Source organism: Schistocerca serialis, chromosome 4 (genome assembly GCF_023864345.2).
Source record: "Schistocerca serialis cubense isolate TAMUIC-IGC-003099 chromosome 4, iqSchSeri2.2, whole genome shotgun sequence".
In the NCBI taxonomy this organism is placed as follows: Eukaryota; Metazoa; Arthropoda; class Insecta; order Orthoptera; family Acrididae; genus Schistocerca; species Schistocerca serialis.
Window position 1 is genome coordinate 500777157 of NC_064641.1, and position 72089 is coordinate 500849245.

Consider the following 72089-nt stretch of genomic DNA (forward strand, 5'->3'; position numbering starts at 1 on the left):
AAGGGCATTTATTACATAATTAATAACAGTATTGTCAAATCACAGAATAACTGCATAACATTTCCATTGTCATTAAAAATGGAAGACATTCATTTAACTCTTCTGCTATCTATATAGAGCTTTCAGTTATGTGTGTGAATATCAAATTTTTGTTCGCCGAGAAACAATGTAACCGTCATATTTCGAGAATAAGCTCCGCAGAAATGAGCGCTACAGACTTAGGCATCCAGCGCTACCGGAATTTAATTACATTTTTTACGCAGGCGAGTTTTACTGCCAATAAAATGAACCGCTATGCGGAAATGAACGCCGCTGCAGTGTATTAAAATCTGACTTTTCAGCATAATCTCGGTTTAACGTAGAAGGTAGTGACATACTGTTAATATTAGTCATTTTCACAATAACTATGATAAAAATTTTAGGAACATTGATACAAGGGCTTTCTTGAAATGGATCATTTTATCATTTAATGATATGGGTTTCAAGCAAAACTTTGTTTATGTTACATTGTGGTGAAATTCGAACTGATTGGTCGTTTAGTTTTAGTCTAGTCAATACTGTCGCGACCTTTGTCCCTGTGCAAGGCAGCAGACAGTGTTTTCAAGACGTGTGTTTCAGTAATACATTAATCCACGTACAAACTTCACGAGACGGAGGGAGCTGTCTTATTATTCGTAACGCTGACATCGCTTAGTAGAACTTTCAGCCAAAATGTAGGAACTGGAGAAAAAATACCGTTTACTTCATTGCTACCTCGTCGTTGTGAAAGGAATACTAAGCATAGTAACTAATAGTTTGTAAGACGTGCAGTAATGGTGCAAAAGTATAAAGGCAGTCTTAGAGGAAAGAAGAGCTGGTGTTTTGAGCTGCATAGGGTGAGATTTTTTCTGATCTTTAAATTTTGCTCAATTGGAGACACAATTTACATTCGATTAACTAAAATGGGAACTCTAAAACATACTCAGCAACAGAAGAAAAAAATCCAAATCGTTAAGGTGAATTCGTAACTACACTTGAGAAATTAATTACCTTTAATTTCATACATTACAATGCAAGAATTTCAATAGACTGCAGATATAAATGCATCCCCCGTCACTGAATGGGTAACTATAGCCAATCTAAGTTTTTTATTTCCCCAACAGCTTCAGCCAATGGCCCTGACTTAACTCTCCGTCACTCGCGCGAAAATTCGTGACATCGTCACTCGCGCGGATGACTGCTGTCAACCAAAAAGCAAGCGGTCTATTTCTACACTTTGAACAGTCTTTATGACTGGTTTTATGATTTTTTATTAAATATAAATACAATACATTTAATATTTTGTACACAGTATAATATATTCTAACGTTTGAAACAGTTTTACCATTTGAAGAACAATATCTTCAGCTGAATCACAAACATTACATGGTCCCTCTTGTTGCTTACCGACGTACGTTTCTAAATTCAAAGTGTAAGCTGTTTTTACATCAACCAAAGCGGACACTTTTAACCCACACTTTGCTGGTTTGCTAGGAATATATTGCCTGAACTGGCAGTTTCCTCTAAATGCCAAAAGCTGTTCGTCAACAATAAGATATTCCCTATGTGAAAAATATTTTTGGCAATTGTTCGTGAATAGTTCAAGTACCCCTCTGATAGCAGCCAACTTGTCAATCTCTCTGCGAACACCTCTATCACGGATATTATCAAACCTCAGACATCTCAACAGAAACCTGAATCGGTTTTCACTTATGCATAAATAACATGATTCAAGTCCACTTCCCTTTGAGTTATCCCACAATTTAGATATACTCTTCCTAGAAAATCTCAAAGATCCACATAGATACAACAAACCAATGAAAGCTCTGATCTCTATAGCATCTCTTTCTTTAGCGTCCCTTTCCCTAGAGAAGTGACCACGAACTTAATTGATGTATATATTAGTGCATGTTGCGATAATGTTTATTATGTTTTCATCCAAGAACAAATTTAGAATTTCTATTTCTGTCTGTTTTATACGAGCTTGATTTTTTGGTCCAGGCGAATGTGTAATAAAATTACAAGATGTGTTTCTACATCTACATCTACATCTATACTCCGCGAGCCACCTTACGGTGTGTGGCGGAGGGTACTTATTGTACCACTATCTGATCCCCCCTTCCCTGTTCCATTCACGAATTGTGCGTGGGAAGAACGACTGCTTGTAAGTCTCCGTATTTGCTCTAATTTCTCGGATCTTTTCGTTGTGATCATTACGCGAGATATATGTGGGCGGTAGTAATATGTTGCCCATCTCTTCCCGGAATGTGCTCTCTCGTAATTTCGATAATAAACCTCTCCGTATTGCGTAACGCCTTTCTTGAAGTGTCCGCCACTGGAGTTTGTTCAGCATCTCCGTAACGCTCTCGCGCTGACTAAATGTCCCCATGACGAATCGCGCTGCTTTTCGCTGGATCATGTCTATCTCTTCTATTAATCCAACCTGGTAGGATATTAATTTTTCCTCCGTTAGTTATTCCATCTTTCCCTAAAAATGCATCCTCTTGAGTTGCCCCTTCCCGTGACTCATATTCATTATTTTCTAACACTTCTTGTCCTGTTCATGAATCATGACCGCTTTCATGAACAGAATCCTCAGTCTCTGAGTCAGCGCTATCACTGTGAGCATCTTCATCACTCAGCTCATTGAACCATTCCATCCATACATTAGGATCTCTACTGAACTCTGCCCGAGGTTTTTGCCTTTGACATTTCTTCCACAATTTAAAAATAAATAGAATACTAGGTAACATGGAAGGAAACAGCAATCAGTTTCAATTTACGCACATGAAAGATCGACTGAATCTAGGAAAGCAATAAAGTAATACAGACTTACTTTGTTTCAGATTGTAGCAGCAGAACTCGTGCGGATGACAAGTGTCCTCCAGACTATAATAATCTTTCATAAAGTATGTACTTTTCGTTACTGAACGACAACGATGATTGGAGCTAACAGCCGGAGAGTTAACAGAAAGGTACTGAAAATGGCGCGAACTCAATCCATTCCTGTCAGACAAAACTGAGCGGGAAAGTCATGTGGATGACTAGTGTCATCCGCGCGAACAACGGAGGATTAATATTATATATGAGGTTTCAGTATTTTACACAAACTTCGGCGAAACAAAAAGTCATATTGAGATTCCAAAGTTAAAAATCGCGACTGCATTTCCTTTTTCCTTCTCTTACGGTTATTACTACTATTGTCGGCACTACTTTTCTTTACCCGTACCTGTACTTTCGTGAAACGCAAGTGGGAATCACAATAAATATTAAATACAAACTCAAGTCCACAGTTTCTATATCCTTTCTTCCATTAACATCTGTTGATCTTAATGCCACAGTAGATATAAGACACTTTTTGTATCAGGACAATTCACCCGAGGACAGTGTCTATCCGCAAATTCCATCGTGATTCCACAAAACCGAATCGAGCGTCAAATAAATTAGAAAGTGATGTTTGTTTTTGATGTTATTTACGATACTACATTCGATGCCATTTCTGCCCCTACGAGTCAAGAGATGAGCTCACTGTTCACCTTACAGAAATCAACCATTACTCCTTCGTAAGATGTAGTTCCAGAAACATTTCAAATATTAAGAAGAAAATGAATCTAGGATTTCCATTAACTACTAAGCAATAGTTTGACTTAACTGCTATACTAGCCTCGACTGTCTGTGCCCACAAGCCTCTTATGTTAATTCCCATTTTCGAATTACTGTCTTTAATTATTTGAATAATGAGGTTGGTTTCATCGGAGGCTATTTCATAACAGAATTAGCTGTCGACAGAATTCTGCGCATTTAAGTCATCTGACTGACACATTTTCAAATTTTTATTTTGTTGCTGGCATCACTTCTGCGCTACACAGCGATGTGATCCGAACTGTGCACGATTTTCTGTGCTAAAACAAAGTGAGTAGCCGAACTATGTTTCCTACATATACAGGTATAGATACTTGACTTTAGTGCTACGCATAGATTTTTAAGTACATATTATAATTAATCGATCGTGTACATATTTTGGAAAAGCTATTATCCTGAATACTGATAACTCCACTTTTTAAGAAGAAGTCAAAAGGAACATAAAAGTGTCTTCTGAAAATGAGAAATTGTTTCCATTTTCAATTGACACTTGGGCACAGAATGTTTCTACACGATCTCAAGATGCGTCTTCTATTTCTTTTAGGGCCTAAGGCATCCGCGCCATTCTAATGTAGCTATTCAGTCTCGTACGAATGGAAAAAAAAGAGCAGAACATGTCCCTCGTTAGCGGTCTCTTTAGAAAGACTATGGAAAAAGCGTATGATATTTGAAACTCTGTTCGGAACGCATCGCTCAGTGTGGACATGCGCACAGAAAACTGCATGCTGACCTAGCAAGCTACGCCGAGCCAATTTAAAAGGAGCAGCGGTATAAACCTTGTTAGTAGAAAAATAATACTGTCAACGCAGCTGACGGGGCAGCTGAAGGAACCGTGAACCTTTCTTACAGCTGTGTTATTCGTCAAACTCAAGTAGAACGGACCGAACAATACATCATATTTAAAGTACGAATTCATTACATGTTTAAAAGAGTAACTTCATATTTGATATTGCAGCGTGATCAGTTCTGTGACTGAAGGGAAATTATATTTTCTTTTGCTATTTATTCCATTCTACTACTCCAAGTGTACTTTTCGGCTCATCAGTGTTCTATGAAGTAACACAGGAAATAGTACTTTATGATATGTGACAGTAGAACGAAGTACAAAAAAAAAAAATGGCCCCTAACAGCTTTGGGGGATCTATAGATATAGTAGAAATCACTCGATAAATGTCAAAAATGTGTCAGCAATAAAAAAATGGTAACAGACACGAAAGTATGTTTGCAGTACTAAGACAACTTCACGACGTCAATGGTTGACTGTGTCTCGTAATACAAGTTATCGAAACCTGTTTATGTCGAAGGCGGTTGACACTTGTAACAAGCTTTCGGAGTTGCACTTGTAACCTCATGGGAATTTCCCACTGACGAGATGCAGTGAAACGTTGGAGAACTTTTTTCTAACTACTTCTACATACTGAAATCCTCACAGGCGTTCCCAAAAAACGTCGAAGATCACTTTTAATGATCACTGCAACAAAAATAATCACACACGCAAAAGTGTGCCTAATTGAAGTAATGAAATGGGTTTTCGGATTTTCATCGTGTGGAAGATAAGGTCATTAGAGGCAGAACATAATTCGAGCTTGACAATGAAGAAAACATAACACGATTGTGTCCTTTTGTAGGGAACTGTCCCGCCTTACTCCTTCAGTGAATTATGGAAAACAACAAGGAAGCTTGTTCTGGATGCTTCATTTAATAATGCCCCAGGTTCTTTACAGCCGTTAATACATGCTTCAAACTCTTATGTTTCTTCTGCACGTGCGCAAGTTTGGAACAACACCGACAGATGGCAGAGCCGCAGTGAACCATCAAAATTGTGTCCGTGCAAGACACGCTCACAAGCAACGTGCTGTAGTTAAATTCTTGGTAGGGAAAAAAGAAACTTCGATAAATATCCATAAACGTTTGCATGCGTGCAGTGATGATGTAGTTTACAGTAATGCTCAGCGAGGATTAAAGAGCGTTAAATCGTCAGGACATGCAGGGACTGTGTTCCACGATCGCCCACGTTCGGGACGTCCTGATACAACCACTGCTCCAGACATTGCGAATCGCGCAGGTGCCATTATTTGCGCACACCGGTGTAACACAACCCGACGATTGGTTCTACATCTATCGGTGAGCATTGGAAGAGTGTGTACAATGATTGAGACTCTTGGATATTCAAAGGTGTCTTGAAGATGGGTTCATCGAATGCTCACAACACACCACAGGGTTCAAAGAAACTGTTGGAATAGTCTGAGGCCTTTCTGTCACAGATCGTTTGTAGTCGTCGTGATCTTCAGGCTGAAGACTGATCGGATGCAGCTCTCCATGTTCAATGCTACTCTTTACTGTGCAAGCCTCTTTATCTCCGAGAAACTACAGCAACCTATATCCTTCTGAATCTTGCTTACTCTTGGTCTCCCTCTACGATTTTAACACCCGACACTTTCCTCCAGTACTAAGTACTAAATTGGTGACAGAAGAAGCAGTGCATCGTTCTTCTTAACACAGCTACTGCAGTATCGTATTTATCCGCCGACACCAGACAGCTACTTTCATTCTAACGTCTTCCCCAGTACGGAAATTACATAACGTGGGTACGAGTACAGGTTGTGACGCAGGATCGACGAAATATGGAAATTTGTGTCTGGTCGTGAGTTGTGAACAGATAGAATAGCGGTTAAGGTGACCGCTCGCGTGAAGCGGAAAAGTCAGGTTCGAGTCCCGGCGTGGCAAAAATTTTCATTGTCGTCGTTCCCTTATATAGTTCATAGTTATCCGTATTCGGAACTGCGAATACATTTAATGCATTAATTCAGAGGCATATCTGAAAACCCTGAACAAACTCAAGCGACGTTTCAAACGTGACTCTTTTGAATAGAAATCTTGCTCCAACACAATTCACACCTTCACACACGTCTCAGAACTCTGAAATACATCGTCTTGTTGGGTTGGACATCACTGCATCATCCACCTAAGTGCTCTCGGACTTTCATCCGTTTCGGCCACTTAAGAATTCTCTACGGGAGACACGTTTTGAAGATAATGAGAGCGTAAATCATGCAATGAAGATATGGCTACGTGCACAGAATATGAACTTCTACAAATATTGAATACATGTTCTTACACAACGCTTGCGTAAGGCGTTACAACGTGATGAAAACTTTTTAGAAAAACAGTACACGTATAAGAAATGTGATTGATATTGTTACGAAATTCTAACTCATGGGGGAAAAAAAGATAAGCAAATACAAAAGCAGACTGTCTCCTTAAAGGAGAGTCAAGCAACAAATCAAAGAAGAGAAGGGAAGTGAAAGTACACCGTCCACTGCTTCTTGCCGCCATCTGCTATACATATGGTCCCTCAATGTTAAACGACTTGTAAATGGGGGAAAAAAAAGTTTCATAAAATTCTTTTATTCTGAAACGAAGCCATATGACATATCAATAACAAGATGTGATTCCATGACGCAAACTTTGCTACATTATTTTTGTGTGCATTTACTGATGATATTCTGTTACTTCTCCTTGAAAGACACCAAACAGCAGGGGAGAAATATTTTTTAATGATGATTTTCTATTTTTCACAGCCAGTATTGAATAGTAACAGTCAACCGGTGTTTTCAGACCGCAGTATCGTATTTAGCTCGTTCAGTGAGAGAAATTACAACTAGATGACGCCGTTAAATAACAGTTTCTGCAACGTTTAATCTCTGATCAAGTGAACATACACCAAATCATATTTTATGATAGTCTCAAATTCGCAACGCAGGAAGATGTTACTAACAAGCCGAAAGAAACTGCATCAACATTTGCAACAAATTTCCAAATACAGGCGGCTTGTTACTATATAGGGTGGACGATAATAAAACCGACAAACTGCAGGGACGGATTCCTGACAGGAAACAGAGTACGAAAGGTCCTGCGAACATGTGTCCGGAAGTGAATCGTCGCCACGGTAGATCGCGGTGACGAATGACAATTCCTCTGACCGCGTGCCACGTGTTCGTTGTGTGTTGGAGGCTGTGTGATTGACGCAGCGTACTGTAAGCAGCAGAATGGTCCGGTATTTATGTCGGGGAAATACCAAGATGATGACTGCCTTAAGGCCAAACGGAGTGAAACGGTCGAGAGGCTGCACGGCTATACCAAAACAAGTACCCTCACAGACACAAACCACATCACACAACATTTTAAGTCCTTTTGGGGCGTTTGTATAATCATGGGTCCTTTCAAACCGCCGAATTTGAAGGGCGGCGGCAGCGGATTGTGCGTACACCAGCTTTGGAGGACCGAGTTCTACAGGATATTCCATCGAACCCTAGTACAAGCTCTAGGCAAGTGGCCCGCCAACACTGTGAAAGACAAAAGACGCTTATGGGTATCCTGTATGACAAGTCTACTATCCCTATCACGTGCAGTCTCATGGAGCACCCTTCGAACATCTGTTCTTCAGTGGATGCGATGCAGCTCTGTACTATGCTCTGGGACGACTTGTCGCTGCACGCACATCGTCCATTTTCGAACACATATTCATAGGGCCTTGTTTCCTCCATTTCCGGTTAGAGACCAATCCCTGCAGTTTGTCGGTTTCTATGCCTCACTATTACGAGAGAGACAGAAACGAAACGGGGAAGGAACCCGGCACGAAAGTAAAACAGTGCGAGTCTTGTTAACAAGCTGCCCTGAATAATTTTTTCGTGTGGAAAATTGATATCAATGAGGTCGTGGCTGCACGAATACTTGAATGCTTACTGAAAGTAAACATCACCTAGGCACTGTACATTACTATATTAATTTTCAAAATATAGGCCAGTTACATAGTTACTTTATATTACTTATATGGTGCTGACCACAATGTATAGGTGAGTACCAGCTGGGGAAGTTGGGAGGGGGAGGGGAGTTTATTGGTGTGTGTATGTGTGTGTGTGTGTGTGTGTGTGTGTGTGTGTGTGCGCGTGCGTGCGTGCGTGCGGAAAGTAGCTTAGTAAGTGGACAAGTGACTTCTTTTTTGTTCTGTTTCGGCAGCCAATCCTACGTCGTTCCTGCGGGACTGGTGTCTGCTGTGGGAGGCATTTATATTTTACGCTACAGTAAGCTAAAAATGACACTTCACAGATTTTGAGACACCACCAGATTTCACTTCGACCTACACGAACGCTTGACGGACTACGGGCAAAACACTGCTAAGGAATTAGCACATGGGCATAAATATTACGACCAAAGCTAACAACGTAACAGTATTTCTCTTACAATTCTGAGTTGTTTTCATACGTTATCACCATCCGTCGGAAGACACGACTTTCTTCTGGGTACGGCACCAAGCTTAGCCAGTTGCATTTGCCTCTCACTGACAGGCTCTACGTATAACATCCTTCGTAGGTCTTTTTCGTGTAAGCTGGGCTATTTAATGTCTTACTTTCTCCAAGTCGATGTAGGTCTCAATGTTTACGTGAACGAACCTTTAGGATCTTCGGATTCTCATTTATTTTGTACTTATTTTGTTGTTTAGGTTTACCACAGAGTCTCATGATGATGAACGTGTTGAAATATGTAAAGGAAAATACATGAATTGACTGCGGCGCGATCAAAACTTTACTTGAATTACTTAAGAAATGAAAAAGATGAAAACTAAAAGTAAAATCTTCTTAGTTTTTAGGCCCCGTCATAGTTTTTCTACACTTCGACGTTTCGGCTCCTCTGCTGTGATCTTGTTCAGGATCTTGTTCTGTGCACTGGACACCGTCACGTTGTCTTATAGAAGGGAGTTTTCTTCAAAAGTATCTGGACACCCCCAAACACATACGTTTTTCATATAAGTGCATTTTGCTGCCACCTACTGCCAGACACTCCGTATCAGCAACCTCAGTAGTCATTAGACATCGTGAGAGAGCAGAATGGAGCGCTCCGCGGAACTCACGGACTTCAAGTGATTGAATGTCACATCTGTCATACGTCTCTACGCGAGATTTCCACACTCGAAAACATCCCTACGTCCACTGTTTCCGATGTGACAGCGAAGTGGAAATGTGAAGGGACACGTACAGCACAAAAGTGTACAGGCCGACCCTGTGTGTTGACAAGAGACCGTCGACAGTTGAAGAGGGTCGTTATGTATAATAAGCAGACATCTATCCAGACCATCACACAAGAATTCCAGACTGCATCAGGATCCACTCTAAGTACTATGACTGTCAGGCAGGAGGTGAGAAAACTTAAATTTCATTGTCGAGCGGATGCTCATAAGCCCACATCACGCCGGTAAATGCCAAACTACGCCTCGCGTGGTGTAAGGAGCATAGAAATTGGACGATTGAACAGTGGAAAAATGTTGTGTGGAGTGACGGATCACGGTACACAATGTGGCGATTCGATTGTAGGGTGTGGGTATGGCGAATGCCCGGTGAACGTCACCTGCCAGCGTGTGTAGTGACAAAACAATAAAACTCGGAGGCGATGGTGTTGTGGTGTGGTCATGTGTTTCATGGAAGGGCTTGCACTCCTTGTTGTTTTGCGTGACACTATCACAGCACAGGCCTACATTGATGTTTTAAGCACCTTCTTACTTCCCACTGTGGAAGAGCAATTCGGGGATAGCGATTGCATTTTTCAAAACGGTCGAGCATCTGTTCAGAATGCACAGTCTGTGGCCGAGTTGTTACACCACAGTAACATCCATCTAATGGACCGGCATGCACAGAGTCCTGATCTGAATCCTGTAGAACACGTCTGGAATGCTTTGGAACGCCGACTTCGTGCCAGGCCTCACCGACCGACATCGATACCTCTCCTCAGTGCAGCACTCCGTGAGGAATGGGCTGCCATTTCCCAAAAAACCTTCCAGCACCTGATTGAACGTATGCCTGCGAGAGTGGAAGCTGTCATCAAGTTTAAGGGTGGGCCAACACCATACAGAATTCCAGCATTATCGATGGAGAGCGCCACGAACTTGGAAGTCATTTTCAGCCAGGTGTCCGGATACTTTTGATCACATAGTGTATATTGGTTGCCATTCTTCCTGCTGCTATTGCTGGTCCATTGTCAACGGATAGAAGCGAACAAGATAGCGCAAGAGAGCAACAGAAAGAATTTTAACCAATACATTCTACTTCAGCTTTAGAGCGGCACAAATCCCTTTCTATCCAATGAAGATGACCCACCAATGGTACCCACCGGAATTTCATTCAGTGACGCCACTACTCCAGCATAAGCGCGGAAAAAATCCCTTTTATAACAGACAGTGTTTAGTAAACTATGGACGCCGCAAGATTCTGAAGAAGATTCTAGCAGAGGGATCGAAATGTCGATCGCACAGAAGAAATACGATGCGGCCTCACGACGCAGATTTTACCTTCAGTGACAACCGCCACGAAAGCCTGCACATTTACATCAGATATAATTATCCAGTATACGTCAAATAAATTCCACAGAACGATACTGACACGATATTTGGATTATTTATTGGAAATATGGGAAAGTCTTTTCCGGAAACACTCACACTGTTTTATAAGCACTATTTTAGGCATTCTGTTGCGACATTCCTCGAATTATAAAGCTGATACAGCCATTTTACAACAGTTGTGATTAGTGATGTATGTGTAATACACATGATCATTAGTTGAAGCTAAAACCAGCAGATGACGAAAAACAGTTCCGCCTACATAAATATAGTTGTAGGCCTAGTGGTTCTTTCGTTGGACAATATCACAGTTTGTTGACTTTCACATAATGTTTCATTTTATGACATAAGGCACACACATTAAAAGAAAATTACGCTTAGTGCACTTGGCACTATGTTATTGTCGGAATGCTTTCAGTATCACTGTTGTTTACTTAGGTTTTAAGACAAAGAGCAAGTAGACAAAGTTACATAGAGATTCTGTCTTCGCTAGCTCACTTTGATCACTAAGAGGATACTGCGGCGATCTGATTTTGTGTATATATATTTTCCATATCCTGTATGATAATAATGAGACTGACTGTTTCAGGATAATGCAATATTCGCACGTAATCTTAATGCTTTTCACTGTATACCGATTGAGAGCTGGTTGCGATGCAGATGTATGTCCATGTGTTTTTTTAAATGGAACCTCAAAGCTTCTAGCTTTTTTAGCCTTTACAGTGCAGCAGGAAATTTTGTCTCTGAGGTTGTATACGCCTGATTTCTCCACCTTTCAATAACAGACATAAGGATTTTCGACGTTAGTAGCAGAGAAGACTTCGCCGACTTTACAGAAAGTTCGTTGCGATGTTGAAGGTGTTCGTTAAGCCTCTTAAAAATGAAAACGAATACTTTTTCCAATATCGCTACTCTCTGTACGGCACATTGCCCTAAGATACTTTCAGCACAGCAAAAAATAATCAACACCGTCTGACCAGCACTATGTAAACGACTTGTGGAAAAGCTGTCTGAATGTGAACATAGAGGTTTAAAGCACGCAATGGTGTAGTTTTTAAATAACTACAGAAATTAACAATTGTTAATATACATAATAATAATAAACAATGGCTGGCTGCAAAATAAGGTTAACCTAGAATACCAGTAGTTTGTCGTTAATTGATTTTCAAATGAACTAATTATCTTTTCTTTTCGGCCAGGCCCGGAGCATAGAATACGTCACATTGTATTTTATAACGAATAATTCCAGCCGCTGAAGTGCCATTAGTCTAATAAATGATGTTTGTTATTTACTACAAGCTTGTCTGGACAATAGCGCCATTCTGAAGTAAACAATTAGTAGGAATAGATTGCCAATGTTGCACCAGTGAATAAGTTGTCGACTGTGTGTCTGTTACTTGATTGTTATAATCACGTGACTTCTATTTTTAGAGAATATTTTCGTAAAATGCTTTTGGCAGCTGCATGATAACAATCTAGTAACAAACAGTTGACAGTTTACTCACTGATGCAACTAGCTGTTTACTTGAGAGATACGGTATAGCCGAAACAAACTCGTAGTAAAAAAGAAACAGTACTAATTAAACTACCAGCAGCTTACGTGGAATTACGCATTACAACATAAAACTGATAACCATGACTTGCTGGCCGCGGTGGCCGAGTGGTTCTAGGCGCTTCAATATGGAACCGCGCGACTGCTACGGTAGCAGGTTCGAATCCTGCTTCGGGCATGGATGTGTGTGATGTCCTTGGTTATTTAGACGTAAGTAGTTCTAAGTTAGGGGACTGATGACCTCAGATGTTAAGTCCCATAGTGCTCAGAGCCATTTGGATCATGACTTGCTATTCGTGCAGTACTGTAAGGATAAATGTGCAGGCATCTGCGTTCTCGCTGAGTGTGGGATGAGATGCGACAACATTTACCACATTAAATGTCTATTGATACTTTGTCAAAGACGTTGCTGATCGGGACATGGACAGCAATCAGCATCGGTCTCTGTTTAGACCACAACTGGTGTTTAGAAAGGAGGGAAACAAAATAACAGAATCAGAGGGGTTACGATGTTCCCAGAATCAACTAAAACATAACAATAATTCTAGCACAAAACTAGTATTTACCACTGTGAAAACGTGGCGTAGCTGGCTGCAAAGCCAAAATACGAACCCATCTGGGTTCTCATTCAGACAGGCGGTCAACACAAGAGCCAAAATTGACACGCTATGACCACTGCAGTTGATCATTTCCATTAAAAACTGCAACTACATTCAATTCAAATGCAGTCCACGTTCTTATGCCGCCAGCGTTCTCGGCAGCCTTAGCTATTTAAAACGCCGGCTGGAATACATACGAGACAACGCTTGTTTAACCAATCATGCGTGGGAACGATGACCTTAGACAGAGCCCCTCGCTGGTAGTGGCTTCCGGCCTGACAGGAAGCAAGTGTTGGCCTTGTGTGTGTGTGTGTGTGTGTGTGTGTGTGTGTGTGTGTGGTACGTGGCCTGCCTACCTCGCAGGTGTTGTGTGACGAGAGCTACAGGAGGAGAGTGGGTGGGGGCTGCACTACCCGTGAATTCACTCACCTGGAATACCAGCCAAGTGATTCACCTGGAGGTGGAAGCAACGCACACTGTCATCTCCGATGACGAACCTCGTGCGGCCACACTTTTACTAGGCATTACAGCGAACACAGGAAGCTGGATTAACTTTGCGTCCATTGTGTCTGGTCTACCCAAGCTACAGGTATGAGGATTAACGAATGATGACCTTTTTATATTATTTGGTATTTAAAAATCTAACGTAAACTGTAAACAGATTTACTTTATTCATTACTAGTACTTGTTGCTGTTGGTAGTGCGTTTGGAGACGCACAAATAACGAAAACAGTGAAATTATTCTATGCTTGTAGCATCCGTCAGCATCGAGGTCGTCGTAAAAATAAACATTACAAAGGCAGCTAAATAGCAACTGATTTATGCATATTTAAGCAGAAAGGGCTATCGTACGTGGACAATAACAGAACATGGCTCCTCTGGTGCGTCTCTAATGGGCAGTAAGGTAGCAACTATGATGTTATGAAGTGAGTTTGGAACGCAATTTTTATGACTAGCACTGTTTTTTACTATCTTCTATCATAAAAAGTAACAGCTTTTAAAAATAAAGTTCTGTGGTCATGCTGATAAAGCATGTCTTCGTTTCCAGTATCTTAAAAACTACTGCACAAATGGCAGCACTTAATTTTTTAAATTAAACGGTGGCTGTAGGGCAGAGATGACAAAGCCACGTCGAAAGCGAATAATGTGGTATTTCCGACGAAACATTACAAAAAGTGCCACTTCGAAACACCAGTAAGCTCTGACGCACGCTCAACAGGTAACAAACACGTTACGGATAAAAGGCAGGAGTTTCATCCAGAAGACTGAAAGGATGCGAGCCATTACAAATGCTTATCGATTTACAACATATAAAACAAAAAGTGATTTTTTTGTCCGGGTTGTGGTTGGCAATAGTTAGCACTCGTACTAAACTTTCGATAATGATCGAAAGTTCCTTTAAATTTGTGTGGTATAATAAATGGAGAACTTTGACACTGAAGTAAAAGAAGATATAGTATAAGGAAATCCACACTGCAACATTTATGTTAAACGTTAAAACAGCTGCCATAGACACACCACAAGCACTGTTTGACGTCGATAACCACAGACAGTATACGCTGCGAGACTAACCTTGCTGGCGCGTTCCCGCTTTACATATGCAGTACGTGGCGAAGATGTGGACACGCCGGCTGTCACAGAAACGAACGGGCAGGCCACCGTCCTGTCCTCTCGAGAATGCAACCAACGTACTACCGCCGACCGCAGTCAGACAACGACTAAACGCGCTGCTAAGCCTAATTCACAGAGCTAGCCGCACGGACGCCTTGTTACGGCTGGCATCCAATGAGAATGCATTACTGCGCCCGGCTCCTGGAGGGGGCACGTCGCAGAGCGAGAGAGAGGGAGCAGCGGGTCCAGGAGTGGGGGCGCCAATCGAGGGGAGGGGAAACCGTCGCCGCCGGGATTTCTCGGACGCCTGTGGGAATACGCAGCCGCCGCTACGGGCACGTCTATGCTCTCAGTCGATTCTGGGATTCGTCCTAAAAGCCAAGTCCGTTGTGAGCAAGAGCGAACTGCACGTCCATCCACTGTTTCTAAGAGGCACAATAGAGAACGCTGGCGGTATTTTCACGAAAAAAAAACTCTAGGAGTTGTGAATGCCATCAACTAAAATAAACACCGTTTCAGTGGATTTCTATGTCTTTTACTCATTTATTCGCGTTACTGCCAGTTGGTAATGTCAGCTCTTCAATACAGTAAGCAAGCTGTCGAAATAATGTCGATTGCTTCGTGTCTTACTATGGATTTGCAGAGTACCCGGCATTGTCCTGGTACGTATTTACTTAACTACTATTAGTCCATCTCCTCCTCCTCCCCCTCTCTCTCTCCATTTCCTTCTGCCTCTTCTCTCTGTCCCTCTCTACCTGCCCCTCTCTCCATCCATCTGCTACTCCCCCTCTCTCTGCCCTTCTCCTCCTACCCATCCCTTTCTCTCTGGCCATCTCCTCCTGTTTCCTTTCTATCTCCAACTCCTCTTCCCCCCTCCCCTGACCATCTTTTCCTCTTCCCTTTCTCTGTCCGTCGTCTTCCCCCCTCTCTCTGCCCATCTCCTCCACCCCTCCTAGCTCACGAACTATGTGACTTCCAATAATATAATTTTGCAGGTACATTCAGCAGCATATGTGTATACTGGTACAAAATGTGTCGCAAAAACAATAAGCAGTGAGGTAGTCATACATTAAAACGTCATGCCTGATGCGCAAATGAACAGCGAAAATGCAATAACCGATAAATTTTTTCCTTTCGTCATTATGTGGGGGGGAGTCAGTGCGACAAAGTTTCGTAAAGGTTTGAAATTATGTGTAAAGTTTGTTACAGGTCACTAAGAGCTCTCGTTATCAAATAGTGGATGAATAAAACATGAGTATTCGCGCGTCGTAGCTTACACTTCTTCATTACCCCCCCGCTCTCTTGCTAGGTAGGTGGTTCTTATTCCCACAGCGATTCTGTGCATACAATAAGAGATGTGTGTGTCAAATATGTTTGAAAGCTTTCCAGTGATTTGGGAGAAGATATGCAATACACAAACAAGCGTACATTCATTTTTATATATGTATGTATATCATTTTCTCCGTGGTCCGATTTTGATGAAATATAACCTATGCGGTGCCCCTAGCTACGCTGAAATTACCTGTGAAAGCCCCATAAAAATGCATCTAGTAGTTTTGAAGTTCAGCGGGTTCAGACAGACTAGAAAGTTTTACTATAACTTTAAATCAGCGTATCTTTTTTTCGTGATCCGATTTTAACGAACTAAACCCTATACGGTGACCCAAACCATGCTCACGTTACCTGCGAAAACCCCATGAAAATTCGTCAAGTAATTTTGCAGATTAGCATGTTCAAAGAGAGACAGGGCTGTTTTACAGATTTATTATTAGCATAAAAGACATACTAATAATAAATATGTATAAAATATAAAGTAATAATAAATCTGACTCTTTTTGAACATGCTAATCTCAAAAACGAGGACGGGTATCTGTTAAGAGGCCAGACAAACGTCTGGTTCCTGAAGAGGGGCATCATCCTTTTCAGTAGTTGCAGGGGCAACAGTCTGGATGACTGACTGATCAGGCCTTTTAACACTAACCAAAACGGCCTTGCTGTGTTGGTACTGCGTACGGCTGAAAGCAAGAGGAAACCGCAGTCGTAATTTTTCCCGAAGGCATGTAGCTTTACTATATGGTTAAATAATGATGGCGTCCTATTGGATAAAATATTCCGGAGGTAAAACAGTCCCCCATTCGGATCTCCGGGCGGGGACTACTCAGGACAACGTCATTATCAGGGGAAAGAAAACTGGAGTTCTACGGATCGGAGCGTGCAATGTCAGATCCCTTAATAGGGCAGGTAGGTTAGAAAATTTAAAAAGGGAAATGGATAGGTTAAAGTTAGATATAGCGAGAATAATTGAAGTTCGGTGGCAGGAGGAACAAGAGTTCTGGTCAGGTGAACACAGGATTATAAATGCAAAATCAAATAGGGGTAATGCAGGAGTAGGTTTAATAATGAATAAAAAATATAGGAATGCGGGTAAGCTACTACAAACAGCAAAGTGAACGCATTATTGTAGCCAAGACAGATAGGAAGCCCACGCCTGCCACAATAGTACAAGTTTATATGCCAACTAGATCCGCAGATGACAAAGAGATTGATGAAATATATGATGAGATAAAAGAAATTATTCAGTTAGTGAAGGGAGACGAAAATTTAATAGTCATGGGTGACTGGAATTCGATAGTATGAAAAGGAGGAGAAGGAAACGTAGTAGGTTGAAAATGTAATGGAGGTAAGGAAAGAAAGAGGAAGCCGCCTGGTGGAATTTTGCACAGAGCATAACTTAATCAGAGCTAACGCTTGGTTCAAGAATCATAAAAGAAGGTTGTATACATGGAAGAATCCTGGAGATACTAAAAGGTATCAGATAGATTATATAATGGTAAGACAGAGATTTAGGAATCAGGTTTTAAATTGTAGGACATTTCCAGGGGCAGATGTGGATTCTGACCACAATCTATTGGTTATGAACTGTAGATTAAAACTGAAGAAACTGCAAAAAGGTGGGAATTCAAGGAGATGGGACCTGGATAAATTGAAGGAACCAGAGGTAGTAGAGAGTTTCAGGGAGAGCACTAGGGAACGATTGACAGGAATGGGGGAAAGAAATACAATAGAAGAAGAATGGGTGGCTTTGAGGGATGAAATAATGAAAGCATCAGGAGGATCAAGTAGATAAGAAGACGAGGGCTAATAGAAATCCTTGGGTAACAGAAGAAATATTGAATTTAAGTGATGAAAGGAGAAAATATAAAAATGCAGTAAATGAAGCAGCCAAAAAGGAATACATACGTCTCAAAAATGAGATCGACAGGAAGTGCAAAATGGCTAAGCAGGAGAACAAATTTAAGGACGTAGAGGCATATATCACTAGGGGTAAGACAGATACTGCCTACAGGAAAATTAAATATTCCTTTGGAGAAAACAGAACCATTTGTATGAATATCAAGAGCTCAGATGGAAACCCAGTTCTACGTAAAGAAGGAAAAGCAGAAAGGTGGAAAGAGTATATAGAGGGTCTATACAAGGGCGATGTACTTGAGGACAATATTATGGAAATTGAAGAGGACGTAGAAGAAGATGAAATGGGAGATATGATACTGCGTGAAGAGTTTGACATATCACTGAAAGACCTGAGTCGAAACAAGGCCCCGGGAGTAGAAAACATTCCATTATAACTACTGACAGCCAGTCCTGACAAAACTCTGCCATCTGGTGAGCAAGATGTAGGAGACAGGCGACAAAGAAATCAGGTACTGACAGATGAGAAAATTACAGAACTATCAGTTTAATAAGTCACGGCTGCAAAATACTAACGCGAATTCTTTACAGACGAATGGAAAAACTAGTAGAAGCCGACCTCGGGGAAGATCAGTTTGGATTCCGTAGAAATGTTGGAACACTCGCGGCAATACTGAACCTACGACTTCGTCTTAGAAGATAGGTTAAGGAAAGGCAAACCTACGTTTCTAGCATTTGTAGTCTTAGAGAAAGCTTTTGACAATGTTGACTGGAATACTCTCTTTCAAATTCTGAAGGTGGAAGGGGTAAAATACAGGGAGTGGAAGGGGTAAAATACAGGGAGTGAAAGGCTATTTACAATTTGTACAGAAACCAGATGGCAGTTGTAAGAGTCGAGGGACATGAAAGGGAAGCAGTGGCCGGGAAGGGAGTGAGACAGGGTTCTAGCCTATCCCCGATGTTATTCAATCTGTATATTGAGCAAGCAATAAAGGAAACAAAAGAAAAATTAGGAGCAGGAATTAAAATCCATGGAGAAGAAATAAAAACTTTGAGGTTCCCAGGTAGATGCTATTTTTCTTGACTTCCGGAAGGCGTTCGATACAGTTCCGCACTGTCGCCTGATAAACAAAGTAAGAGCCTACGGAATATCAGACCAGCTGTGTGGCTGGATTGAAGTCTACAGACGTTAAAGTAACCTCTGGCGTGCCACAGGGGAGTGTTATGGGACCATTGCTTTTCACAATATATATAAATGACTTAGTAGATAGTGTCGGAAGTTCCATGCGGCTTTTCGCGGATGATGCTGTAGTATACAGAGAAGTTGCTGCATTAGAAAATTGTAGCGAAATACAGGAAGATCTGCAGCGGATAGGCACTTGGTGCAGGGAGTGGCAACTCACCCTTAACATAGACAAATGTAATGTATTGCGAATACATAGAAAGAAGGATCCTTTATTGTATGATTATATGATAGCGGAACAAACACTGGTAGCAGTTACTTCTGTAAAATATCTGGGAGTATGCGTACGGAACGATTTGAAGTGGAATGATCATATAAAACTAATTGTTGGTAAGGCGGGTACCAGGTTGAGATTCATTGGGAGAGTGCTTAGAAAATGTAGTCCATCAACAAAGGAGGTGGCTTACAAAACACTCGTTCGACCTATACTTGAGTATTGCTCATCAGTGTGGGATCCGTACCAGATCGGTCTGACGGAGGAGATAGAGAAGATCCAAAGAAGAGCGGCGCGTTTCGTCACGGGGTTGTTTGGTAACCGTGATAGCGTTGCGGAGATGTTTGATAAACTCAAGTGGCAGACTCTGCAAGAGAGGCGCTCTGCATCGCGGTGTAGCTTGCTCGCCAGGTTTCGAGAGGGTGCGTTTCTGGATGAGGTATCGAATATATTGCTTCCCCCTACTTATACTTCCCGAGGAGATCACGAATGTAAAATTAGAGAGATTAGAGCGCGCACGGAGGCTTTCAGACAGTCGTTCTTCCCGCGAACCATACGCGACTGGAACAGGAAAGGGAGGTAATGACAGTGGCACGTAAAGTGCCCTCCGCCACACACCGTTGGGTGGCTTGCGGAGTATCAATGTAGATGTAGATGTAGATGACATTGTAATTCTGTCAGAGACAGCAAAGGACTTGGAAGAGCAGTTGAACGGAATGGACAGTGTTTTTAAAGGAGGGTATAAGATGAACATCAACAAAAGCAAAACGAGGATAATAGAATCTAGTCGAATTAAATCGGGTGATGCCGAGGGAATTAGATTTGGAAAGGAGACACTCGAAGTAGTAGATGAGTTTTGCTATATGGGGAGCAAAATACTGATGATAGTCGAAGTAGAGAGGATATAAAATGTAGACTGGCAATGGCAAGGAAAGCGTTTCTGAAGAAGAGAAATTTGTTAACATCGAGTATAGATTTAAGTGTCTGGAAGTCGTTTCTGAAACTATTTGTATGGAGTGTAGCCGTGTATGGACGTGAAACGTCGACGATAAATGGTTTAGACAAGAAGAGAATAGAAGCATTTGAAATGTGGTGCTACAGAAGAATGCTGAAGATTAGATGGGTAGACCAAATAACTAATGAGAAGGTATTGAATAGAATTGGGGAGAAGAGAAATTTGTGGCACGACTTGACTAGAAGAAGGGATCGGCTGGTAGGATATGTTCTGAAGCATCAAGTGATCACAAATTTAGTATTGGAGGGCAGCGGGGAGGGTAAAAATCGTAGAGGGAGACCAAGAGGTGAATACACTAAACAGATTCAAAAGGATGTAGGTTGTAGTAGGTACTGGGAGATGATGAAGCTTGCACAGGATAGAGTAGCATCGAGAGTTGCATCAAACCAGTCTCTGTACTTAAGGCAACAACAACAACAACAACAACAACAACATAAAAGATATTATTGTTATTCAGTATGCTTGTGTTCTTAGCAATGTCAACATTTCTCGATAGTTCGATAAGAAAATGACTGAGTCTTCACTCCTTCTCCTTGTATGTACAGATTGCTCTAATTTTACTTTTTCCACGTTGAAAGCTTCTGCGAAACCGATTAACCTCGTTCGTACACACTACCTGATCAAAAATATGTAGACAGATGTTAGCAGACATTAATATGGGGTGTGACCACTCTTCACCTTTATGACGGCTTGAACTCTGCTCGGGATACTTTCAGTGAGCTGTCTGAATGCCTCCAGGCAAATGGCAGCGCATTCTTCCCCAAGAGCCGAAACTAGAAGAAAGTAGTAGTGATGGACACTGGGGTCTGGATTGAAACCGACGTTCTCACTCATCCCACAGCTGTTCCATTGGTTTCAGGTCGGGACCGTTACTGTCCACAGAACATTGCCTCACAGATGTTGCTTTATGACAAGGTACACTGTCATGTCGATACAACCAATCATCGTCTCCGAACTGTTCCTTATTGTACGCAGTACACGTTGCTGCGAAATGTGTGTTTATGAGGAGCTGTTCGACTATTCTAACTCACTCCTTTTAATTCTCTATGCACACTTAGCTGGCCTGCTATTAGTATTTTGGAAATTACGAGTGATCCCTTCCGCTGATTTTATGCGATGTTTTACAACCACCTTCCGCAGTTGTTGACACACTATGGTTCTTCTTCCGTGTTTCCACTTCACAACCACATTACTAACAAGCGATTTGGACAGATGTAGAAGAGTTGAAATGTTCCTGACGGATTTGTTAATCGGGTGACATGTAACGACTAGTCCACGTCTGAAGTCAATGAGCTCTCCTGCCCGACCCACTCTGTTTTTACTGCATCTCTATTGACAACACAACAGTCCCTGCCTCTTTTTTAGTGTAGGGTCCGTCCTTCGTGACATTTAGCGGTCATACCGCATTATATAGGGCTGTGCGGATACTTTCTATCATACAGTGTATACTGAAATGAATCTGGTACAACCACACACGGAAACGACACACCTTCAGCCACACCGAAAAAACTGTGTAATTTTGGGTTCAACGAAAACACTTTAACATACCTTCTTCTTTTTTGGACATCATCGTGAGAACTTGCTGCTCCGTAAGCATTCTTCATTTAAAATATAGCTCCATACAGTACTCAGTTTAAATAATTCTGTGTTCAGCATTCCATCCACTAGCACGATTGCACAGAACTGCCTCTATGTAGCTTTTACTTTATAAATATTCTGAAGAATCATAAAGAACAAGGCAATTATAGGGTAGACAACATTTCGACGTAGCATGTTAATTCGCGAGGGCATTCAAAATCTGTGCGCCTACTGCCTAGCTTACACGATATGTATACGACGCGAATACGATCTAGACCAGCGGTAGCCGAACTTCTTTTTATTCCCAGCGCCATTAATACTATCATAATTTTTCCGCTGCATCCCAAATCAAAGCGCTCGTCTGTCTAAGGCAGTCTAAGTGCACCGCTGATGTTAGATAAGTTTAAAAATTTAATAATAAATGAAACGTATTTTAAATTATAAAATGATTATTGAACAGATTTATCATTAATATACACACCATTCCCGACACCCTTACAGCGCAGCGGCACGTCGACCATACTCGAAGCCCCATTTCGTGGACCTTCAAGGCAAACCATGGTCTTATATTTCAGCGAGATAATGTCCGCCCATACATGGCGAGAGTTTGTACTGCTTTCTTCGTGCTTGCCAACCCCAACACTGGCCAGCAAGGCCGCCGGATCTTTCCCTGATTTAAAACGTTTGGAGCGTTATGGGCAGGGCCCTCCAACCAGCTCGGGATTTTGGCGATCTAACGCGCCAGTTGGACAGAATTTGGCACGGTAGCCCTGAAGAGGGCATCCAAAAACTCTGTCAATCGATGCCAAACTGAATAACAGCTTGGATAGTAGCCAGGAGTGGACAAACGCGTTACTGACTTGAATAAATCATTCAAGCTCCTGAAACTGTAATCATTTTTTGTCTGTACATGTACATCACATCTACCGATTTCCGTCCCATTCGGGGAAGTCCATCTTGGTGTGTAGTGTGTTTTTTCTTCTCCCTTGGAGTGTAATTAATGCGATGGATGAGCTTCTTCACTACATAGCTTCTCAAGTCTCGGAATCGACCTGAATACAACTACCCTTATTTCCAGGTACACATCAATTTTCGCATGGTATTTACTCTTTACCACAAGTTTCGCACAAACGGAACACAGCAAATGGAATTAGTGGTCGTCGATTTTTACTGCTGAGCAGCGGATATCTATCGATCAAAGATATCCAAAAAAATGTGAAGTTCCAAGGAACTACTACAATTTACTACCGCGAAACAATAACGATCCATACGCAAGGTAACAATATGGCTCCATGGCAATTTGGTATTATCTGCTTGAGTTTTGTGCTTGCAGTGATACTTTTACAATAGAGAAGGCTGTTCACAGTGGCACCTATAATATTAAAAGCTAATTCGGTTCATGATTCGTAGAACCATTTGCAGGTTGCCTGTCTAGGGGCTCCTCATAAGCAAGAAAAATTTGATTTTTAATATTTCATATGATTACTGATCGAATTTAAAATACTGTCATAGAACACTCATTAAGAGGGATAAGCCTACGTTGAAGGCTTAACGCATTAACGTACGTATTACAGTTAAGCTCTGTGTGTATACCCTTAGGCAGCGCACCTGAAGATGCGTAAATTATCCAAATTATATTTATCCAGCATCTGAGAAAGAGCACACAGAAAATTCCAACAAATTTTGAGCATAATTTTAAACTTCTTCTAAACTTCCCGCTTACATGCTTAATGTGTATCCTTATTATTGTCTATGGCCTAATCCAGAACATAAGTCAGTGGGTTTATAACTGTCTGCTCTGTGTCTGTAACTGTCGCAGAAGGTTCAATTGCTGCGATATTTTCTCGGTGCCCCTGTGGTACTGCCTGCCAACCCTGAGAGCCGCGACGCACAGTTCGAAACTACCAATCAGGACTAAAGTTAACTCGTTCGCTCGTCGTGTAACGTCGGCATAATTTACCAAAATGTCCTAGTACGGGTATCTGCGGTTTACGCAGCCTTAATGAAACTAAGCGAAAATCACATCTGATTTAAAATTGACAGGTAACTAACCGACGAGTAATATTGTCATCAGAATCAGCTGCCATTAGGAAAGTGAAAGGTTCGTTACGAATAGAATATCATGCCCAGATCCTTTTTTAGCTTTTCCGTTACATTCCTAAACCATCTCCGGCGAGTCCCACGATGATCACTTCAACAACACAGATGCTTGTTTTCTTTTCAGTTTTTGCTTGTTTAGTGCTCTTTGTCTAACCAGCTACATGTTACCTTCATATGCACACTACGCTGTGAAGGCTTTCCTTAAAATTTTAACTGCTTTATAATCTGGTAGTTGGCATATCTTAACTGTCTGACCCCAGTTTAACATGAAGGCAGCAACAGTCAATCCCCTGGTGGCGAAAGTGCTTCTTGAACCACACAGCCTCGTCCCAGAGGGAGAGTGAATTACGAAATGCTGACGCATTTCAGATGTAGCAAGTTCGTGGAATACACTTCCGTTAGTGCCGGGACCAGTACCCCTGAGTGCTATCAGACATTACCTAATAACCCCTCCTTCCACCTCACCATCATCAATATCAGCCCATTTAGCGACTAACTAAACTTTAACATGAAAGAATTTTCTTTGAAAACTTTTTAAAATAAGTTAAAATAAATTATATTTAGTTTTTCGTGGTTTTGTTAAGTCACGAACTAATGAGTGCTTGAATAAAACGTTATGGGTTTTCAAGACGCGTCAATTCGAATAAAATCCTCGAGCTTTCGATGACCATCTCCGCCATCATCGTGAGGAGTTCACTGACCCTTCTTAACCACTGCTACCCTTGTATGGCTCTCGTCTCTTATAACTGCCGTTTGCGTTTCTGTACTAACTATAAATAGCCTTTCGCTCCCTGTATGTTACCCCTGCCACCTTCAGAATTTGAAAGAGATTATTCCAGTCAGCACTGTCAAAAGCTTTCTCTAAGTCTACAAAGGCTATAAATATAGGTTTGCTTTTCCTTAACCTATCTTCTAAGGTACGTCGTAGGATCAGTATTGCCTCGCGTGTTCGTATATTTCTTCAGCATCCAAAATGATCTTCCCAGAAGTCGGCTTCGACCAACTTTTTCATTCTCTTGTAAAGAATTCGTGTTAGTATTTTGCAAGCATGACTAATTAAACTGATGGTTTGGCAATATTCACAACTATCAGCACTTGCTTTTTTGAAAATGGAATTACTACATTCTTCTTGAATGTCTGAGGGTATTTCGTCTGTCTCATACATAGAAGAGCTTCGTTATGGCTGGCTCTCCCACTAATATCAGTAGTTCTAACGGAATATCGTCTACCCTTGGGGCCTTGTTTCAACTTAGGTCTTTCAGCGCTCTGTCCAGTTCTTCACGCAGTATCATGTCTCCCACTGCATTTTCATCTACTTTCTCTTCTGTTTCTATAATACTGTCCGCAAGTTATCTCCCTTGTATAGACCCTCTACATACTCCTTCCACTTTTCAGCTTTCCCTTCTTTGCTTAGGACTGGTTTTCCATCTGATCTCTTGATGATCAAACGGCTGCTCCTCTTTTCTCCAAAGACCTCTTTAATTTTCCTGCAAGCGATATCTATTTTTCCCCTAATGACATATGCTTCTAAATCCTAATATTTGTCCTCCAGCCATTCCTGCTTAGTCATTTCGCATTTTCTGTCAATCTCATTTTGTAGACGTTTCTATTCCCTTTTGGCTGCTTCATTTACCTCATTTTTATATTTTCTCATTTCAACAGCTAAATTCAATATCTCCTGAGTTATCCAAGGACGTCTACTTGGCCTTGTCTGTTTACTTATTTGGTCCTCTTTTGCCTTCATTATTTCATTTCTCAAAAACTTACCCATTCGTCTTCTATTCTTACCCCTGTTCTTGAAAATTGTGCCTAATGCCCCCTGCGAAACTCTGAACAACCTCTGGTTTCAGCTTATCCAGGTCCCATCTCCTTACTTTCTTACCTCTTTGCAATTTCTCCAGTTTTAATCGGCAGGTCATAACCCGTAAACTGTGATCAGAGTCCACATCTGCCCCTGGAAATGTCTTAAGATTTAGAGTCTGGTTTCTAAATCTCTGTCTTAGCATCACACAATGAATCTGAAACTTTCCGGTGTCTACATCCTTGATGTGCCAGCATTTCACATTTGTAGTGGCTTACCTCGTACTTACGTTAACCTGCGATATTTTATTGTTAATCACTTAAATCTGATACCTAGGCAAATTCGTTATTCTACATCAATTATTTTTTAGTGTTATGATTTTTTTCTGTCAGTGTATTTTACATTCCCGCAAGGCGTTTCGGGATGTTCCGCGTCCAGCAGCAGGTTGACAGATATTACGGTCAGTATATAATGCATGCGGTTTTTGTTTCAACAACCTATAACACAGTATTACAGTATTGTCTTCACTTTCCACATCCAAGGTGGGCTGTGAGCTACTGCGGCCAGTAGGCAGTTGAAAGTCAATACTGAGCTTCACGGTGCGAATCTTGCGTTACAATGCTCGTTTCACTATTCAAAATGCGATGTATTGTATTCTTGACGGGAAACGTGAAAATTTAATCTTAAATTTTGATGCTATACATACGGGCTGCGCGCTTCTAACGTTAATTAAACACGCAAATGAATTTCTTGGTTACGGGTATAGGGGTGCTCTTATGTCAGAGAATAGTATAACTAATCGAAAATCGCTAATTCTGCCAGCTATCGGTATGGCATTCATAACGAACCATGCGCGTGGCGGGCCGGTATTTGATTAAACGACGCCAGGGGTGGGACGTGAACTACTGTCCCCGTTAATGGTGGAATACAGTTCAGTGAAAATGCATCGTGCTCGCTTCCGAACCACACTTTTTAATTCTTTTTTCCCCACAGAACGGATCATATCACTTACGCGATTACAATAGTATGTCCGTAATGCAAAAATCGTCAGCTAAACTCATTTTGCAGATCCATGTGTTACTCTGCGATCTTGGTACCTTACTTTCGCTGTTGACCAATTGGTATCCCACTCGTCATCTGGAAGTTAGTAGCGTACTGAGCACAAAAACAAGGGCCTTTTTATTTATCTTGTGGAACGAGCACTATGAATAGCATGGATACACTGGGTGAGAAATAGATTTTAAAAAGAATGAAGGGAACAAGAAGCCCTGTGGAAATAATAAAGAAAATATAGCTTCACCGATCATCTGCACCGCTCCAACTGGTGCACGAATATTACTGAGGCATAAAAAAAAGTGCACGCCGGAAACTTAGAGACTAATTTACTAGTCCCATAAAGGAACGATCGTATCGCCAAACCAAGATGACGACACTGCAGAGGAAGCATCGAAGAAACTATCATCCCGTGCGCAGAACTTAGGGATGATTATGAGGACGACGAAGAGAATAGAAAAAAAGAAGAAGAAGCAGCAGAACTTTAGCAAAACGGGAAAGCATACGCAAAGAATTTTCGAGCAGATGAGTTAGTTAGAACACAAGCACAGAACAATACCGTCCTTTATTAATCTGAGGTAGTCAAACAAAATCCTCTGAAGGAGACCTCGATCACCATCTACTGCACAGCTGTGACACCAGGAAGTGCCAACTTATGCACATCGTTGTATTTTTTCGTCATAATGAAAAGTGTCGGGATCGCAAAAAATGCAAAATTCCTTGGAAATTCGAATGTAGCCCCTTAAACGCAGAGAGCTCCATCGCATTACTCGAAAAAAATTGGTAATTATAAGCAAAATAAAAAATACGGATAAGTGCGAATAGTGTCGTGTCTAGGAAACCTGCATATTCGGTTCGCTAGACAAACATTCAAAGAAACCATACTAATGAGTTTTATAACAATACTTAACTTTTGCAATTACACAGATGTGTCGCAAGCAAAGGGCGTCATACAAAACAATCAGACTTCTTCAGTATAAACAATAAGTCTGTGCTACACAGAGAGTACAAGCGCAGTGATCTAGCATTGACGCTCCTATCTATTGTATTGTATTGTATTGTATGTTAACCGGGGACCTAGAAACGACGGAGAGGCTCCGTCCCCGCCGCAGCCGCAGTGGTCCACAAGTCGACGACGACTGCTGCAGTCCACTTCATCCCTCCGCCGCCCCACACCGAACCCAGGGTTATTGTGCGGTTCGGCCCCCGGAGGATCCCCCCAGGGAGCGTCTCACACCACACGAGTGTAACCCCTATGTTTGCGTGGTAGAGTAATGATGGTGTATGCGTACGTGGAGAACCTGTTTGCGCAGAAATCACCGACGTAGTGTAACTGAGGCGGAATAAAGGGAACCAGTCGGCATTCGCCGAGGCAGATGGAAAACCGCCTAAAACCATCCACAGACTGGCCGGCTCACCGGACCTCGTCAAAGTCCGCCGGGGGCATTCGTGCCGGGGACCAGGCGCTCTTTCCCGCCCGGAAGACGCTGCTATTCAACTGGGGCGTCACCAGTCGGCCGCGACGCGTCTGTCCTCTTCACATAGGGACCGCTGTTGTCCTGTAGAAGTGTCGGTCAGCGTGCTATTGGCTGACTTCTTCTCACAGCCATCTCTGCTCTATCGTTCCCGACTGGCGTGTCGGCGCTTGACTTTACGCCGTAACAAATAGGACTCTACATCTACATCTACATTTATACTCCGCAAGCCACCCAACGGTGTGCAGCGGAGGGCACTTTACGTGCCACTGTCATTACCTCCCTTTCCTGTTCCAGTCGCGTATGGTTCGCGGGAAGAACGACTGTCTGAAAGCCTCCGTGCGCGCTCTAATCTCTCTAATTTTACATTCGTGATCTCCTCGGGAGGTATAAGTAGGGGGAAGCAATATATTCGATACCTCATCCAGAAACGCACCCTCTCGAAATCTGGCGAGCAAGCTACACCGCGATGCAGAGCGCCTCTCTTGCAGAGTCTGCCACTTGAGTTTGTTAAACATCTCCGTAACGCTATCACGGTTACCAAATAACCCTGTGACGAAACGCGCCGCTCTTCTTTGGATCTTCTCTATCTCCTCCGTCAACCCGATCTGGTACGGATCCCACACTGATGAGCAATACTTAAGTATAGGTCGAACGAGTGTTTTGTAAGCCACCTCCTTTGTTGATGGACTACATTTTCTAAGGACTCTCCCAGTGAATCTCAACCTGGCACCCGCCTTGCCAACAATTAATTTTATATGATCATCCCACTTCAAATCGTTCCGCACGCATACTCCCAGATATTTTACAGAAGTAACTGCTACCAGCGTTTGTTCCGCTATCATCTAATCATACAATAAAGGATCCTTCTTTCTATGTATTCGCAATACATTACATTTGTCTGTGTTAAGGGTCAGTTGCCACTCCCTGCACCAAGTGCCTATCCGCTGCAGATCTTCCTGCATTTCGCTACAATTTTCTAATGCTGCAACTTCTCTGTATACTACAGCATCATTCGCGAAAAGCCGCATGGGACTTCGACACTATCGCCCACCGACTGTTCCGTACAAACATAATAATGTACACAGACAGTTCATCCATTCCTGGAATCGAGAATCTCGACGATCTTTGCCTGTTAACGATATTGGCACAGACAATATATATCTCTACCCATTTCCGAGAAAAAGGTATCTTAACAGAAGGACAGGACTGTCAGATAATGAATGACAAACTTTGTTTTCCTGTGGTATAATTACAAATAAACAATTTCCAGATTTTCCCCCTTTACTTGTACTGTGAAACATTGCTTTTTACCTAGATTCATGATCCTAGAGCAACAGGAAGTATCCTTTAGGTTGTGAAGAGTGAGTTGGCGAGTATTTTCGATTGCACTGACTTAGAAGCTTCAATTTTTTTTACGCACCAAGGGACCGGTATGTGACAAATTTTATTCTCGAATCAGAAACATACAAATTTACAGTAACTATACACATCAATACCCATGAGCCACGGACCTTGGCGTTGGTGGGGAGGCTTGCGTGCCTCAACGATACAGATAGCCGTACCGTAGGTGCAACCACAACGCAGGCCAGACAAACGTGTGGTTCCTGAAGAGGGGCAACAGCCTTTTCAGTAGTTGCAGGGGCAACAGTCTGGATGATTGACTGATCTGGCCTTGTAACACTAACCAAAATAGCCTTGCTGTTCTGGTACTGCGAACGGCTGAAAGCAAGGGGAAACTACAGTCGTAATTTTTCCCGAGGGCATGCAGCTTTACTGTATGATTGAATAATGATGGCAACCTCTTGGGTAAAATATTCCGGAGGTAAAATAGTCCCCCATTCAAATCTCCGGGCGGGGACTACTGAAGAAGACATTGTTATCAGCAGAAAGAAAACTGGCGTTCTACGGATTGGAGCGTGGAATGTCAGACCCCTTAATCGGGCAGGTAGGTTAGAAAATTTAAAAAGGGAAATGGATAGGTTAAAGTTAGATACAGCGGGAATTAGTGAAGTTCGGTGGCACAAAGAACAAGACTTTTGGTCATGAGAATACAGGGTTATAAATACAAAATCAAATAGGGGTAATGCAGGAGTAGTTTTAATAATGAATAAAAAATATAGCAATGCCGGTAAGCTACTACAAACTGCATAGTGAACGCATTATTGTGGCCAAGATAGGCACTACAGTAGTACAAGTTTATATGCCAACTAGCTCTGCAGATCACGAAGACACTGAAGAAATGTATGATATAAAAGAAATTATTCAGGTAGTGAAGGGAGACGAAAATTTAATAGTCATGGGTGACTGGAATTCAAGCGTAAGAAAAAGGGAAAGAAGGAAACATAGTAGGTGAATATGGATTGGGGCTAAGAAATGAAAGAGGAAGCCGCCTGGTAGAATTTTGTGCAGAGCATAACTTAATCATAGCTAACACTTGGTTTAAGAATCATGAAAGAAGGTGGTATACATGGAAGAACCCTGGAGATACTAGAAGGTATCAGATAGAATATATAATGGTAAGACAGAGATTTAGGAACCAGGTTTTAAATTGTAAGACATTTCCAGGGGCAGATGTGGACTCTGTCCACAATCTATTGGTTATGAACTATAGATCAAAACTGAAGAAACTGCAAAAAGCTGGGAATTGAAGGAGATGGGATCTAGATAAACTGAAAGAACCAGAGGTTGTACTGAGTTTAAGGGAGAGCATAAGGGAACAATTGACAGGAATCGGGGAACGAAATACAGCAGAAGAAGAATGGGTAACTTTGAGGGATGAAATAGTGAAGGCAGCAGAGGATCAAATAGGTAAAAAGATGAGGGCTAGTAGAAACCCTTGGGTAACAAAAGAAATATTGAATTTAATTGATGAAAGGAGAAAATATACTAATGCAGTAAATGAAGCAGGCAAAAAGGAATACAAACGTCTCAAAAATGAGATCGACAGGAAGCGCAAAATGGCTAAGTAGGGTTGGCTAGAGGATAAATGTAAGGATGTAGAGGCTTATCTCACTAGGGGTGATATAGATACTGCATACAGGAAAATTAAAGAGACCTTTGGAGAAAAGAGAACCGCTTGTATGAATATCAAGAGCTCAGATGGAAACCCAGTTCTAAGCAAAGAAGGGAAAGCAGAAAGGTGGAAGGAGTATGTAGAGGGTTTATACAAGGGCGATGTACTTGAGGACAATATTATGGAAATGGAAGAGGATGTAGGTGAAGATGAAATGGGAGATATGATACTGCGTGAAGAGTTTGACATAGCACTGAAAGACCTGAGTCAAAACAAGGCCCCCAGAGTAGACAACATTCCATTAGAACTACTGACAGCCTTGGGAGAGCCAGTCCTGACAAAACTCTACCATCCGGTGAGCAAGATGTATGAGACAGGCGAAATACCCTTAGACTTCAAGAAGAATATAATAATTCCAATCCCAAAGAAATCAGGTGTTGACAGATGTGAAAATTACCAAACTATCAGTTTAATAAGTCACAGCTGCAAAATACTAACGTGAATTCTTTACAGACGAATGGAAAAACTGATAGAAGCCGACCTCGGGGAAGATCAGTTTGGAAGGAAAGGCAAACCTACGTTTCTAGCATTTGCAGACTTAGAGAAAGCTTTTGACAATGTTGATTGGAATACTCTCTTTCAAATTCTAAAGCTGGCAGGGGTAAAATACAGGGAGCGTAAGGCTATTTGCAATTTGTGCAGAAACCAGATAGCAGTTATAAGAGTCGAGGGGTATGAAAGGGAAGCAGTGGTTGGGAAAGGAGTGAGACAGGGTTGTAGCCTATCCCAGATGTTATTCAATCTGTATATTGAGCAAGCAATAAAGGAAACAAAAGAAATGTTCGGAGTAGGTATTAAAATCCATGGAGTAGAAATAAAAACTTTGAGGTTCGCCGATGACATTGTAATTCCGTCAGAGACAGCAAAGGACTTTGAAGAGCAATTGAACGGAATGGACAGTGTCTTGAAAGGAGGGTATAAGATGAACATCAACAAAAGCAAAACGAGGATAATGGAATGTAGTCGAATTAAGTCGGGTGATGCTGAGGGAATTAGATTAGGAAATGAGACACTTGAAGTAGTAAAGGAGTTTTGCTATTTGGGGAGCAAAATAACTGATGATGGTCGAAGTAGAGAGGATATAAAATGTAGACTGGCAATGGCAAGGAAAGCGTTTCTGAAGAAGAAAAAATTGTTAACATGGAGTATAGATTTAAGTGTTAGGAAGTCGTTTCTGAAACTATTTGTATGGAGTGTAGCCATGTATGGAAGTGAATCGTGGACGATAAATTATTTGGACAAGAAGAGATTAGAAGCTTTCGAAATGTGGTGCTACAGAAGAATGCTGAAGATTAGATGGGTAGATCACATAACTAATGAGGAGGTACTGAATAGAATTGGGGAGAAGAGGAGTTTGTCGCACAACTTGACAAGAAGAAGGGACCGGTTGGTGTGACATGTTCTGAGGCATCAAGGGATCACAAATTTAGTATTGGAGGGCAGTGTGGAGTATAAAAATTGTAGGGGGAGACCAAGAGATGAATACACTAAGGAGATTCAGAAGGATGTAGGCTGGTGTGTGTGTGTGTGTGTGTGTGTGTGTGTGTGTGTGTGTGTGTGTGTGTGTGACATAAATGTCAACTTGATACGTTAACCCGATACGTTAACCCGTTCCTGAGGAAAAGGGTTTTTAACAATCCGACAGACAGACTAACCGACTGAAGTAACAAAAACTACCCAACATTTCCTCAAAGAAGCCGTAACACACTAGTAAATACATTTCCACCACAATTCACATGTTATAACAACACCGAAGTATAAATATGTGTAGTTTCAAAGAATTCTTCGCGTACTAGCCGTTAGCTGCGACCGATTAACCAAGCAGTACTATGCAAACCATACAAAAAATTTTAAATTTTTGCACATAAAACAAAAATGAAAAAAAATGAAAAAAAAAAAAAAACAACTGAGTGAACACTTCGACACATACATAATCACGGGGCGTTCAGTAAGCAATGCAACGCTTTTTTTTCCTCAGCAAATTTCAGTTGAAAAAGACGCGGTATTTATTGTGGGACAACGTGCAATATTCCTGCTTCACCCTCTATAGTTTCATGAAGTTCCTATGGGTGGCGGCGCTATACGTAGCCTTCAAAATGGCATCTCTAACGGAGTTCCATTCTAAGCACAGAGCTGTCATTGAGTTTCTTTTGGTGGAAAACAAGAGCATCGCAGATATTCATAGGCGCTTGCAGAATGTCTAAGAAGACCTGGCAGTGAACAAAGCAAGGTGAGTCGTTGGGCAAGGCGTATGTCATCGTTACAAAAGGTCGTGCAAACCTCAAGTATATTGTCCTGCCCTCAGGAAATTGAAGAAACAACTTCAGCGTGTCCGTCCTCAATGACAACGGAAAGCCTCACAAGTCTATGCATCCAAGAGGAGCTCACGGAATTTCAGTGGTTTATACATGGAGATGATATCGGTTCTTTCGGACATGTCCGAAAGAACAGATACCATCTTCATATGTAGTTAAGGCTAACCGGCCATTGACTTTCTTCTTCTGTGCGGATGCACACGCATTGCCCGAACACTTACGGGACTCGGTCAGATTATCTGCCGTGAGTAATGAGTGTAGTGGGCAGGGGTACTACGAATAGTGTGTGGACATTATGTTGGGAATGTGGGGAGCGTGCAAGGGACAAATCCGTGCAGTCGCACTATCATCTGTGCTCTCGATGGCTCAGATTGATAGAGCGTCTGCCATGTAAGCAGGAGATCCCGGGTTCGAGTCCCGGTCGGGGCACACATTTTCAACTGTCCCCGTTTATGTATATCAAAGCCCGTCGACAGCTTTGGGTCTTGATTTAATTATAACAGCTTAGGGTCTTGATTTAATTATCATTTCATTTCAGTGGATTGTTCTTCCGCATCCACCATACAGCCCGGATCTCGCACCTTCAGACTTCCGTCTGTTCGTCCCAATGACGGGTGCATTCGCGGGAAGCAGTACGTGGACGGTGGGGAAGTTATTGATGCAGCAAGACGTTGGTTCCGACGCCGACCAGTAGAGTATTGCTATGCAGGCAAACCGGACCTCCCAGTAGGGTGGCGTAAGGCCGTCGCAGAACGGAGACTATGTTGAAAAATACGAGGGAATAATATGTTTTTTTGTAATTCTGAATAATATCAATCTGCTTTCAGATAAAAATGTTTGACTTTACTTACTGAACGCCTCTTGTAGTTTCATCAAAGTGACGACAACACTTCCCATCTGCTTCTATACTTAAACAAAGAGAGACCGAAGAATGAATAAGTCAAATGAAATATCAAATCAACAATAACAACCAAAAAAAGGAATAAAAAATACATTAACTGAAATATTTGCGAAAGTGTAAAAATTGGGGCACCAATAAAAACGTCTGCTTCCAGGCATGAAATCTCCCCCAGTCAACGAAACTGAAGAAGTGTATCTGCGTCACACGGCGTCACGAATCGAAAATGAGCCTTTCTATTTCCATTAGGTGCATTACCAATTCAGATGCACGACAGCAAGGCTGCGGTGTCGACTCAACAGCCTGAAGCGGCACGAACAGCTCAGGCGAGCCGGCGCGGTGTTGCCTGTGAGGCGTTCTGTTCGTTTCCTAAGGCTTCTGCATTCGAGATCCGACACCGCCAGTCTGTATTATGCTTTGAGTTAATACATTTCAGGCAATGTTATGGGAATGAGACTCCATAACCACGGTAGGAAAAACAGACCTGAATATATAAATTGCTCAGTGGATAACTCGAAAGCTGCCGGAGGTTGTTCGCGAATAACGCTGTTGTACACAGAGTAGTCGGAAAACTAGAAATAGCTAAATGCTGTTTACGGTTACAGTAAAATGATACTGAGTGTTCTATCCCTTTTATGTCTTACCTCGACTAAGGAAGTGTGCACAAGGCATTACCACAGAAAGCAAGAATGTAGTGCATTTATCGTCCACTGGCGTAAATCAGGTACAAAGTTGTTAGCCTATTAACACAGCACAGGAAACAATATTCATTGCACCTGGGATTTTGGTGCTGAGGTACTTTCATTGCAGATGATGTGGCGCTGGCTATCTAAAAGTTAACCTTTCTCAGTCCAAAGTGCACCTACATCGACAGTATTGTTTCCTGGAGAAGAAAGAAAAGAATGAAGATTAGGGTTTAACCATGTGTGAATGGCAAGGTTATTGAAGGCAGAGCGAAAGTCAGAAGAGAGGAAGGAAAGCCTAGTTTTGTTATTGTAGGATCCATCCTAGTGTGTGCCTTTGACGAAATAGGAAAACCCAAGTCTGTATGGCCAGACGGGGATTACAAACGCTGTGCTCCCGAATGCGATGCCTGTGTAGTTTTCTGAGGAAACACTCACATGATATGTAACTTGGAAATACGAAAGGCAGTACTACCTTCAATAACAATGGATGTCGAAATGGAAATACAGAGGGAAAACAATAGGTAAAGTACAACGAAATGCGACAACACAATTTCATGCTATTAAAACATTTTTCAGATATCTTTAGTGACGAGCACACTGGAGCAACCAAAAGTATTTGGATCCAGCTCATCCCACCTGTTCTCAAAGAATACATCCTGATGTGTATTTCACGGTTACGCCGAAAAAAGGATACTTAAAGGATTAAAGAATCGAACTTCCATGTGCAAAACGTCGTAACTGCCAAACTGTGTTTCGTACACTGAAATAATTTTGCAGGTATATTCATTGTTGCATCTGGATACTGTCTGTAAAATGGTTGCAAACAGTTGGGAAGTTAGTTGGAAGTCGGCAAGTGCTCTCAATCTCACATATTGAATTAATAAAGTGGAGGTAATAATTTGCCGTGAGTTACGCAGCATCGAGACATGCAGTGTGAACCAGAACTCCACTGACAAACTTTCGTAGGTGGTAGTATGAGCCAAAACAAGAAAAATATGTCAAGTAAACAGGGAATCTAAAATATATACGTTAAGAGCTATGAGCACTTGTTCAGTAGAAGAGATGTGTTTCACAGTAGGGAAGATGAAAAAGTGCTCATACCTCTTAACGTATGGATTTTGGAGCCCATGTTTACTTGACTTTTTTTTTCTTATTTCGGTCCATACTACCAACTCGGAACGTTTGTTGGTGGAGTTCTGTTTCACCCCGTATACACAGTGTCTAGTTCCAGTATTTGTAATTGTTTTATCAAATAGATAAGAAGAATTCCGTCTTTTGCAAGTGAATTTGTGTGCACCATACATGTTTAGCCTATTCAAGCCAGGCATCTTCAGTGATCTGTAATATAAAGAAAATTATTTAATCAGAATATAATGGGGTAAGTCTGCGCCGCGGATAAGACTGCGCAGCGCTTGGGTCTCAGTTTTAATACCGTGCGAGGTGGCGCAGCGGCTAGCAGACTGACTCGCATTCGGGAGGACGATGATTCAAACCCGCGTCCCGCAATCCTGACATAGGGATTCCGTGACTTCCCTAAATTGCTTGAAGCAAATGCGGGGAAGGTTCCTGTGACAGGGCTCGGCCTCGGGATGGTTCCTTTGACAGGGCACGGGTTATTTCCTTCCCATCTTTCCTTCATCCGATGGGACCGATGACCTCACTGTTTGGTCCCCTCACCCAAATCAACTAGCCAATCAGTTTTGATAATCCAGCAGTTGGCTACTCTGCAGGGTACGAAATAGCCTGTGCCCGACGCTTTGTTGCCGTAGTTAGGTTGTTGTCCTGGAGTTAACGATTGCGCAATACGGTAAGAACGGTTTTACGTTACATTCATATAAAACTTTATGTTGCAGAAATAAGCTAAAGCTGAGGCAATAATGGGCTCACGAATTTCAACTTTATTCCACGGTGTATTACTATGTACTGTCAGTCTTCTGATACAGTATATTATCGCATCGACATTCCTACAAATCATTTCCATGCGCAGACGAAAGCTGCAGTCTCGTAGTACGGGGCAATTTTACGCGTCGCGGGTGGGGTAAAACTGTGCGGCGCGTACCATCCCGTTATAATTACCAACTTTTTCCTTGATATGGAGCTGGAGATGTTTATGAACGTGCCAAGTGGACATTGCACACCAATCGTAATCTTCTACACAGGGAAAACCGAACGGAAGCCATGCACTCCAGAAATGCTGGAAGCTGGAAAAGAGGGCTTGAAAAATGTGAAGTCTAAACACAAGTAGCGAGGGAGCTTGGAATAAGTGAAGCTGCCGCACTGTTGCCTACGAGATGATAAGCTTAAAATTAATACTCCTACACCCACTTTTTTCAGGATTTTGGGGGAAACAAACTGAGACGACTCGCAAGAACTTTTAATTATGAGAAGGAGTTGGCACTCGCCGAACACTGTAGATCTTTGGACGGATTTTACTATGGTATGGCATTGAAATATTTCAGATTAGTTCCTGACTACTCTGGGAGGAATAATACAGAAACAAAATTTGACAAAAACACTAAGTTGGCCGGAAAGGACTGGGATTATAGTTTCTTGCAGAGTCGAAATCTTAGCCTTCAGATACCACAGAAAACTAGTCTTGATCATGTGATGGGGTTCAACAAACAGTTGACGAGCATCTTCTCTGATAATCTTTGGTCGTTAAGGAAGAGAGATAAATTTGGATCCCATCATGTACTTAACATGTATGAGTCAAAGGTTATAATTGTACCTAACAAAGTTTCGAAAGTGATTTCAACATGTGGTGAGTAGCACATAGGCAAAATTGCATCTGGAGAAAATGGTCGGTTCATAACGGCTGTATGTTTTATAGGAGGTGCGGCAAGTTACATTCCTCCAGGAATAATATTTCCTCGGAAATGGATGAAGGGGAATTTGAAGAATGGTGCTCCTCCTGGGGCACTAATGATGTGTTTGGACGCTGGGTTCGTCAACTCAGATCTGTATCTCTCATCCCTGGGAGGGTGCTTTTCTGGATGAGGTATCTAATATATTGCTTCCCCCTACTTATACCTCCCGAGGAGATCACGAATGTAAAAGTAGAGAGATTCGAGCGCGCATGGAGGCTTTCCGGCAGTCGTTCTTCCCGCGAACCATACGCGACTGGAACAGGAAAGGGAGGTAATGACAGTGGCACGTAAAGTGCCCTCCGCCACACACCGTTGGGTGGCTTGCGGAGTATAAACGTAGATGTAGATCCCTACAACATTTCGAGGAACATACATAGCCATCAGAAGAAAATCCAGTCTTGTTAATTTTGGATAATCACTCGTCACGTCTGAGTCTGAGAATGTCGTCCTTTATTGCAGGGACCAACCATTCATGTGCTTATTATTCCCCCAGACAGCAGTCATACATTGCAGCCATTGGACCGCTGCTTTTTCAAGCCGCTGAAGGACTTTCATTCACAAGAATGCGACCAGTAGCTCATTAATCACCCTGGATATGTAACTACGCAAGAATTTATTGCTGGATTGTTTGGAAACGCTTATCAAAGGATGGCCACTATGACGACGGCAACAAACACGTTAAGGATTGTGGAATTTATCCGATCGATCGTCACATATTGAAAGAGGAAGATTTCCTGCCTTTGATTGTTACAGATCAAAATGACAAATTTAAAGTTGCATCCACAGTTGACACGATCTCTCCAGAGCCGAAGATCAGAGACAACCACAACCAGGACCAAGTACCCACGTTTCCCCAAAAGAAATAATTCCTTTGCCAAGAAGAAAAGATTGCTAAAAAAGATAGAAGAAAGAGAAGAAGGCAGAAATAGTATCCGAGACTTCATATACGAAGCAACTGCAATCCCAGTCTACAGAACACGAAGTAAAGAAATCAAAGAGGAAACTGATTCAGATGAAGCAAACAACAAGGAAGTACTCCAAAAATTAAATACATCGACTAAATGCTGGTTTCAATGTCTCAACAGCGAGGAGTGGTGGCGTGAATCCTGCTCTTGTTATGAAGTTATGGACAATTTATTTGTGATCTCTGTTAAACAGCTCTTGCTCCGACTGGAAAATTTTGACAGGTTTTTCTTCACAGACCCCAGAATTTTTCATTACATCAAATCTTGTATCAACAGTAACTGCTACATGCTGAGAAACATGGCATATTGTGTTTACGTACCCTATAAATTAAATAAAGTAGAAGATCTGAATGGTACATATGTTTTTCTCATTTAGTAATAATACGTAAATTTACCCCACTAGAAACGCACTCTTAACCCACGGTCTGGTAAGACTGCGCATTTGCATTACTTTTTTTAGTAAGTGCGAATTACAGTTTATATTGTACATAAGACTTTCGGACTCTGTTAAGAAATAGTCAAAGTTCAGATGTAATGTCAGTTAAAATATGAAGTAATTTGTGGATTTTCCTTCAGTATATTGCTAATTAAACCCTATGTGTGCAATCTTGCCCTACTTTATACGTATTTTGATATCAGATTTGTGCTGATTCTTTGGCACCTCATTTTGAATCTAGCTACTTTTGTTTACAACTATATGGGTGCATTTTCTGCTTACATTCATTTCATGTCCTAATCATGAATCCCATTTGTTATTCTGCATGCACATATACAGGGCAGTCAAATGAAAATGAAGCAGATGGAAAAAAGTAAGTAAACTGTTTAGTATTTCAAATGTAATCGCAGTGACTGTTAATACATTTATCCCCTGTAAAACAAAACGGTCAGTGCCTTCATGGAAAAATGTTTGTGGCTGCCTGCGGAAGTTTGATTATACCCAGGAGTGCACCTCTTCGCACGGCCACTAACGTCTTTCTTCAGAGCTCCAATTATATCGAAATTGCATGGGTATAGATGGGTCCTGCGTGAGCGATGTGTAAGGGCATCCCAGCGAAACTTCTTCGGCGTACTCGAAACAATCTTGGCAACATGTGGTTGTGCCACAGAAGTTTCGCTGGGAAGTCCTTACACATCGTCCGCACAATGCCCATCTCTACCCATGCGATTTTGTTATCACTGCAGCTATGAAGAAAGACCTCAGTGACCGTAGATTTGCTCTGGACGAAGAGATGCACGCCTGGGTACTATCAGGGTTCAGTAGGCAACGGCAAACATTTTTCAATGAAGGCGTTTACCGGCTTGTTCGCAGTGCGATAAATGTACTGCGAGTTATGGCGATTACATCTGAAATAATAAACAGTTTTCTTACTTTTTTTCCAATATGCCTCTTTCACTTGACTGTCCCTTATAGCAAATGTCCCTTCTAAATATTTCTTTGCACATAACCTGTACTGTAGCACACTACGAACAGCTCACATGCTTTAGAACTGACTTGAGGGATAAATGGTTCAAATGGCTCTGAGCACTATGGGACTCAACTGCTGAGGTCATAAGTCCCCTAGAACTTAGAACTACTTAAACCGAACTAACCTAAGGACAACACACACATCCATGCCCGAGGCAGGATTCGAACCTGCGACCGTAGCGGTCGCGCGGTTCCAGACTGTTGCGCCAGAACCGCTCGGCCACCAGCGGCCGGCTTGAGGGATAACGGAAGCTGTAGAAAGGGAGAGTGGAGTGGATTGCGCATGGAGGAAGGGTGGCTGGTGGGGCACCGTTTGTGTGTGTGTGTGTGTGTGTGTGTGTGTGTGTGTGTGTAAGCGCGCGCGCTTCATTTTAGACTTTTTGTTTATTTTTTTTCTACGGAAAACTGTGAGTTAAATTTGTATACTGGTCTTCTGTTATTACTCTTTTGGTCATTGAGAACATTTTGAATTTTATATATGGCCTACTGTATGAATTATCCTTCACGCTAGGTGAGCATTCCCATTCTCTTGCTTTTATGGCATAAGACTGCTACATTTGTTTTTATGGTGATCTTTTATTATATGCTCTGCATATGTGGAGTGCATATGGATAAATTCACTGTTAAATACTCTAATGCGTTCTTTGTATCTCATGCTGAAATTTCTTGCAGCACCAATATACTTAAGAATTGCAGCTGTTACACGTTAATGCCTTTATTCCTGAAGTACTGTATTCATCTTTCCCTTACGTCACAGTTTTTAGTTTTTTGTCTTGTGTTCTTTGTCTTGAAGACTTTTTTTTTAATGTTACCAATCTTTTGTGTGAGTTGGTTGTTTGTATATGTGGAATGTTTTTAATTTTATCGCCTTCTGTCCGTATTTTCCTTTTAATGGTGTCATGTAGTTTGTGTACCATGTCGCTGCTGTACAGATTGCTTTGTGCTGTGTTAAGATCTTGTTTAATTCTTCTTGGTAGTTCTTTTTGCTTAGAGCTATTCTGCACAGTCTGTATACCACATGTCTGATGACTGCTTTTTTTTCGAATGCGGGTGGTATGATTGTTTGTGAATTATCATGCCTGTAATTCCTTCCTTTCTAAAAACGTTAGTAGATTTTATGATTTTGAGGTCGTGGTAAAGTACTGCCTCCTCTGTTTCTGTTTGCATAGTGAACTGAACGCTGCGTTGTATATTATTTATCTGTTTGTGTAAACTGTTTTTATGTTCTTGTGGTTCATTTATGAGACTTATGATATCGTCTGCACATCTGTACGTGACCCCTCAGACAGCTCTGAAGTATGTTAGCAGTGTGCAGCATGTAGTAGGCTACAGAGTAGATTATATGGACCCGTACTATGTGCATTTAGCACATATACAACAACAAATGGACGCATGAACAGGACATGAAATGAATGTAAGTAAAAAACACATCTCCGTAGCTGGACAAGAAATAGCAATATTTAAAAGGAACCGCCAAATAATCACTGCAAATCTCATATCGAAATGTGAATCATTAAATGATTTTTATTTGTATTACAGACCACTGAAGATACCTAGCATGAATAAGCGGAAAAGTATGGCACACCAAATAATAAATTAAGCTCCAAAGACGGACTTTTTCTTATCCGTATGATAAGACACATCTACAGTTATCAGCCGAGGAAAATGGCTGCAAATACTAACAATAGTTAATATTTGTTTTACTGTGTTAAACTTGTAATATAAGATTACAACTTCTAATGAGTAATTTTAAATTTTTAGATTTGGTCTATAATTATGCGAAATATTGATAATCAAATTTTTATTGCCCCTGGAAGCCGTTCAAATGGTTCAAATGGCTCTGAGCACTATGGGACTTAACATCTCAGGTCATCAGTCCCCTAGAACTTAGAACTACTTAAACCTAACTAACCTGAGGACATCACACACATCCATGCCCGAGGCAGGATTCGAACGTGCGACCGTAGCGGTCGCGCAGTTCCAGACTGAAGCGCCTAGAACCGCTCGTCCACCATCGGCCGGCCTGCAAGCCGTAAAGGTACGTTGTCCAAGACGCGACGCACACTATTTAGCGACTGCGACGGGTCGCTACGTGACGTCAGAAGTTGTCTACTGGCGCATGCGCAGTTCTAGTTTGAGATGCGGCGCGCGACTGTTGCGGCAGCTGCCGCAGCACTGCACCAGTGAGCAGTGTTGCGACGGAAGTCGAACGACACAAAACGTACGGTTGCCAGAAAGATGTCGAGCCAGTTCTTATCGCATGATGTACTGTGAAGCGACAATGCAGTACTCACGGGAAGTAATACCCAAACCCAGAGTCGCTATGATTTACCTACCACATCACATAAAAAATATAATTGATGGCAAGGCGATATTAAACTAATTTGAACGTTTTTCGCTCTGTTGAAAAACGTTAATTTTTGACATTTGTTGGTTTTGTTAGGACGTCTACTTCTACTTGGGTATCCTCGTCCAGGTTCAGAAGAAAATACGAGAGGTGAGTAATTTATCCTCTTCCCAAGAATGAGAAGAAAATATATTGAAGGCAGCATGTCTTTACCTTTAAGAAACCTACATTTCGTGGCATTTTAAATGAAATTGTCAAGAGCATATGGATAAATATTATTAACTCATACCGGAGAAATATATGACATAAAATGGTTTCATTAGGTCCAAATGTGTCAGCGAAACAAAACAAATGCATTCTCTATCGTGTGATGACCACACGATTCACGTTGCGCGTCGACAGAACTGGCGGCTAGTCGCGACGCTCCCGGAGATATATGAGCCCAAATCTCGGAAACGGAGATCGATATCATTCTGATCTCAACTTTAAAAATAATTTCGATATGTTAGGTTCTTTTCATCGGCAACGATGTATGACTTAAAGTGAACCATACGCAAATTAGCCAGCGACCACATTTTTCACTGTAGACAATTCAAATTTTATGCAGTAGATTACTTGTAAATTAAGTATCGGAATAATTGTGACGAATATCGGAAAAATAGACACCTCATTATCAAGCTGTCATGTGAAACTGTAAGATACGCAAACATCAATTTTTTGTGCCTTTTACTTTCCTCACAATCGATAGAGAAGTAATATACAGCGAAAAAAGCACGCAAAACCGGAAGAGATACTTTTCATTTTTTTAAAGTAAAAGGAGAATCTGTATCGAAAAACTAACTCTGGAAGCCGATGTAACTTTGTTCCATTAACATACAGTATTTTTTACAGCAAGAAAATCGGAATTCGTATTTTTCTTGTGTATTTGAATCCGCCGCCGCCGACTAGAGCTTGGAAAACAGCGACGACTCCTGTCGTGTTGCGGCCTTGTCGCCGTCTGCCAGGGTGGGAAAACAGGAGGAGGCAGCGTCGTAGTCGCAGCCAACTGTCGCGTCTTGCAAGGCGGACAACCTGAAGTAGGATTACGCACAGTGCTCTGGGTTAGCTATTTAGTAATGTAGATATTATCACGATTTGTTTCATACTGATAAACTTTATAGACACATTCGAAGTGTCAAATATGTGCTTATGAGATATTGTGAACATCCACTCCCACTGGCTAATGACGTGGAACAAATGGTGTAGGCGCAGCGCTTTGGTTCAGAGCACCGTGACGTCCCGGTTCTCTGCGTCACGGCTCGGCCGCTTTCCGCCGCGGCTGACGCACTGATTTCCTTGACCTCAGGCGCCGTGCCTCTCTTGGCAGCTACTTGCGTGAATGACGTGACGTCGAACTATTTACACTGCAACTTAACACGTCTATATGTCTCGCACGTGCAAAAGCGCTCGCTTGAAGAGAGAGCTCCGCTCACTGATGTGAACTTTCTAGTAGACTCGCTGTGGTGTGTCCAATTCTAATTCAATTTCAGTAAGAGGTTTTAGACTTTTAAAATTAGATAAATGCGTTATGCATTAATCTATCAGTTTATCCTCGTCAGTTTTACACTAAAAAAGCACACAAGTTAATATAAAAAGAAACACTGCCGTATTTCAGTATAACTTTTGATCATTCCAATTCAGACTTTTTGTTCTAGCTCTTAACTATAAAGGAATAGTTCGAGCGTGGATATGCTTTTCTCATTCACTAGATATGCCTTTCATGGACATTTTATTATTTGGACAAAATATCTATGGTTACATCACTGTTCATAGCACAATAATTTGAAATTGTTAGAGTGGGGTCAGAAAATACCCCAGGTATATAACATGTGATTATCAATGTTATATAACATGTGATTATCAATGTTATATTTCAACTTTGTAAAATAAATACTTGGCAATAATGCACCTTCTCAACCAACTATTATATGTCCACTGCTGTAACCAATTCGTAGTTAGGAATTGCATTTTGCTGAAGTAAGGCGTGGTGTTACATTTTGCTCAAAATGGATCATGATACACGCTTTGAAAGCAGCTACAGGCTCGAGTAGGTTTTAACAGATACGTAAGAGTGATAATGAATCCATTTCTGGAAATGGGGATGAGAGTGATGTTGATGTGACAGGAAGATACAGGTCAGGTATGAGATGTGTGTTAACGAATGTGAAGAAGATGGTAATGGTATTCGGGAAACTGGTGCGCCTACTCTTGTATCTCGAAGTTGACTGTAACATATGATATACTACCAAATGATTTGTGCAAGCAGGCTTGCAGGAGTATAATTGATGGAACAGGACATTCCAGGTCGCCTTAGACCACAAATACAGAAAAGAGGAGATTGTCTCAGACTTTTTATTGCCAATCACGAAGTAACAGTAATGCACAGATATCTTGAACGCTGGATTGAACTTGACTCTACGGAACTACAGACATTCTTTGGTCTACCAATTCTACCAATAATAGCTGGTTTACATAACGTTTGTGGGAAACCTTTGCGAGAATTTCTATCAGATGCAAGCAGTAAAGGAAACAAAAGAAAAATTCGGAGTAGGAATTAAAATCTATGGAGAAGAAATAAAAACTTTGAGGTTCGCCGATGACACTGTAATTCTGTCAGACACAGCAAAGGACTTGGAAGAGCAGTTGAACGGAATGGACAGCGTCTTGAAGGGAGGATATAAGATGAACATTATTGGAATTTGCGCCGTTGTGTAAGTATTAAGGAGAAAAAAAAGGACATTTTACTAATAACTATATTTGCACATTCAAGAACAAATAATTTACAGCGAACACAACAGAATAATTAGCGCACACAAAGAGTGTTAGACAATGCCTAAGAGGTCTATTTTACACAGTGCACTTTGCGCCGTCACACACGAAATATATTGGTCACACAATACCAACACCCCTCCTTGAACTTATATTTTGTGTGTTGCTTCCACAAGATAAACCAAATAGTCCCACAATCTTCTCAAACTTCTCCCTGTCCAAGGGTTTGGTAAGAAGGTCAGCTAACATGTCTTTCTGTGCGCAGATAGTCCACGGCAATGTTCTGTCACTGTATGTGGTCCCGAATGAAATGGTGCCGTATATTAATATGCTTTGTATTTTGGTGATGAGCTTTCAGGGTTCTTCAAATTGAATACCCATCTTGCCTGCAGTGGTTTCTTACCTCCTGGCACATCTACCCATTCAAAGGTTTCGTTCTGATATAAAGATTCTAATTCTCTCTTCATCACTTCTTTCCATTCTTGAGAGTTTGGGCCACTCATTGCTTCTTCTGCTGTTCTTGGCTCATCATTAAAAGACTGTGCTGTATACATCTGAAAATCCGGATATTCCTTCGGTTTTGGTACACGAGAAGAACGCCTTACATTGTTTTCTTCATTTTTTTTATCCTCTAACTCATTGTCATCATCATAAATTGTATCCATTTGTCCTTGGCTGTTGTCATCCTCTTCTTCACTTTCTATTTCCTCACACAAGGTTTCACCTTCTGAACTAGGTGCAGTTGACTTATTGGTTTTGCTCCCTTTTGAGTCGTTTCTATTTTCAAAGAATATTACATCTCTACTTGTGACAATTTTTTTAGTCAATGGATCCATTAATCGGTAGCCCTTTGAATTGTCACAATAGCCTACAAAAATATAATTTTTAGCTTTCGGATCCCATTTTCCTCTTAGCTGTTTTGGATTATGTGCCATTGCATCACACCCAAAAACCCTTATATTGGTTAGGTCAGGTTTCTTTCCTATCCATATCTCATAAGGGGTTCTATTCTTAATGCTTTTGTAGGTGATCTATTGTTCAAATATACAGCTGTTGACACTGCCTCTGCCCAAAAAATCTTTGGATAATTCAGCGTCAGTCATCATGCTCCTTGCTTCTCAACAATGGTCCTGTTAGCCCTCTCAGCAACCCCATTTTGAGATGGGCTGTACCTTATGGTAGTTTGATGCCTGATTCCCTTTTCTGCCAGAAGTTTCTTCAATTTCTGGTTAATATATTCTCTCCCATTATCAGACCTGATGATCTTCTTTCCCGTCCACCTTTCAATCATATTGCAATATTCCTCAAAGATATCTCTCACTTGGTCTTTAGAACTAAGAAAATAAACATGAGTGTATCGTGAGTAATCATCAATAAACGTAAGAAAACAATTACTCCCACCTATGGATTCACACTCCATCGGGCCATATACATCTGTGTGGATTAACTGTAAGACTTCTGTGGATTTACTCTTACTAGTCTTGAAGGGTAACCTTGCTTGTTTTCCCTTTATACACGTCTCACAAGGATCCTTGGACACACTACAATTCTGTATTCCCTTTACCATATCCTTTATTATAGACATACTCTTTCTATTTGGATGTCCAAGTCTCCGGTGCCATAAAAAACCTTCTGCTGAATATACTGAATCACTAACATTTTTATGTTTACTGTCAATGGTATCCAACTTAAAAATACCCCTTTCGTTACTTTCACTGATTACTCTTGCATCCTGCATGTCAAAAGTGACTGTATTTCCTCCCTTGACAATTTCCCCTACAGACAGCAGGTTAGTTGCCACATTTTTCACATAATGAACATTGTGTGCTGTAACCATATCTGATTCACCATTTACACTTACATGTAGATCTAGTTTCCCAGCCAGGTGACACTGGAGCTTGTTGCCATCAACAGTAGATATTCCCATATGAGTCTTATCTGATGTCATAAAGAAGTGATTTATCTTTAACAATATGCACAGATGCACCTGAGTCTAAAACCCATTCCATATCACGATTACTCATCCCACCAAAAGAATAAAAACATGAGAGTGCTTTAGCTTTGTTACTGGTCCTTCTCTCTGGGCTATCAGTAACATACCACTTTTGCTGAGTGTCTGATCTTGGGCTTACTTTTTCTTTGCACTGAGACGTAATATGTCCCATCTTCTAACATTTATAGCACCTCACCGATTTCTTTTTTTTGTTTTTTGAGTAGAGAGCAGACGCACCTTCCTTCTCCAATGTACAACAGCTTGCAGCACTCTTTACGTCCTGCAGGATTTTCACCTTAACACTGTCGCTTGTGATTGGTATACCCGAGCTTTCAAGTCCCATAATCATAGGTGCATACCTTTCGGGCAGTCCTGCGAACAGCAATGTTCCTATCCATTCGTCAGCGATCTCGAATCTGATGTTTCTCAGACGGTTCGACGTGGTTATTATTTTGTTAACGTATTCGTCTACACTCTTACATTTGTCCAGACGAGTGGTAATTAACTCGCGTAATAATCCTACTTTTCTCGTAAGACCACCATCCTCGAATGCACTTCGTAAATTGTCCCAGACTTCTTTCGCTGTAGCAGCTTTTTCAACGTGAACATAATTCACCGAATCAATCAGTAATATCAATATCAATTTTGATTTTGCTTTCCTATCCTTATTTGAAAAATTCTGATCTGTGGATTTCATTGTCCCATCTACCACGTCCCATAGGTCGTCTAAACGTAAATACGCTTCTACTGCGAACTTCCAGGTTGCATAGTTTTCGCGACCTATAAGTCTTTTAATCTGTGGAATTTGTGCCGCACTCATTCTTAACGGTAACTTGCTTTTTATTGCCGTAAAGAACACCGAAAAGTAATGCGGAAAAAAATTGCGATCGTCTTGTAAGGATAACTCGCACTTCACGTAAATTGTAACTTTTCCAATACTTTCTCCCTACTATTTTATTGATATACTTATTCCAAATGCAGCCTGGGCCCATAACCTGTTGGAATTTGCGCGGCTGAATAAGTATTAAGGAGAAAAAAAGGACATTTTACTAATAACAATATTTGCACATTCAAGAACAAATAATTTACAGCGAACACAACAGAATAATTAGCGCACACAAAGAGTGTTAGACAATGCCAAAGAGGTCTATTTTACACAGTGCACTTTGCGCCGTCACACACGAAATATATTGTTCACACAATTCCAACAAACATCAACAAAAGCAAAACGAGGATAACAGAATCTACTCGGATTAAATCGGGTGATGCTGAGGGAATCAGATTAGGAAAGGACACACTTTAAGTAATAGATGAGTTTTGCTATTTGGGGAACAAAATACTGATGATGGTCGAAATAGAGAGGAGATAAAATGTAGACTGGAAATGGCAATGAAAGCGTTTCTGAAGAAGAGAAATTTGTTAACATCGAGTATAGATTTAAGTGTCAGGAAGTCGTTCCTGAAAGTATTTGTTTGGATTGTAGCCGTGTATGGAAGTGAAACATGGACGATAAATAGTTTGGACACGAAGACAGTATAAGCTTTCGAAATGTGGTGCTACAGAAGAATGCTGACGATTAGATGGGTAGATCACATAACTAATGAGGAGGTATTGAATAGAATTGGGAAGAAGAGGAGTTTGTGGCACAACTTGACAAGAAGAAGGGACCGGTTGGTAGGACATGTTCTGAGGCATCAAAGGATCACCAATTTAGTATTAGAGGGCAGCGTGGAGGGTAAAAATCGTAGTCTGCGACCAAGGGATGAATACACTAAGCAGATTCAGAAGGATGGAGGTTGCAGTAGGTACTGGGAGATGAAGCTTGCACAGGATAGAGTAGCATGGAGAGTGCATCAAACCAGTCTCTGGACTGAAGACCACAACAACAATAATAACAACAACAACGAGTATGGCCTACCCATTTTTCGAGCCACAACGAGCTTTTCAAGATTTCGTGATATTCCGATGCGCCGTCTCTTCGAGTGGAAAAAGAAAAGCAGTTTCTAGAGCCAAGGCTGAACCAATACGGGCTGTTTCTAATGTCCATTGACGCATGCATTTTTGTCTTATATCCCTAGGCTTTATATTACTGATTACTGCTGACGACCACCTTGTACTTCCAGGGTGTGTGTGTGGCGGGGAGGGGGGGGGGGGGGGGGGCTTATGGGCGCTCAACGTCGAGGTCATCAGCGCCCTGACATGACGGCGTACATTCATGGTGTACATTCCTTCAAAACCTGGACAATACAGGACAAACGTGTACTCTGCTGTAGATTGTGAGACCAATTATCTCGGAAATTCACAATTGTATACAGGGAAATCTGATGAATGAAAGGAAATAAACGGAAGGAAACGAGTGCTACATGATTTAGTTGAACAGCTCAGTAGAAGTGGTGGGAATATTTCCACTGATAATTATTTTACAAGTTTTACAATTAATTATAGCATGCAACAATGAAGTTGTAATTTCAACAACATTCATGGGTCTCACAATAAGTCATTATTATTTATGTGGAAATATTTTACATTTTATCGCCACATAGTTGCTAGACTCACTTTCGGGTAAAGAAAGACCTCATACACACAATATGTTTTCTAGAGCTTATACAACGGGAAGCTTAAGTGTAAACTTGATTTTATTTCAAAGATCACTCTGAGCTCCATAAGCATTTGCAAATTCTGAAGAAGCAACGTTGTGATGAGGCTTCTGGATTCGAATTAGGCAACAGTAACATTGTGCATGAGATTTTCTTTAGTTTCCCTTAATCATTTGATGCAAATATCTGTACATATGACTTCGGCCACTCCCTATCCAGTCTTTTCCACTCCATCCCTAATGACCTCGATGTCGACGATCCGTCGAAGCTATCACGGTCTCCTGTTGATTTTGTTAAAACATGAAAATCAGTAACACTATAAATTTTTCAATTAGAAATTTATTCATCTCGTTAGTTACATAACCTGTAAATATTATACAAAATTTTGTGTTAGTCTTCACTAACGCAATGTTGCTCGTCAACTGCAATTAAATGTATCAGAGATCCCTGCTAGCATTCATTTTCGTAGTATCTCCAACTGAACTAGCTGTTGAATGATAATTGTGACCAATGGGGAAATGAAAATTGTAGTTTTCTACATCGTTTAGGCTTTTCGACGTTTTAGATATTGAACAACCAAGTTTTCAGCGGAAGAGGTCTTATTACCGATAGAATGGGGTAGTTTACTATAGTCCGATTAAAATTACTCGATAGTTGATGTCTGTCGCTTACGGCTATAGTGTTGCCACTACCGGTCGGCTATAGATGATTCAGAAACGTGACGGGTAACTTCACAAATGCTCTTAATCTGTAACCGAGGAGCAATGTTCGAAGTGGCCGCCGTGTGGTTTGTCGGAAATGTGAGATACTCTTTCGACAGTTGATTTTAAGGCGACCGACGACTAAGTTGCGGCAGACGACGCATTTTGTAGCCTTGAATTTAAACTCATGTCCTAAGCTAATCATAACCTCTTGATGTGCAGTGTATTCGAGAAAACGGTGGTGAACATTCTGCGGCAGAACTAAAATTACAATCGCTTTGTTCTCGGCGATTTAACTGAACTCTATGAGCAAACTCAAGACAGAAAAAATTCAGTAATTTATCGCTATCATCCATTGGCTACATGAAACTAACCTCACACTGGCAACACAAGCTGTCGCGTTACCAATTGATAATGATGATGTAAACACCCAGTCCCAGGGCAGAGAAAATCGCCATCCCGGCCGGTAATCGAACCCGGGACCCCATGATACAGAGGCACCAACTACCAACCGATAAGCAGTACTCGTTGGCAAATGATTGCAGACGACACATATTTCAAACGAAAAAAGAATGACAGGAAGAAAAATAAGAGCAACTAAAAAGAGTCAATATGATTATGAAAATAGCGCGGCAAAGTGTTAGAAATAAAAAATTACATTCAAACCGCTTAATCGGATAACAAATATAATGAAACTCTCTAGATTTGATTTAGAAATAAAAGAAAATTCCTCTGCATTTGACGAGTTTCGAACCTACGTCCTTCTACACGTCAAGTTTATAAGCTAACTCCTGCACTCTGCCGCAACACCGAATTTAGTACTTAACAACTGTGGTGACCCAGTCGCAACGATGAACTGTGGCCTTAAAAAATTCGGCTTCACGCAATGTCGTGCGAAGGTTATCTAATAAGCCGATCGCTGTCATTATGACAACTGTAAATCGCGCCTTGTGCGGAAGAAACCAGTAGTGTTTGGTCAGTGCAGCGTATGAAACGTGCAAATGTCATTACCATCGTTGTGTGTGTGTGTGTGTGTGTGTGTGTGTGTGTTTTCAAATGGTTCAAATGGCTCTGAGCACTATGGGAATTAACTTCTGAGGTCATCAGTCCCTTAGAACTTGGAACTACTTAAACGTAACTAACCTAAGGACATCACACACATCCATGCCCGAGGTAGTATTCGAACCTGCGACCGTAGCGGTCGCATGGTTCCAGAATGTAGCGCCTAGAACCATTCGGCCACGTCTGCCGGCTGTGTGTGTGTGTGTGTGTGTGTGTGTGTGTGTGTGTGTGGTTTTTGTGTAGTTATCATATATGGTGATATACGAAATAAAAGTGCCGCGCACTCGATTCGGGACCCAAAAATATCAAGAAAGATTGCCGTATAAGGAACTGGAAGTGAACTGACCAATTGTTAGGCAGTTTGGCAACGGCCAACGGTTCGGGCGTGACGTTGAGTGCTCTTATTGGAGGAAACCAGCTCCAACGCGTGAAGTGTCAACTGTCAAGTAAATTTAATGAGACTATCGCTGTTGTTGTGGTCTTCAGTCCTGGGACTGGTTTGATGCACCTCTCCATGCTACTCTATGCTGTGCAAGCTTCTTCATCTCCCAGTACTTACTGCAACCTACATCCTTCTGAATCTGCTTAGCGTATTCATCTCTTGGTCTCCCTCTATGATTTTTAACCTCCACGCTGCCCTCCAATGCTAAATTTGTAATCCCCTGATGCCTCAGAACATGTCCTACCAACCGGTCCCTTCTTCTTGTCAAGCTGTGCCACAAACTCCTCTTCTCCCCAATTCTATTCAATGCCTCCTCATTATTTATGTGATCTACCCATCTAACCTTCAGCATTCTTCTGTAGCACCACATTTCGAAAGCTTCTATTCTCTTCGTGTCCAAACTATTTATCGTCCATGTTTCACTTCCATACACGGCTACAATCCAAACAAATACTTTCAGAAACGACTTCCTGACACTTAAATCTATACTCGATGTTAACAAATTTTTCTTCTTCAGAAACACTTTCCTTGCCATTGCCAGTCTACATTTTATATCCTCTCTACTTCGACCATCATCAGTTATTTTGCTCCCCAAATAGCAAAACTCCTTTACTACTTTCAGTGTCTCATTTCCTAATCTAATTCCCTCAGCATCACCCGACTTAATTCGACTAAATTCCATTATCCTCGTTTTGTTTTTGTTAATGTTCATCCTATATCCTCCTTTCAAGACAATGTCCATTCCGTTCAACTGCTCTTCCAAGTCCTTTGCTGTCTCTGACAGAATTACAATGTCATCGGCGACCCTCAAAGTTTTTATTTCTTCTCCATGGATTTTAATACCTACTCCGAATTTTTCTTTTGTTTCCTTTACTGCTTGCTCAATATACAGATTGAATAACATCGGGGAGAGGCTAAAACCCTGTCTCGCTCCCTTCCCAACCACTGCTTCCCTTTCATACCCCTCGACGCTTGTAACTGCCATCTGGTTTCTGCACAAATTGCAAATAGCCTTACGCTCCCTGTATTTTACCCCTGCCACCTTTAGAATTTTGAAGAGAGTATTCCAGTCACCATTGTCAAAAGCTTTCTCTAAGTCTACAAATGCTAGAAACGTAGGTTTGCCTTTCCTTAATCTTTCTTCTAAGATACGTCGTAAGGTCAGTATTGCCTCACGTGTTCCAACATTTCTACGGAATCCAAACTGATCTTCCCCGAGGTCGGCTTCTACCAGTTTTTCCATTCGTCTGTAAAGAATTCGTGTTAGTATTTGGCAGCTGTGACTTATTAAACTGATAGTTCGGTAATTTTCACATCTGTCAACACCTGATTTCTTTGGGGTTGGAATTATTATATTCTTCTTGAAACTATAGCCTTAATGATATTCTAAAAACGAAGTGAGCAATTATACAATCAAAAATTAGAAATATTTTACTTTTTAGAAAAGTAACTTGTATAAATGGTAAATGTGACGATGAAGGCAGCCACCGCTATTATGGTGAGGCTCTGAAAGTAGTGGGAACTATTGACCGTCTGTTTTACAATGCCTTTGCCATTAACATTTGATTCCTTTGCAAGCTATTGTCACGGAAACCTTTCATCAAATGATTTAAGAAGCGTTACAGGTGATTACACTTTTCGTTCCAAGTGCGAGTGCAGTGAAAGTAGTACGATCGATTCTACATAATTCAGTACACCACGTCATTTAAGGAAATACGAAACCCACACAAGTAACTTATTACTCGCCGTTCTAACATGCTGTTACTATTTAGAACTTTACATTTGCGACTTTGTAAAGCAAAACGACTGTGATGTACACTTAATAGTAACTAAACAAAAAACAAAAAACCCCAAAATAGCTAATTTCTTCGCTACGATATTCGGATGATTTGACCAAAAATTATTTATGAATTCGGGTATTAGAATAGGAACGGAAGCTAAGTTCAGCATTTCGTTGACGTCAGATCATTAAACAAGAACGTATGAAAATATCTCTCAGCTGATTTACGTGTAAATTAAGAACTCAAAAGATGAAGGAAGTGTGACACATGACCATGTTGCGCCACACAAAACACTCCTGATTACAGGGCCGTAAAATACATTGAAGCAACTGGAAGACCATTTTTTTACTACTGATTGCTATACGGAGAACACTGGAGGCAGCCGAGGAAAAGATAGATGTGGCTGTGTTAAATGTTCTTCCTTCTGTTATCTATAGCCTATGACAACAGTCTATAATCACTAGCTTTACAGTCAGAAGAATCCAGTGCAAACGGATTTATGAACTAGGAGTAGTAGTACTGGCGATCCAATTCATATTACGGTGTGCCCTTGCTGCTGTAACTGGGAGGCTGATTTCGTCGAGTATAGTGCCCAGCACGCTTCAGAAAGGTGGTGTGTAACTCTACGGTAAGGCACCAGCCATGTGCATTCTGTTCGTGGTTCCTCGCAGGAAATATCGTTTGTAATGGGCACACCAAGGCGTACACTGGGTTGCATATCAGTAGCAGACCTTCACTTCACCGATGAGTTCATTTCAGTTAGTAAAATATCCACGGACGCAGACTTTTGTAAGTTAATGCAGTTTGTCCAATGTTTTCTCAGTGAGTGTATTTTTTGGGCAGAACATGTAAAGAATTCAGCCTAAGTATAATGCCAGGAAAATAAAAAAGCAATTGCTTTTGAAGGAAAAGGCTCCAAATGATCAAAAATTGTTGTCGATAATGAAATGTTAGAACAAATTACAAATTTTAGCTATCTAGGATTTTCCGTTACGTATCAATATGACTGGGGTGCAGAGATGACGTATTCCGATCTCTCATCCACGTTCGACTCGGTGTCCAAAATGGTTGGAGCCGTTCTTTCTGCGAGAGGCGGAAGTTGTGTCTACTAAATTTTGCACCCTGTGCTCCTCAAGTCACCTACAGATATAATGATTTAATCTTACGCACAACAAGTAAGTATTCCTTATTTGCAATCCTTTCTATCTTATGGTCAGTACACACTGACACCACTTGTGCTATAATAAACTAACACATTCACATTCGTATTTCATACACGTTCTATGCGCAGTAGAACAAAATGCTGGTTTTGTAGTTTTTTTATTTTTTTTGCCATATCGCGATTTCTGAACGCCTTAACCATTTGAACTCATTTGACACAAGTTTTTCATTCTTATCATTGTTATTGATACTTAACTCTTGGATACCAAGGTATGTTATTTTAAAGTGTTTCTCATCACATTAAAAAATGAAGGTATACCGCTTTCATCGTTCAACACCGCTTAACACACCAGACGTAGTACCCATGAGCTATCAGATAGACATAGAATTCCAGTAGATCACTGTACACCGACCGCTGACCAGCCGAAGTATCAATTTTCCAACCAAGGAATGTCATCGATTTAACAGTGACGATTCAAGTAGTTCTAAGCAGGCGGAAGTTTATCTGCATTTTATGGTCAAGAGTATTTAAATACCAACTGATGTTGTTTCCAAAGACACCAGCAATGTAACAAATAACATGTAGGAGTTAAAATTTCTGAAACTTCAGGGAAAGTCATCCGTTAAATTCTGGTGTAACAAAGACGGAATTTAATATTCTTTCTTAAACTTAGTGCAAAGACATAATAAGATTTCCGGGCGTATCCATCTCACAGAGAATCGAAGCAATAATTCGCGGAACAGTTTTTTTTTATTAATTTCACAATCACTCCCTTATATTTGCACTGACACAGCTAAAATGACAACACAGAATTTCCATTCAAAAAATATCTTCACACATGAAGTACATCTCTCATTGAATGTAATGCTTAAACAGTATATCCATTTGGTTTATCAGCTGCAAAAGAGAGAAATACAAAAAAAAAGTAATAAAAAGTGGTCCTCTTATTCTGCAGACCAGTAACAACTTTGTCATCAAAGGAAACTCTAGCGCCATACTTTTTTTTTAAATATTTTCTCTCCCTTGCTACTACGTGGAACAAAATGTTCCTGCGTAAAAAAAAATTCCCTCCTAAAAGCAAATAAAATAGTCATATTAAAATAATCAGGTACGAGAGTTGGTATAATGTAACACATTGCTGAATCATCTGACGGCAGTAGGAACGCGTGCAGCTTCCATGGTCGTATTCTCAAAGTTACATTCGCCCTTTCTATCCAATCCAATTTTACTTTAACTTCAGAATTTCATTCTGAACAACTTCTCGCTAGGCCGCTGTGGAGAGTAGTTGCGAAATCTTGTAAATAGTAGTGAACGGCTAAAAGGTGTACTCGAAATTCACTTCTGTCAAGTTTTCTCCGGAATACAGAAGAGTACTAGGCAATTATAAGAGAGAACGTGGCCATTTTCAAAGCCATCTCCGCATTTCAGTGAAGTGGTTTATCCCAGTCGTCGTTAAAGTGCAGCTAAGCCAATAAGTCACATCGCTCGGTCGTTTGTGTTCTTCACAGGATACAGTTTTGAGAAGAGGTTATAAGATGAACATCAACCGATGTGAAGTAAGGGTAATGGAATATAATCGAATTAAATCAGCTAATGTTGATAGATTCAGATTATGAAACGAGACAGTTTTAAGGTCACACGGTACTTTTTCGGCTCCACACTGCGTGAAAATCAGCCCATGTTTCTTTCCTACACTATTTACTTTACATATGTTTTACAATTTTTTAGTTTATCATAGTTAACGCAGAACAGTTTCCAAACAATTTTCAGGCATTTTGAACAAATTAGGATGTATTGACGTTTATAAAAACAGTAACAGAAAAATTTATGTACAAAATTCACTAAAACGCTTTTTCAAATGCAGGTGTCACTTCACTCCATAAAACACGTATGAGGGAGAAAAAATTATCAGATATCTGAGATACCAGATCTATTCAGTTTCGCATATTATGTTTCCGCGTATTACGTACTTGTATATGAACCAGAAGAATGATTATATTTTATATTTCAAATTTTAGATTATTCTTCTAGTAAAAAAAACTTATTCCTCTATAATTTAGATGAAACTGCAATAAAGCTTAGTTCTACTAGATAGATATAGACACTTGCAGATTACGGAAAAAAATTGTGCAATGTTTTATAAACTTGAGGAGATATGTGTCGCTAAATTCTGAAAAATACAACTTCCGGATAACTGCAAACGAAGATATGAATTCTATTAAACTGTGCCCGAGAAAAATTGCTGAAGTGTAGTTTCCATTTTGCTACATTTCGTTGTCTTAAGAGGTTCCTCTTCTGGCTTCTTTTGAGACGAATAGCGAATCTTTGAACTTCTTGCACCGTAGCTCATCTCAGGCAATCAATAGAGACACTTTATGCCCCAATTTCTCAACACTTCCAATCTAAAATACTTGTAGCACGTAGGCAACAAACTTTCAGTAGGATGTACGCAAAACATTTTACCAAAGCAAAACTAAACAAGGGTAAAGATCATTATTTACAGATGTGGGAAACCAGCAGTGTTAACAACATGAACAGTATACCCCCAAGAGAACCGCTATAAGAAAAAATTTTCCTGTTGTTTGAGAAATACTAATAGTTTTCTATTTAGTATATAGCGGTCATACTTCATTCTAAACCCTATCAAGTGTACGTAAGTGCAACCAGGAACGACTAATATTTTAATAAATTTAATAAAGTTATAAAAATCATTATAAAGTTAAAAATCATGATTTTTAGTCATTCAAAAGTACTCTGTAACCACAAGCAGCCAATGAGTTTTGCTAATTGGGCTGCGAAATAACTACTGATGGCCAAGAGACAGAGGATATAAAACGCAGATTGGCAATTACAAGAAACGCGCTCCTGAAGAAGATAAATTTGTTAATATCGAATATAGACTTACGTGTTAGGAAGTTTTTTTCAGAAGGCGTTTGTCCAGAATGTAGCCTTGTGTGGGAGTGAAACATAGGGAATAAGTAGTTCAGACAAGATGACAATATAAGCTTTGAAATGTGATGAAATAGAAGAATGTTGAAGATTAGATGGGTAGATCAAATATCAAATGAGGTGGTTGGTCCTGAATAGAGCTGATGAAAAAAGAAATTAGTGGCACAAATTAACTAAAAGACGGGCTCGGTTTACAGGACAATTCTGAGTCATCAAAGAATCGTCGATTAGTAATGGGAGGAAGCGTGGGGGGTGAAAGTTGTAGGAGACCAGGTCTAAATTACAGTAAGCAGGTTCAAATGGATTTAGGTTTCAGTAGTTAAGCAGAGGTGTAGACACTTGCACGGACTAGACTAGCGTGAAGAACGGTCTTATACTGAAGACCATAAAAACAACAAGAACAACATCAGTCAAGCGGTTAGTGCGTTCTATGAAACGACCCTAGTAGCGTACGAGACGAAATGTCACATATTTAATGCGAAACTAAAAGTAGCTGAAAGAAGGACAAAACAAGTAGCTGAAAGAAGGAAAAAACACAATTTGTCATTCGAATCAACTGACTGGCAGATGTTTGATGTGAATAACTTGAGTCACTGAACGGCGCTGACACTGTACCGAAAGCCGAAGTACATTTTGCAATCTGAGAGACCCATTTTCTGGAATGAAGTTTCGGAAAACGCTCTCCTGAGCGTTTGTTTAGTTAATTCCAGAAGAATGACAGAAAGTATTCACTCAGACGGACTGGAATGTTTGGTTGCTGCTGATTGTTGTTTCCAGTACAGAACTTTGTGGTGTACGAAGTAATTTTTACTGTAGAGCAAAATGAACTGTGAACGTTTTGTCGCCTACAAGTTGGGACACCTACAACTTAAACCGCTGCAGGCGGGAGGTGTTGATTGAACGGTTATCACTGAAAACTGAAATGCACAACACGAGGCGGCTTATCGCCCGTCTGCTAACAGTTTACAGCTGCTTAGCACGTGCGCTGCGCCCTGTTTACATAATTCAGATGCCTCTGCGACTGATGTTTTTACCTGATGCCTCGTGCGCGCATTTTTCAGTTGTCTTCCGCGTATCTCACAACCCCAACAGACGCTTATAACGACTGTGCAGAGTGAAGTTATCGTCTTTAAAGTACACTAAGATGACAAACGTCATGAGATAGCGGTATGCACATTCACACACAAGGTATAAAGGCGCAGGGCACAAGATATAAAAGGGCGGTGCATTGGCGGAGCTGTCATTTGTACTCAGGTGATTCATGTGAAAAGGTTTCCGACGTGACTGTGGTTGCACGACGGGAATTAAAAAGACTTTGAACGCGGAATGGTAGTTGCAGTTACACGCATGGGGCATTTCATTTCGGAAATCGTTAGTGAATTCAATATTTCGAGAATACCACGACGGAGTGGCCGATGGCCTTCGCTTAACGACCGAGAGCAGCGGATTTGCGTAGAGTCGTCAGCGTTAACAGACAAGCAACACTACGTAAAATAACCGCAGAAATCAATGTGGGACGTACGGCGAACGTACCCGTTAGAACAGTCCGCCCAAACGTGGCGTTGGTAGTCCTGGCAGAAGACGACCGACGCGAGTACCTTGGTTAACACCACGGCATAGCATGCGGCGCCTCTCCTTGGCTCGTGACCATGTCAATTGGACCCCAGGCGACTGGAAAACCGTGTCGTGGTCACATGAATCCCGATTTCAGGTGGTAAGAGCTGATGGTACCGTTTGGGTATGGCACAGCCCACACAAAGATTTGGATTACAGTTGTTGCCCGAGGCACTGTGCATGCTGGTAACGGCTCCATACGAGTGTGGGCCGTGTTTTCGTGATATAGACTGGGTTCTCTGGCCCAAATGAAGCGATCATTGACAGGAAATCGATGTTCGGCTACTTGTAGGCCATTTGCAGCCATTCATGAACTTCATTTTCCCAAATAACGATGGAATTTTTGTGGATGACAGTGAGCAAAGTCACCGGATCACTATTAATCCCGATTGGTTTGAAGAACATTCTGGATAATTCTCGCGAACGGTCTGGCCACCCGGATCATCCGAAATGAAACTCACCGAACATTCATACGATATAATCGAGAAGTCAGTTCGTGCACACAATCCGGCACCGGCAACACTTTCGCAGTTATGGACGGCTATAAAGGAAGCAGGCCCAGTATTTCTGCAGGGGACTTCCAACGACTTGTTGAGTCCATGGCATATCGCGCTGCTGCACTAGTCCGGGTACAAGGAGGTCCGACACGATACTGGTATCCCACGACTTTTGTCACCACAGTGTAATGTGCGCAACTTATATCCCCCTTATCAGTATGGGGATCTGGTAAATTTTGCCCGTTTTTATAACGTTATCCAATATTTGTTACTGCTAAACCGGCTGAAGTTCGCAGCATTATTCTAAAAAAGAATTTTGCAATCTTAATGAATTTCAACGGTAATCTTTTGGCCGGCCGTAGTGGCCGAGTATTTCTAGGCGCTACAGTCTGCGACCGCTACGGTCGCAAGTTCGAATCCTGCCTCGTGCATGGATGTGTGTGATGTCCTTAGTTATTTAAGTTTAAGTAGTTCTAAGTTCTAGGGGACTGATGACCTCTGAAGTTAATAAGTCCCATAGTGCTCAGAGCCATTTTGAAGTAATCTTTTGGAGGAGATGTGATACCCTTTATACAAGACGAGGAAGCTAAAACAGGCTTCGTATGTGTACAAAGCGAGTAATATGTTGAGACGTTGTTTTCGTTAATTATAGTGGACACTGTGGCGAATTTTCCGACGTACGCAATTAATTTTCAACGTTTACAGCTTTTGAATTGGGAAGCCGATTTTTTTAATGGAACATCAACTTAACTGTGATATTTGAAGGAGCCTTCGATTAGGACTTCAAGTATGTTCTGACGTCCTGAGAAGAGGTCCCATAATAGTCGTAAGTAACACGCTGTCTCATACGTCGCTATCTTTTTAAACGTTAAAGCCGCTAATTCACACTCAAGTAGCTCCTCAGCTGAAGTGGCTCCTCAGCTGGTCTCACGAGGCTGGGTGCACCCTCTTACAGTCCTCCCACAGGGCGGCTACTCAAACATGGAGAAAAAGAAGATCCTGAGACTGTCAGGTATGGGGAGGAAGATGATGTCATAAGAAGCTCCTGAGAAATTAACGGTGAACGAGGGAAGGATGGGGTTTGTGCACCGCAAAATAACGACTTTTCTTTCCTCTTAGCTGTAGTTTAACCACATTTTTTCAAGATGATAATTTATACGGACTAACATTCATATGCTAAATGCACTCTGAAATATTAAGTACTTCAAAATTTGTCATTTATGAAGCTCAATAAAAATAAATTCCAGTATTAGTTTAAAAATACAGACTTCCCTGGGATTTTACTAAATTCCTGAGATTTCCCTGATTTTTCCGGGTTAAACGTAATTCCCTGAGAATTCCCGGCTACCCTGTCCCACCAAGGAAAAAGCACTCCCAGTCCCAGGACTGAACCTGTGTCCTCTGCATGACAGTCGGACTCGCCGCCCACTCAACTCCAGAGGCAGGCTGATCCTGATATTTACGAGTTTATGGGAGATCAAAATTAAACAACTGCAGTTGGGGCTTACGAGCAACTTTTCTTCTACAGTGATCCAGGCACTGAGAACCCGACGCGTTATAAACTGTCGGAATAATCATTGCTGATTTTCAATATTACTGGCTTTGTTCGGTACACAGTAACCAATAAATAGAAATCCATTTTATTAACAGCAGTGAAACTACTTAGAGAAAAGACTCTTAGTTTTCTCAGACTAGGGAACAAATTACACCGTTTAAAAATATCCTCTGAAAAGAATGTCACAAATGTATTTGGTTGAAAACGTTTATGAGTGTTTGGCACGATCATGGTTTTACTGTACAATGTATAATGTTTCAAAGAGTTGTCCCTAATATGTCCACGACTAAATGACAGCGCACTACAAAGAATGACACAATTGTCTTTGTACGTACATGATCTGAAAATGGCAATTTAACCGGCCGAGACTAATTGTCTACATACGTATTTAGTGCAATATGGGCAAATAAACTCCTCTATGAAAAAGATTATGTTATACACATTTATTTACGACTTAAGTAATCGCTGTAACAAGACAAACTGCTAGTAGGCAAGCGTAAGCTTTGGTACGCATCATTCAGTTCATGCACAGAGTTTAAGTTATCAAATGTGCACCCACATTGATAAAAAAGAACGCAGTGTGACGTGAATTCGGTACGATTTATTAGATTAAGTGACGTATTTTTGACATGTTGAGTGGATTCATGCTTAAACAGCTTTTAGAAAAGTCCTACGTTCTTCTCCTCCCTCTGTTAGAAAACTACCATGATAGGTCTTTTTTTTTTAAATAGAAAATTGCATTTACCAAGTAATGATCCTAGCTCCTATCGAAGCCGTCCCGTTGGTTATCTATGCATAGTTGCCAACGTTTCTGGAGGTCTTGCAAGCAAGCAGGGAAATTTTCAACTGCGACGCTTATAAGCTCACTTGTTACAGCCCGTTGGAGGTCTGCGATATATTGATCTAACTTTTCTTTCAGTTACCTTTCCACACGCAGAAACAAGAAAAATTCGCAAGGAGAGAGGTCGGGCGAATATGATGGATGTGAGATGGCAATAACAGAATATCTGGCCAGATACGTGGCAACAATATGGGTCCTTGCATTGTCATGCAGTAAGAACCAGTCCTGAGAACGCACAAATCAGGGCGGCGACGTCGAATTTATTGTCGCAAACGTTTCAAGACTTCGATATAAAGAGCTTGGTTTATTGTTTGACCAGGAGGCACATACTATGGTGACTAATCCTTTACTGTCCAAGAATGCGATCAACGTTATCTTTCTTCTCGATGGTTGTTGTTCGACTTTCTTTGAGGCTGGGGATCCAGGACTCCGTCATTCGGCACTTTGATGCTTCGTGTAAAGGTCTTACTGGTAGCACCAACTTTCATCCCCAGCAATAATATTTGACAGAAACGTGGCATCACGTCTGACTCTATCCAATAGTTCAGCAGAAATTCTTCGTCTTTCCTCTTTCTGTTTGTCTGTTAGTGTTTGAGGGTTGAGCTTTGCATCAAGTTTCCGTTTCCTTATATCTTCGCGTAAAATCTTATGGCACATCACGATTCAAATTAAGTTCTTCTGTCATCGCACACATAATTACATGACGGTCTCCTTGCAATAACTGCCTTACACGCTCCACCTTAGCACCGGTATGTGTTGTGGCCGGGCTACCATCTCTGGGATGGTCTTGCACTGAGTCTCTACCTTCAGGAAACCTTTGCGCCACTCGAAAACGCGACTTCTTGAGAATGCCTCGCCCGCATATATATGCTTGCTTAATAACTGTCGACATTTCGTTAGCAGAACTTGATATTCGCTCTTTGCTCACAATCAGCATCCATTGTGTCACCGTAACTAATGCGCCAAGAACAAACACAGTGTGCTGCTAAGGGAACTGCTGCCACCTAGTGAATTTGCGCGGAAAAATGGCCAAGGTCATTTAATGGACGGACACATGCCACGTAACATAAAAACAACATTGGTTCCTCTGTGGTACTGCAAACTCACAAATAATAATAATAGTAATAATAAAAACATATCCTGGAACTTTTCTGACCGAGGGAGTATGTACGTGAACAGCAATCCAGTACTATCGACGTCCAGGGGTTGGAAACCTTCTTTTGCTCGGTAAAACAACTGCTGGGCTGCTCTCAGGATTGAAAACTCGAGAGTGAAAAAGTTTTCTCGCGTAATCTCCTCGTTTCTGTTTTTCTCATCACCACTGCCGCCAGTCATTGCTCTCGCTGCCAGTAATCGCCAGTCGTCATCTTTGCTACCAGCGAGCCATCGTCTTCGCCCTCGTTTTCATGCCACCAAATCCTCTAATCCTCTTTTTCACATGTATTTGCTGCACAGACTTCTTGCCATAACTTTAACTTTCACCCCCCCATGTATCCCTGCTCCCACCACTTGGCCCATCACGACCCTCGCAGTCACATAACCCACTCCTCCCATCCCCAACTCACTCCGAGATCACAGTGAGGGAAGGAGCCAAAAACCCTCCGAATTCACTTCCGCTCTGTCCTCACATTCCTCATGCGTGTCTTCTCCGATGATCCATCTATCATAGTCGTCTCCTTCTGAATGGAACACGCACATATAACTAAAAACACAAAGCAGAACCTTCCCGATCTAAAGTCCAAACTTACTGTTGTCAGAACTGCTAAATCTACAACGACCATTCAACTGCTGATTGTAAAACCTCACCCACATGCCTCACTGCGAAGCCAACTACCTGTATTACGGACATTGTCCTAACCTTCAGTCCCTGCACCTCTGGAACACATGCAAAGAATCCCACGCCGCCAAACCTGGACTGACCGCCCAATATGCTCCATCGACACATCACTTCAACCAGAAAGCTCGCTGTGTCCTGCTCCCCGAACTGAAGAAATCAGCCACTTCATTACCATTGTCCTTCATAAATATCCATCCATTTGAGCGTTCACATATTTCCCACCAAGTCTCCCAGCTACCCAGTCCACGTTCCATTTAAATGCCCCTGCCACGTCCTCCCAAATCCAGTCCCACTTTCTATTTTCACGACTACACATCGTCGGATACTATTTTCCCACTCAACCTTGTGCAACAAATCCACACTATTCATTCCCACACCTCCCGGAATCACGACCGTCGGAAACCGCAACTAACAACCTCTTCTTTACGTCTGTAACTCCAATTCAGTTAACTCTCCTCATCCTCCTCTCTCCTCAACTATCCATTTTCTGGAGCTTGTCGTCAAGCAAGAAGAGACACCAGCATCACCTTCCCCAACTTATCGCCTCTGGGCAATTCGACACATAACGTCAATTACACAACATTAGCATCAGCCTGTTCTTAGTATCATATTTTTCTCATCTTTTTATGTTTTTAAAACCACATTTACATTTTACAAGCTGTTGGCTCTGAGCGCTATGGGACTTAACATCTGAGGTCATCAATCCCCTAGAACTTAGAACTAATTAAACCTAACTAACCTAAGGACATCACACACATCCATGCCCGAGGCAGGATTCGAACCTGCGACGTAGCGGTCGCGCGGTTCCAGACTGAAGCGCCTAGAACCGCTCGGTCACAGCAGCCGGCCAAGCTGTAGCCAGAAGAGCAGCAACATAGCTCCTGCCAGTCCGCCCAGGGTACAGGAATGAAATGACAATAAAAAAGAAAAAAGGTCATTATTATCATTATTATTATTATTATTATTATTATTACGAGGCGTGTTTTTTTAAGTAAGTACCGTTTTGAAATTAAAAAAGACGTGCTAAGATATCTCAAAAATTTAATTTTTACATGAAAGCCTGTACAGGGTTATTACAAATGATTGAAGCGATTTCATAGCTCTACAATAACTTTATTATTTGAGATATTTTCACAATGCTTTGCACACACATACAAAAACTCAAAAAGATTTTTTAGGCATTCACAAATGTTCGATTGTGCCCCTTTAGTGATTCGGCAGACATCAAGCCGATAATCAAGTTCTTCCCACACTCGGCGCAGCGTGTCCCCATCAATGAGTTCGAAAGCATCTTTGATGCGAGCTCGCAGTTCTGGCACGTTTCTTGGTAGAGGAGGTTTAAACACTGAATCTTTCACATAACCTCACAGAAAGAAATCGCATGGGGTTAAGTCGGGAGAGCGTGGAGGCCATGACATGAATTGTTGATCATGATCTCCACCACGACCGATCCATCGGTTTTCCAATCTCCTGTTTAAGAAATGCTTCTGCTTTAGCCTTTTCCGTAAGATTTTCCAAACCGTCGGCTGTGGTACGTTTAGCTCCCTGCTTGCTTTATTCGTCGACTTCCGCGGCTACGCGTGAAACTTGCCCGCACGCGTTCAACCGTTTCTTCGCTCACTGCAGGCCGACCCGTTGATTTCCCCTTACAGAGGCATCCAGAAGCTTTAAACCGCGCATGCCATCGCCGAATGGAGTTAGCAGTTGGTAGATCTTTGTTGAACTTCGTCCTGAAGTGTCGTTGCACTGTTATGACTGACTGATGTGAGTGCATTTCAAGCACGACATACGCTTTCTCGGCTCCTGTCGCCATTTTGTCTCACTGCGCTCTCGAGCGCTCTGGCGGCAAAAACCTGAAGTGCGGCTTCAGCCGAACAAAACTTTGAGTTTTTCTACGTATCTGTAGTGTGTCATGACCATATGTCAATGAATGGAGCTACAGTGAATTTATGAAATCGCTTCAATCATTTGTAATAGCCCTGTACCTTAATCTACGCACTGACGCCATTACAGTCTGATTCTTCCTTGTTTACGTTGTGTACTGAGTGTTTAAAATGCCTCCGATAATCGTGAGTCCCGCCGACTGTTAAGTACGGGCTGTTATAAGATTTCTTAGTGCTAAAGGCCTAAAAGCGATCGATATTCATCGTGAGATCTGTGAAGTTTAGGGAGAAAACATTATGAGTGATGGAATGGTAAGAAAGTGGGTGAGAGCATTTAAGGATGACCGCACAAATGTGCATGATGAAGAACGGAGTGGGTGTACTTCGGTCGTTAATGAGAGTTTGGTGCTGGAAGTGGACAATAAGGCGAGAGAAAAAAGGCGCTTTACGATTTCCTCCTTGCGGGACGACTTTCCTAATATTTATCGTAGTGTTTTGTATGGCATGGGATGACTTTCCTAATGTTTCTCGTAGTGTTTTGTATGGCATTGTGACCGATCTTGAATTACCGAAAATTGTGCGCACATTGGGTACCGAAAATGTTGACGGATGTGCACAAAACCAAACGTTTAGACTGTGCATTGACTTTCCTTGAGCAGTACCACAACAACGGTGATGATTTCTTAAGCCAGACTGTTACGGGCGATGAAACATGGGTGGCCTACGTCACACCAGAATCAAAGCAACAGTCCATGGAAGTTGAGCAAGGGCATCGTTTTGCTTCAAGACAATGCCCGTCCGCATGCAGCGAATCAGACCAAAGATCTCATCACATCTTTTCGATGGGAAACTCTAGATCATCCTCCGTACAGGCCCGGTCTTGCGCCCTGTGACTACCATATGTTCCTGCACTTGAAGAAACACCTGGGCGGTCAGCGTCTTCAAGACCACGACGAAGTCAAAACAGCGGTGATGCAGTGGTTAACAAGTCAGGCGGCAGAGTTCTATGAGGAGGGTATTCAAAAAGTGGTACAACGTTATGACAAGTGCCTCAATACTGACGGAAATTATGTAGAAAAGTAGATTAAGGTACAGGCTTTCACGTAAAAATAAAATTATTGAGATATCTTAGCACGTCTTTTTTTAATTTCAAAACGGTACTTACTTAAAAAACACGCCTCGTATTATTATATGCATGAAATATGTAAATCTCCTAAAAGAGGAATAACAATGCAATTACACACTTCATAGTAAGGTACGATGTGATATAACTTAATTTCTTTCCCAGAACAGAAAGTATTACTATAATTTAACTAATCTTTTAGGAATATGTTGTTACGTAAATATTAGTAAGGGGCCACCATGTTCACAGACAACTGGTCGGGGGAGAGTGGCTCTCCTGCGTCCTGGCATACAGAGGCAGATAAACGAGTGCTTTGAGCGGGAGGGCTTATCTCCGACCTCGCAGGGGCTAACGGCGGCTTACGGCGGAGGAGGCGCTGCACTGTGGCGAACCTATGCCCTTAATGCCACCGAACAATGTGTCACTTGTCATCGGCCCAACCCGTCCCGAAAGAAATTAATCGACTCTTCCAGTCACACTGATACTCGATGCAAATACCGTATATGTAGTTTGGCAACATAAAGTGATAAAGAAAAAAATAAGATAGTAAAATAATATATAGGGTGTACTACAAAAAAGTAATAAAAACTACAAATTTTTGAGTCACACTGGTGGTCACGCTATTACTGATGTTTTACTGTTGAGGTTCATAATGTCCTCGACCGGCAGCAATGCAGCGTCTGGAACTCTGCAAAACAGATCGACTCTCCCGTCTTGTAGTTGCCATCGGAATGGATCTACAGGCAGTCATAACCGCCTCTCTCACGTCATCCAACGTACGTGGCTTCTTGGTGAATCCTGAGTTCTCCACAGAAAGAAGTTTAATGGCGTTAGATCCGAAGATCTGGGTGGAACACTTCCCAACAAATGTTTCATCCAGCACATTACGGTGGTAATATGACGGTGCACCGTCTTGTTGAAAAAAAAAAAAATGTTATCTCGGTGCAGATTAAGAACAGTTGGTACAATTCGTTCCTGCGCATGGTTTAAGATCCTTGACACCTGTCGCTGTTCCTTTTCAAAACAAATGGCCCTGCAAGTCCTCTGACATATTTGTACATACCGCACCACACTGATAATCCAGGGCTATCAACAATTCGTTATTCTGTATCATGGGGATTCGCTCCTGCACAGTGCACACAGTAATGACGATTGATGGTTCCATTCAAATTAAACGGCGCCTCATCACACGAAACAATGACATCAGTCAACTGTTCAGTATCGCAAATATGGTCACAAAATTCGAGGCGCGTATTAGGATCGTGCACATTCATCGCGTGAAGCAACTTGTGAATGTAGGGTTTCCAATTTGCTTACTTTAAAATGCGCTGAACACTTTATTTGCTTACACCTCATTCATGCGCAGCTTGCCGTATGGAGTACTTTGGGGGATATTGTGGAAGTTTTTAGCACTGAATCTACCGCTCTTTCGACCGCTGTTTTTTTTCTTCGTGCTACACCGTCCCTTTATCAGATCAAGCACACTTCCTACCCTCTCAAATCTGTCGCGTTATTTCGTTCATGTTACACGTGACGGTGGAGCAGTATCAAATTCTGGCCGCCATTGTCTCTGCACTTCGTTCATCTTTCCACATTTCCACTGACTTCTAAACCCCGCGTTCTTTTCTCGAAGGACAAGTTTGCACCAGTCTTGTTATTTACGTACAGTTACTGTCTACTGTAAATACGTGTGACGTCAATACGCAATAACTTCCACAGACGGCAGGTGGCAGCACTGGAAGTGGACGGTGTATAAAGCGTGTCAGGAAAAGCCGGAAAACAGTGTAGAAAATGCGGGAACGGAGCGATTTATCTATCGTTCGAAAGAGCATTATCACTGACTTTCGGGGCAAGGATGGAAGTATTTCCCAAACGGCTAAGTTTGTAAACTGTTCGCGTGCCGCCGTGGTTAAAGTATACCGTTTATTGAAAAATCACGCTGTCCAAAACCGGCACCGAGGCAACTATGCCGCACTGGGGAGCCATAGAGGTGAACGATGGCTGCGGAGACGTGTACGGGTGAATTAAGGTGCCAACTTTTGAGAAACTGACCGCTCAAATGAACGAAGGGGTTACCAACGGTGTTCTCTCAACGACCGTTCAGCGAACTTTGCTGCGTATGGGCCTATGCATCATGCGCCTGGTTCATGCACCGATCATCAGCGTCGAAGAATGGAATTTACACACCAGTACCGCAACTGGACGTCCACTGAAAGGCGACATGTGGCCTCTTCAGATGAATCACGTTTTATGCTCCATCGGATAGACGGCCGTTGCCGCGTATGGCGTGAAACGTCTGAAATCGTCGGAAGGGTCCAGGCCAGAGCGTTATGGTCTGTGGAATGTCTTCTTGGTATTTCCTGGGTGATATTGTTGTTCTGGACAGGAGAACGGATCATCATATGTATGGATCTATCCTTCGGAACCATATCCAGGCCCATATGCAGTTTGTTTTCCCTCGGCATGATGCCATCTACCAGCAAGACAATGCAATGTTTAACACAGATTGTAATGTACGTGCATGGTTCGAAAAGCAACAAGATGAGTTTACCGTACTCCCCTGGGCGCCCGACTTGCCGGGTTTAAACCCCAACGGGAATGTGTGGAACCACCTCGATCGGGCTGTACGCACAGTGGGTCCTCAACAGAGAAACAGCCCAACTGAGCACGGCACTGGAGTCAGCATGGCTCCACATCCCTGTCGGTACCTTCCAGAACTTCACCGGCAGTCTTCCTGCACGCCTCGTAGCGGTCCGTGCTGCAGAAGGTGGTTGCCAGCTTTTCACATGTGGTCACATTGATTTGACTGGACAGTGCGTAATCACAACTTGATCGGGGTATTATTAATACCTCCTCAATTATTTATGTTCAAACAGTGTAAACCTCTTTGTGGGACACCCTTATACGAGAAAGAGCGGAATATCAGGGTTTCGCATGTCAGTGTCGATGATGACGACAGATGCGAAGCTCAAGCTCGCTTTGGAGAAGTAAATTGTGGAAACATCCCGAGGTTTGTCTTAAGCAATTTAGTGAAATCACGGAAAATCTAAATCTGCATGGCCAGAGGGGGATTTAAAACGTCTTCCGGGATACAAGCCTCTTGCCTTACCAGTGCTCTACCTTCGCTGGGTTATCATGCTTCTTCAATTTTTTCCTTGCTGTAATTAGCGTACTCCCGAAAGGATTTAAGAATAATGTGTCTGAAATATAAGAATCGGCCACTGGTAGGCATAACGTGTACATATATCCACACCAAATCGTTCTTAAACAAATACCAAATAGATATTCATACTCTATAACGTATAAGACTTTTTACACTTTTAATAGAAAAGGCATTGGTTAGTAAGGAGTATCTTGCACATTAGCTCCTCTCCACTTCACGTGGAGACAATAGTCCTCCCTTCGTAGCCGATGCCCATTTATACAATGACGGAAAATATAGCAGCACCAAGGGGCTGTGCGATATAAACGAAAGATGATGTCTACACCAATTTCGAGCCAGTCGCATAGGATTGGCACTGGTAGCACCATTATGAGGATGCAAATCAGGTTTGCTTTAAATACGCGCTGTAACGGTGGTGAGTGTTAGTTACCGTTGAAATTGGACGTGGTGAGCTCATGTTAGCCAAGAATGCCTTTAGGCGACATAGACGTCATTTTCAACACCTCACAGACTTGGAACGAGGTCGTGTAATAAGGCTACGAGAAGCTGGATGTTCCTACGGTGATACTGCAGAAAGACCTGGCCGAAATGTAGCCACTGTACGTGACTGCTGGCAGCGGTGGCCACGAGAATGTACGCTCGCAAGAAGACCGGGCTCCAGACGGCCACGTGGCACTACTGATAGAGAAGACCGTCGTGATCGACGTATGGCTCCACCGCATCGTACTGCATCTGCAGCAGTAATTTCAGCAGAAGTTGGCACAACAGTGACATAAAGAACTGTTAAAAATTAGTTCCTTTAAGGACAGCTCCGAGTCAGGCGCCCTCCGCTGACCCCAAACCACTGCCATTTGCGACTTCGGTGGAGTCAAACGAGAGCTTATTAGAGGGCAGGGTAAGGTTTGTTGTGTTTTCTGATGAAAGCTGGTTCCGCCTCGGTGTCAATGATGGTCGTGTGTTGGTTAGGAGGAGGCCAGTTGAG

At 41.7% G+C, this 72089-nt stretch overlaps 1 non-coding gene across 1 annotated transcript; it reads left to right on the top strand.

Moving 5' to 3' along the window:
• Window positions 1-34225: 34225 nt before the first annotated feature.
• On the top strand, window positions 34226-34300 carry Trnat-ugu (transfer RNA threonine (anticodon UGU)). The gene has a single exon. It is a non-coding gene; the product is annotated as a tRNA-Thr (tRNA).
• Window positions 34301-72089: the final 37789 nt, after the last annotated feature.